General features: G+C 51.2%; 3 protein-coding genes across 6 annotated transcripts in view; 1 reads left to right on the top strand and 2 right to left on the bottom strand.

Moving 5' to 3' along the window:
* Positions 1 to 16,269: 16,269 nt before the first annotated feature.
* Positions 16,270 to 28,187, bottom strand: C7H2orf81 (chromosome 7 C2orf81 homolog). Of its 2 annotated transcripts, none has more exons than XM_066574570.1 (4): positions 28,078 to 28,187; positions 17,936 to 18,163; positions 17,350 to 17,556; positions 16,270 to 17,265 (listed from the first exon to the last, which is right to left on the bottom strand). In XM_066574570.1, the coding sequence occupies exons 1-4, from the start codon at positions 28,123 to 28,125 to the stop codon at positions 16,330 to 16,332; spliced, it is 1,419 nt and encodes a 472-aa protein (XP_066430667.1). In that variant the 5' UTR covers positions 28,126 to 28,187; the 3' UTR covers positions 16,270 to 16,329. The 2 variants fall into 2 exon arrangements, with proteins under 2 accessions (XP_066430667.1, XP_066430668.1); XM_066574571.1 differs by having other exon boundaries at positions 16,270 to 17,262.
* A 246-nt stretch (positions 28,188 to 28,433) lies between these two features.
* On the top strand, positions 28,434 to 53,658 carry WDR54 (WD repeat domain 54). 2 transcript variants are annotated; one of them, XM_066572819.1, is made up of 10 exons: positions 28,434 to 28,514; positions 31,956 to 32,188; positions 35,272 to 35,334; positions 35,410 to 35,476; positions 35,573 to 35,629; positions 36,861 to 36,988; positions 50,696 to 50,796; positions 50,889 to 51,051; positions 51,125 to 51,199; positions 51,272 to 53,658. In XM_066572819.1, exons 2-10 carry the CDS (start codon positions 31,964 to 31,966, stop codon positions 51,401 to 51,403), a joined length of 1,011 nt encoding a protein of 336 aa, XP_066428916.1. In that variant the 5' UTR covers positions 28,434 to 28,514; positions 31,956 to 31,963; the 3' UTR covers positions 51,404 to 53,658. The 2 variants fall into 2 exon arrangements, with proteins under 2 accessions (XP_066428916.1, XP_066428915.1); XM_066572818.1 differs by having other exon boundaries at positions 28,474 to 28,555.
* Positions 53,659 to 67,441: 13,783 nt separating this feature from the next.
* LOC136572328 (rho-related BTB domain-containing protein 2-like) overlaps positions 67,442 to 72,089 on the bottom strand; it is a 13,794-nt gene continuing 9,146 nt past the window's right edge. The window contains exons 9-11 of one of the 2 annotated variants that reach the window (XR_010785788.1): positions 71,503 to 71,608; positions 67,902 to 71,406; positions 67,442 to 67,722 (exon numbers count right to left, since the gene is read on the bottom strand). Coding sequence is in view for 1 of the 2 variants with exons in the window: in XM_066572817.1 (XP_066428914.1) it covers positions 71,222 to 71,406; positions 71,503 to 71,608 (291 nt within the window). In the remaining variant the exon portion in view is untranslated. Of the gene's footprint in view, positions 71,407 to 71,502; positions 71,609 to 72,089 lie in introns of both variants that reach the window. The other variant, XM_066572817.1, reaches the window with a different exon arrangement.

Below are 72,089 nucleotides of genomic sequence, written 5' to 3'. Positions count from 1 at the left end.
CTCTGCCCTCCTGCTAGATGCGCACCCTCCTCTCCTGACATCCTCTGTGCTGCTGGGACTCTGCCCTTGTGCTAGATTCACACACTCCTGTCCTGACATCCTCTGTGCCGCTGGGACTCTGCCCTCCTGCTAGATCCGCACCCTCCTCCCCTGACATCCTCTGTGCTGCTGGGACTCTGCCCTCTCGCTAGATCCGCACGCTCCTCTCCTGACATCCTCTGTGCTGCTGGGACTCTGGCCTCCTGCTAGATCCGCACCCTCCTCTCCTGACATCCTCTGTGCTGCTGGGACCCTCCTCTCCTGACATCCTCTGTGCTGCTGGTACTCTGCCCTCCTGCTAGATCCGCACCCTCCTTTCCTGACATCCTCTGTGCTGCTGGGTCTCTGCCTTCCAGCTAGATCCGCACCCTCCTCTCCTGACATCCTCTGTGCTGCTGGGACTCTGCCCTCCTGCTAGATCCCCTCGCTCTTCTCCTGGCATCCTCTGTGCTGCTGGGACTCTGCCCTCCCGCTAGATCCGCACGCTCGTCTCCTGACATCCTCTGTGCTGCTGGGACTCTGCCCTCCCGCTGGATCCGCACGCTCGTCTCCTGACATCCTCTGTGCTGCTGGGACTCTGCCCTCCCGCTAGATCCGCACCCTCCTCTCCTGACATCTTCTGTGCTGCTGGGACTCTGCCCTCCTGCTAGATTCACACCCTCCTCTCCTGACATCCTTTGTGCTGCTGGGACTCTGCCATAATGCTAGATCCGCAACCTCCTCCCCTGACATCCTCTGTGCTGCTGGGACTCTGCCCTCCTGCTGGATTCACACACTCCTCTCCTGACATCCTCTGTGCTGCTGGGACTCTGCCCTCCTGCTAGCTCCGTTCGCTCTTCTCCTGGCATCCTCTGTGCTGCTGGGACTCTGCCATAATGCTAGATCCGTACGCTCCTCTCCTGACATCCTCTGTGCTGCTGGGACCCTCCTCTCCTGGCATCCTCTGTGCTGCTGGGACTCTGCCCTCCTGCTAGATTCACACCCTCCTCTCCTGACATCCTCTGTGCTGCTGGGACCCTCCTTTCCTGACATCCTCTGTGCTGCTGGGACGCTCCTTTCCTGACATCATCTGTGCTGCTGGGACCCTCCTCTCCTGACATCCTTTGTGCTGCTGAGACTCTGCCTTCCTGCTAGATCCGCACCCTCCTCCCCTGACATCCTCTGTGCTGCTGGGACTCTGCCCTCCTGCTAGATCCGCACGTTCCTCTCCTGACATCCTCTGTGCTGCTGGGACTCTGCCGTCTTGCTAGATCCGCACCCTCCTCTCCTGACATCCTCTGTGCTGCTGGGACTCTGCCCTCCTGCTAGATCCGCACCCTCCTCTCCTGGCATCCTCTGTGCTGCTGGGACTCTGCCCTCCCGCTAGATCCGCACGCTCGTCTCCTGACATCCTCTGTGCTGCTGGGACTCTGCCATAATGCTAGATCGGCACCCTCCTCTCCTGACATCCTCTGTGCTGCTGGGACTCTGCCCTCCTGCTAGATCCCCTCGCTCTCCTCCTGGCATCCTCTGTGCTGCTGGGACTCTGCCATAATGCTAGATCCGCAACCTCCTCCCCTGACATCCTCTGTGCTGCTGGGACTCTGCCCTCCTGCTGGATTCACACACTCCTCTCCTGACATCCTCTGTGCTGCTGGGACTCTGCCCTCCTGCTAGCTCCGTTCGCTCTTCTCCTGGCATCCTCTGTGCTGCTGGGACTCTGCCATAATGCTAGATCCGTACGCTCCTCTCCTGACATCCTCTGTGCTGCTGGGACCCTCCTCTCCTGGCATCCTCTGTGCTGCTGGGACTCTGCCATAATGCTAGATCCGCACCCTCCTCTCCTGACATCCTCTGTGCTGCTGGAACTCTGGCCTCCCACTAGATCCGCCCCCTCCTCTCCTGACATCCTCTGTGCTGCTGGGACTCTGCCCTCCTGCTAGATCCGCACCCTCCTCTCCTGACCTCCTCTGTGCTGCTGGGACTCTGCCCTCCTGCTAGATCCGCACCCTCCTCTCCTGACATCCTCTGTGCTGCTGGGACTCTGCCCTCCCGCTAGATCCGCACGCTCTTCTCCTGGCATCCTCTGTGCTGCTGGGACTCTGCCCTCCCGCTAGATCCGCACGCTCTTCTCCTGGCATCCTCTGTGCTGCTGGGACTCTGCCCTCCTGCTAGATCCGCACCCTCCTCTCCTGACATCCTCTGTGCTGCTGGGACTCTGCCCTCCTGCTAGATCCGCACCCTCCTCTCCTGACATCCTCTGTGCTGCTGGGACTCTGCCCTCCTGCTAGATCCGCACCCTCCTCTCCTGACATCCTCTGTGTTGCTGGGACCCTCCTTTCCTGACATCCTCTGTGCTGCTGGGACTCTGCCCTCCTGCTAGATCCGCACCCTCCTCTCCTGACATCCTCTGTGCTGCTGGGACTCTGCCCTCCTGCTAGATCCGCACCCTCCTCTCCTGACATCCTCTGTGTTGCTGGGACCCTCCTTTCCTGACATCCTCTGTGCTGCTGGGACTCTGCCCTCCTGCTAGATTCACACCCTCCTCTCCTGACATCCTCTGTGCTGCTGGGACCCTCCTTTCCTGACATCCTCTGTGCTGCTGGGACTCTGCCCTCCTGCTAGATTCACACCCTCCTCTCCTGACATCCTCTGTGCTGCTGGGACCCTCCTTTCCTGACATCCTCTGTGCTGCTGGGACGCTCCTTTCCTGACATCCTCTGTGCTGCTGGGACCCTCCTCTCCTGACATCCTTTGTGCTGCTGGGACTCTGCCTTCCTGCTAGATCCGCACCCTCCTCCCCTGACATCCTCTGTGCTGCTGGGACTCTGCCCTCTCGCTAGATCCGCACCCTCCTCTCCTGACATCCTCTGTGCTGCTGGGACTCTGCCCTCCTGCTAGATCCGCACGTTCCTCTCCTGACATCCTCTGTGCTGCTGGGACTCTGCCGTCTTGCTAGATCCGCACCCTCCTCTCCTGACATCCTCTGTGCTGCTGGGACTCTGCCCTCCTGCTAGATCCGCACCCTCCTCTCCTGGCATCCTCTGTGCTGCTGGGACTCTGCCCTCTTGCTAGATCCGCCCCCTCCTCTCCTGACATCCTCTGTGCTGCTGGGACTCTGCCCTCCTGCTAGACTCACACCCTCCTCTCCTGGCATCCTCTGTGCTGCTGGGACTCTGGCCTCCCACTAGATCCGCACCCTCCTCTCCTGACATCCTCTGTGCTGCTGGGACTCTGCCCTCCTGCTAGATCTGCACCCTCCTCCCCTGACATCCTCTGTACTGCTGGGACTCTGCCCTCCTGCTAGATCCGCACCCTCCTCTCCTGACATCCTCTGTGCTGCTGGGACTCTGCCCTCCTGCTAGATGCGCACCCTCCTCTCCTGACATCCTCTGTGCTGCTGGGACTCTGCCCTCCTGCTAGATCCCCTCGCTCTCCTCCTGGCATCCTATGTGCTGCTGGGACTCTGCCCTCCTGCTAGATTCACACACTCCTGTCCTGACATCCTCTGTGCTGCTGGGACTCTGCCCTCCTGCTAGATCCGCACCCTCCTCTCCTGACATCCTTTGTGCTGCTGGGACTCTGCCCTCCTGCTAGATCCGCACGCTCCTCTCCAGACATCCTCTGTGCTGCTGGGACTCTGCCCTCCTGCTAGATGCGCACCCTCCTCTCCTGACATCCTCTGTGCTGCTGGGACTCTGCCCTCCTGCTAGATCCGCACCCTCCTCTCCTGACATCCTCTGTGCAGCTGGGACTCTGCCCTTGTGCTAGATTCACACACTCCTGTCCTGACATCCTCTGTGCCGCTGGGACTCTGCCCTCCTGCTAGATCCGCACCCTCCTCCCCTGACATCCTCTGTGCTGCTGGGACTCTGCCCTCTCGCTAGATCCGCACGCTCCTCTCCTGACATCCTCTGTGCTGCTGGGACTCTGGCCTCCTGCTAGATCCGCACCCTCCTCTCCTGACATCCTCTGTGCTGCTGGGACCCTCCTCTCCTGACATCCTCTGTGCTGCTGGTACTCTGCCCTCCTGCTAGATCCGCACCCTCCTTTCCTGACATCCTCTGTGCTGCTGGGTCTCTGCCTTCCAGCTAGATCCGCACCCTCCTCTCCTGACATCCTCTGTGCTGCTGGGACTCTGCCCTCCTGCTAGATCCCCTCGCTCTTCTCCTGGCATCCTCTGTGCTGCTGGGACTCTGCCCTCCCGCTAGATCCGCACGCTCGTCTCCTGACATCCTCTGTGCTGCTGGGACTCTGCCCTCCCGCTGGATCCGCACGCTCGTCTCCTGACATCCTCTGTGCTGCTGGGACTCTGCCCTCCCGCTAGATCCGCACCCTCCTCTCCTGACATCTTCTGTGCTGCTGGGACTCTGCCCTCCTGCTAGATTCACACCCTCCTCTCCTGACATCCTTTGTGCTGCTGGGACTCTGCCATAATGCTAGATCCGCAACCTCCTCCCCTGACATCCTCTGTGCTGCTGGGACTCTGCCCTCCTGCTGGATTCACACACTCCTCTCCTGACATCCTCTGTGCTGCTGGGACTCTGCCCTCCTGCTAGCTCCGTTCGCTCTTCTCCTGGCATCCTCTGTGCTGCTGGGACTCTGCCATAATGCTAGATCCGTACGCTCCTCTCCTGACATCCTCTGTGCTGCTGGGACCCTCCTCTCCTGGCATCCTCTGTGCTGCTGGGACTCTGCCCTCCTGCTAGATTCACACCCTCCTCTCCTGACATCCTCTGTGCTGCTGGGACCCTCCTTTCCTGACATCCTCTGTGCTGCTGGGACGCTCCTTTCCTGACATCATCTGTGCTGCTGGGACCCTCCTCTCCTGACATCCTTTGTGCTGCTGGGACTCTGCCTTCCTGCTAGATCCGCACCCTCCTCCCCTGACATCCTCTGTGCTGCTGGGACTCTGCCCTCCTGCTAGATCCGCACGTTCCTCTCCTGACATCCTCTGTGCTGCTGGGACTCTGCCGTCTTGCTAGATCCGCACCCTCCTCTCCTGACATCCTCTGTGCTGCTGGGACTCTGCCCTCCTGCTAGATCCGCACCCTCCTCTCCTGGCATCCTCTGTGCTGCTGGGACTCTGCCCTCCCGCTAGATCCGCACGCTCGTCTCCTGACATCCTCTGTGCTGCTGGGACTCTGCCATAATACTAGATCCGCACCCTCCTCTCCTGACATCCTCTGTGCTGCTGGGACTCTGCCCTCCTGCTAGATCCCCTCGCTCTCCTCCTGGCATCCTCTGTGCTGCTGGGACTCTGCCATAATGCTAGATCCGCAACCTCCTCCCCTGACATCCTCTGTGCTGCTGGGACTCTGCCCTCCTGCTGGATTCACACACTCCTCTCCTGACATCCTCTGTGCTGCTGGGACTCTGCCCTCCTGCTAGCTCCGTTCGCTCTTCTCCTGGCATCCTCTGTGCTGCTGGGACTCTGCCATAATGCTAGATCCGTACGCTCCTCTCCTGACATCCTCTGTGCTGCTGGGACCCTCCTCTCCTGGCATCCTCTGTGCTGCTGGGACTCTGCCATAATGCTAGATCCGCACCCTCCTCTCCTGACATCCTCTGTGCTGCTGGAACTCTGGCCTCCCACTAGATCCGCCCCCTCCTCTCCTGACATCCTCTGTGCTGCTGGGACTCTGCCCTCCTGCTAGATCCGCACCCTCCTCTCCTGACCTCCTCTGTGCTGCTGGGACTCTGCCCTCCTGCTAGATCCGCACCCTCCTCTCCTGACATCCTCTGTGCTGCTGGGACTCTGCCCTCCCGCTAGATCCGCACGCTCTTCTCCTGGCATCCTCTGTGCTGCTGGGACTCTGCCCTCCCGCTAGATCCGCACGCTCTTCTCCTGGCATCCTCTGTGCTGCTGGGACTCTGCCCTCCTGCTAGATCCGCACCCTCCTCTCCTGACATCCTCTGTGCTGCTGGGACTCTGCCCTCCTGCTAGATCTGCACGCTCGTCTCCTGACATCCTCTGTGCTGCTGCGACTCTGCCCTCCTGCTAGATCCGCACCCTCCTCTCCTGACATCCTCTGTGCTGCTGGGACTCTGCCCTCCTGCTAGATCCGCACCCTCCTCTCCTGACATCCTCTGTGTTGCTGGGACCCTCCTTTCCTGACATCCTCTGTGCTGCTGGGACTCTGCCCTCCTGCTAGATTCACACCCTCCTCTCCTGACATCCTCTGTGCTGCTGGGACCCTCCTTTCCTGACATCCTCTGTGCTGCTGGGACTCTGCCCTCCTGCTAGATTCACACCCTCCTCTCCTGACATCCTCTGTGCTGCTGGGACCCTCCTTTCCTGACATCCTCTGTGCTGCTGGGACGCTCCTTTCCTGACATCCTCTGTGCTGCTGGGACCCTCCTCTCCTGACATCCTTTGTGCTGCTGGGACTCTGCCTTCCTGCTAGTTCCGCACCCTCCTCCCCTGACATCCTCTGTGCTGCTGGGACTCTGCCCTCTCGCTAGATCCGCACCCTCCTCTCCTGACATCCTCTGTGCTGCTGGGACTCTGCCCTCCTGCTAGATCCGCACGTTCCTCTCCTGACATCCTCTGTGCTGCTGGGACTCTGCCGTCTTGCTAGATCCGCACCCTCCTCTCCTGACATCCTCTGTGCTGCTGGGACTCTGCCCTCCTGCTAGATCCGCACCCTCCTCTCCTGGCATCCTCTGTGCTGCTGGGACTCTGCCCTCTTGCTAGATCCGCCCCCTCCTCTCCTGACATCCTCTGTGCTGCTGGGACTCTGCCCTCCTGCTAGACTCACACCCTCCTCTCCTGGCATCCTCTGTGCTGCTGGGACTCTGGCCTCCCACTAGATCCGCACCCTCCTCTCCTGACATCCTCTGTGCTGCTGGGACTCTGCCCTCCTGCTAGATCTGCACCCTCCTCCCCTGACATCCTCTGTACTGCTGGGACTCTGCCCTCCTGCTAGATCCGCACCCTCCTCTCCTGACATCCTCTGTGCTGCTGGGACTCTGCCCTCCTGCTAGATGCGCACCCTCCTCTCCTGACATCCTCTGTGCTGCTGGGACTCTGCCCTCCTGCTAGATCCCCTCGCTCTCCTCCTGGCATCCTATGTGCTGCTGGGACTCTGCCCTCCTGCTAGATTCACACACTCCTGTCCTGACATCCTCTGTGCTGCTGGGACTCTGCCCTCCTGCTAGATCCGCACCCTCCTCTCCTGACATCCTTTGTGCTGCTGGGACTCTGCCCTCCTGCTAGATCCGCACGCTCCTCTCCAGACATCCTCTGTGCTGCTGGGACTCTGCCCTCCTGCTAGATGCGCACCCTCCTCTCCTGACATCCTCTGTGCTGCTGGGACTCTGCCCTTGTGCTAGATTCACACACTCCTGTCCTGACATCCTCTGTGCCGCTGGGACTCTGCCCTCCTGCTAGATCCGCACCCTCCTCCCCTGACATCCTCTGTGCTGCTGGGACTCTGCCCTCTCGCTAGATCCGCACGCTCCTCTCCTGACATCCTCTGTGCTGCTGGGACTCTGGCCTCCTGCTAGATCCGCACCCTCCTCTCCTGACATCCTCTGTGCTGCTGGGACCCTCCTCTCCTGACATCCTCTGTGCTGCTGGTACTCTGCCCTCCTGCTAGATCCGCACCCTCCTTTCCTGACATCCTCTGTGCTGCTGGGTCTCTGCCTTCCAGCTAGATCCGCACCCTCCTCTCCTGACATCCTCTGTGCTGCTGGGACTCTGCCCTCCTGCTAGATCCCCTCGCTCTTCTCCTAGCATCCTCTGTGCTGCTGGGACTCTGCCCTCCCGCTAGATCCGCACGCTCGTCTCCTGACATCCTCTGTGCTGCTGGGACTCTGCCCTCCCGCTGGATCCGCACGCTCGTCTCCTGACATCCTCTGTGCTGCTGGGACTCTGCCCTCCCGCTAGATCCGCACCCTCCTCTCCTGACATCTTCTGTGCTGCTGGGACTCTGCCCTCCTGCTAGATTCACACCCTCCTCTCCTGACATCCTTTGTGCTGCTGGGACTCTGCCATAATGCTAGATCCGCAACCTCCTCCCCTGACATCCTCTGTGCTGCTGGGACTCTGCCCTCCTGCTGGATTCACACACTCCTCTCCTGACATCCTCTGTGCTGCTGGGACTCTGCCCTCCTGCTAGCTCCGTTCGCTCTTCTCCTGGCATCCTCTGTGCTGCTGGGACTCTGCCATAATGCTAGATCCGTACGCTCCTCTCCTGGCATCCTCTGTGCTGCTGGGACTCTGCCATAATGCTAGATCCGTACGCTCCTCTCCTGGCATCCTCTGTGCTGCTGGGACTCTGCCCTCCTGCTAGATTCACACCCTCCTCTCCTGACATCCTCTGTGCTGCTGGGACCCTCCTTTCCTGACATCCTCCGTGCTGCTGGGACGCTCCTTTCCTGACATCCTCTGTGCTGCTGGGACCCTCCTCTCCTGACATCCTTTGTGCTGCTGGGACTCTGCCTTCCTGCTAGATCCGCACCCTCCTCCCCTGACATCCTCTGTGCTGCTGGGACTCTGCCCTCCTGCTAGATCCGCACGTTCCTCTCCTGACATCCTCTGTGCTGCTGGGACTCTGCCGTCTTGCTAGATCCGCACCCTCCTCTCCTGACATCCTCTGTGCTGCTGGGACTCTGCCCTCCTGCTAGATCCGCACCCTCCTCTCCTGGCATCCTCTGTGCTGCTGGGACTCTGCCCTCTTGCTAGATCCGCACCCTCCTCTCCTGACATCCTCTGTGCTGCTGGGACTCTGCCCTCCTGCTAGACTCACACCCTCCTCTCCTGGCATCCTCTGTGCTGCTGGGACTCTGGCCTCCCACTAGATCCGCACCCTCCTCTCCTGACATCCTCTGTGCTGCTGGGACTCTGCCCTCCTGCTAGATCTGCACCCTCCTCTCCTGACCTCCTCTGTGCTGCTGGGACTCTGCCCTCCCGCTAGATCCGCACGCTCTTCTCCTGGCATCCTCTGTGCTGCTGGGACTCTGCCCTCCTGCTAGATCTGCACCCTCCTCTCCTGACCTCCTCTGTGCTGCTGGGACTCTGCTCTCCCGCTAGATCCGCACCCTCCTCTCCTGACATCCTCTATGCTGCTGGGACTCTGCCCTCCTGCTAGATCCGCACCCTCCTCTCCTGACATCCTCTGTGCTGCTGGGATTCTGGCCTCCCACTAGATCCGCACCCTCCTCTCCTGACATCCTCTGTGCTGCTGGGACTCTGCCATAATGCTAGATCCGCACGCTCGTCTCCTGACATCCTCTGTGCTGCTGGGACTCTGCCATAATAGTAGATCCGCACCCTCCTCTCCTGACATCCTTTGTGCTGCTGGGACTCTGCCTTCCTGCTAGATCCGCACCCTCCTCTCCTGACATCCTCTGTGCTGCTGGGATTCTGGCCTCCCACTAGATCCGCACCCTCCTCTCCTGACATCCTCTGTGCTGCTGGGACTCTGCCATAATGCTAGATCCGCACCCTCCTCTCCTGACATCCTCTGTGCTGCTGGGACCCTCCTTTCCTGACATCCTCTGTGCTGCTGGGACTCTGCCCTCCTGCTAGATCGGCACGCTCCTCTCCTGGCATCCTCTGTGCTGCTGGGACTCTGCCTTCCTGCTAGATCCGCTCCCTCCTCTCCTGACATCCTCTGTGCTGCTGGGACTCTGCCCTCTCGCTAGATCCGCATGCTCCTCTCCTGGCATCCTCTGTGCTGCTGGGACTCTGCCTTCCTGCTAGATCCGCACCCTCCTCTCCTGACATCCTCTGTGCTGCTGGGACTCTGCCCTCTCGCTAGATCCGCACCCTCCTCTCCTGACATCCTCTGTGCTGCTGGGACTCTGCCCTCCTGCTAGACTCACACACTTCTCTTCTGCTGGGACTCTGTTATAATTCTAGATATGCACCCTCTACTCCTGATATCCTCTGTGCTGCTGGGACTCTGCCCTCCTGCTAGATCCGCACCCTCCTCTCCTGACTTACTCTGTGCTGCTGGGACCCTCCTCTCCTGACATCCTCTGTGCTGCTGGGACTCTGGCCTCCTGCTAGATCCGCACCCTCCTCTCCTGACATCCTCTGTGCTGCTGGGACCCTCCTCTCCTGACATCCTCTGTGCTGCTGGGACCCTCCTCTCCTGGCATCCTCTGTGCTGCTGGGACCCTCGTCTCCTGACATCCTCTGTGCTGCTGGGACTCTGCCCTCCTGCTAGATCCGCACCCTCCTTTCCTGACATCCTCTGTGCTGCTGGGTCTCTGCCTTCCTGCTAGATCCGCACCCTCCTCTCCTGACATCCTCTGTGCTGCTGGGACTCTGCCCTCCTGCTAGATCCGCAGCCTCCTCTTCTGACATCCTCTGTGCTGCTGGGACTCTGGCCTCCCACTAGATCCGCACCCTCCTCTCCTAGCATCCTCTGTGCTGCTGGGACTCTGCCCTCCCGCAAGATCCGCACGCTCTCCTCCTGACATCCTCTGTGCTGCTGGGACCCTCCTTTCCTGACATCATCTGTGCTGCTGGGACTCTGCCCTCCTGCTAGATCCGCACGCTCCTCTCCTGACATCCTTTGTGCTGCTGGGACTCTGCCTTCCTGCTAGATCCACACCCTCCTCCCCTGACATCCTCTGTGCTGCTGGGACTCTGCCCTCTCGCTAGATCCGCACGCTCCTCTCCTGGCATCCTCTGTGCTGCTGGGACTCTGCCTTCCTGCTAGATCCGCACCCTCCTCTCCTAGCATCCTCTGTGCTGCTGGGACTCTGCCCTCCTGCTAGATCCGCACCCTCCTCCCCTGACATCCTCTGTGCTGCTGGGACTCTGCCCTCTCGCTAGATCCGCACGCTCCTCTCCTGGCATCCTCTGTGCTGCTGGGACTCTGCCATAATGCTAGATCCACACCCTCCTCCCCTGACATCCTCTGTGCTGCTGGGACTCTGCCCTCCTGCTGGATTCACACACTCCTCTCCTGACATCCTCTGTGCTGCTGGGACTCTGCCCTCCTGCTAGCTCCGTTCGCTCTTCTCCTGACATCCTTTGTGCTGCTGGGACTCTGCCCTCCTGCTAGATCCCCTCGCTCTTCTCCTGACATCCTCTGTGCTGCTGGGACTCTGCCCTCCTGCTAGATCCGCAGCCTCCTCTCCTGGCATCCTCTGTGCTGCTGGGACTCTGCCATAATGCTAGATCCGTACGCTCCTCTCCTGACATCCTCTGTGCTGCTGGGACTCTGCCCTCCTGCTAGATCCGCACCCTCCTCTCCTGACGTACTCTGTGCTGCTGGGACCCTCCTCTCCTGACATCCTCTGTGCTGCTGGGACTCTGCCCTCCTGCTAGATCCGCTCGCTCTTCTCCTGGCATCCTCTGTGCTGCTGGGACCCTCGTCTCCTGACATCCTCTGTGCTGCTGGGACTCTGCCCTCCTGCTAGATCCGCACCCTCCTTTCCTGACATCCTCTGTGCTGCTGGGTCTCTGCCTTCCTGCTAGATCCGCACCCTCCTCTCCTGACATCCTCTGTGCTGCTGGGACTCTGCCATAATGCTAGATCCGTACACTCCTCTCCTGACATCCTCTGTGCTGCTGGGACTCTGCCATAATGCTAGATCCGCAGCCTCCTCTCCTGGCATCCTCTGTGCTGCTGGGACTCTGCCCTCCTGCTAGATCCGCACCCTCCTCTCCTGACTTACTCTGTGCTGCTGGGACCCTCCTCTCCTGACATACTCTGTGCTGCTGGGACTCTGCCCTCCTGCTAGATCCGCACCCTCCTCTCCTGGCATCCTCTGTGCTGCTGGGACTCTGCCATAATGCTAGATCCGCAGCCTCCTCTCCTGGCATCCTCTGTGCTGCTGGGACTCTGCCATAATGCTAGATCCGCACCCTCCTCTCCTGACTTCCTCTGTGCTGCTGGGACCCTCCTCTCCTGACATCCTCTGTGCTGCTGGGACTCTGCCCTCCTGCTAGATCCGCACCCTCCTCTCCTGACTTACTCTGTGCTGCTGGGACCCTCCTCTCCTGACATCCTCTGTGCTGCTGGGACTCTGCCCTCCTGCTAGATCCGCTCGCTCTTCTCCTGACATCCTCTGTGCTGCTGGGACTCTGCCCTCCTGCTAGATCCGCAGCCTCCTCTCCTGGCATCCTCTGTGCTGCTGGGACTCTGCCATAATGCTAGATCTGCAGCCTCCTCTCCTGGCATCCTCTGTGCTGCTGGGACTCTGCCCTCCTGCTAGATCCGCACCCTCCTCTCCTGACTTACTCTGTGCTGCTGGGACCCTCCTCTCCTGACATCCTCTGTGCTGCTGGGACTCTGCCCTCCTGCTAGATCCGCTCGCTCTTCTCCTGGCATCCTCTGTGCTGCTGGGACCCTCGTCTCCTGACATCCTCTGTGCTGCTGGGACTCTGCCCTCCTGCTAGATCCGCACCCTCCTTTCCTGACATCCTCTGTGCTGCTGGGTCTCTGCCTTCCTGCTAGATCCGCACCCTCCTCTCCTGACATCCTCTGTGCTGCTGGGACTCTGCCATAATGCTAGATCCGTACACTCCTCTCCTGACATCCTCTGTGCTGCTGGGACTCTGCCATAATGCTAGATCCGCAGCCTCCTCTCCTGGCATCCTCTGTGCTGCTGGGACTCTGCCCTCCTGCTAGATCCGCACCCTCCTCTCCTGACTTACTCTGTGCTGCTGGGACCCTCCTCTCCTGACATACTCTGTGCTGCTGGGACTCTGCCCTCCTGCTAGATCCGCACCCTCCTCTCCTGGCATCCTCTGTGCTGCTGGGACTCTGCCATAATGCTAGATCCGCAGCCTCCTCTCCTGGCATCCTCTGTGCTGCTGGGACTCTGCCATAATGCTAGATCCGCACCCTCCTCTCCTGACTTCCTCTGTGCTGCTGGGACCCTCCTCTCCTGACATCCTCTGTGCTGCTGGGACTCTGCCCTCCTGCTAGATCCGCACCCTCCTCTCCTGACTTACTCTGTGCTGCTGGGACCCTCCTCTCCTGACATCCTCTGTGCTGCTGGGACTCTGCCCTCCTGCTAGATCCGCTCGCTCTTCTCCTGACATCCTCTGTGCTGCTGGGACTCTGCCCTCCTGCTAGATCCGCAGCCTCCTCTCCTGGCATCCTCTGTGCTGCTGGGACTCTGCCATAATGCTAGATCTGCAGCCTCCTCTCCTGGCATCCTCTGTGCTGCTGGGACTCTGCCCTCCTGCTAGATCCGCACCCTCCTCTCCTGACTTACTCTGTGCTGCTGGGACCCTCCTCTCCTGACATCCTCTGTGCTGCTGGGACTCTGCCCTCCTGCTAGATCCGCTCGCTCTTCTCCTGACATCCTCTGTGCTGCTGGGACTCTGCCCTCCTGCTAGATCCGCACCCTCCTTTCCTGACATCCTCTGTGCTGCTGGGACTCTGCCCTCCTGCTAGATCCGCAGCCTCCTCTTCTGACATCCTCTGTGCTGCTGGGACTCTGCCCACCTGCTAGATCCCCTCGCTCTTCTCCTGGCATCCTCTGTGCTGCTGGGACTCTGCCCTCCCGCTAGATCCGCACCCTCCTCTCCTAGCATCCTCTGTGCTGCTGGGACTCTGCCCTCCTGCTAGATTCACACACTCCTCTCCTGACATCCTTTGTGCTGCTGGGACTCTGCCTTCCTGCTAGATCCGCACCCTCCTCCCCTGACATCCTCTGTGCTGCTGGGACTCTGCCCTCTCGCTAGATCCCCACGCTCCTCTCCTGGCATCCTCTGTGCTGCTGGGACTCTGCCATAATGCTAGATCCACACCCTCCTCCCCTGACATCCTCTGTGCTGCTGGGACTCTGCCCTCCTGCTGGATTCACACACTCCTCTCCTGACATCCTCTGTGCTGCTGGGACTCTGCCCTCCTGCTAGCTCCGTTCGCTCTTCTCCTGACATCCTTTGTGCTGCTGGGACTCTGCCCTCCTGCTAGATCCCCTCGCTCTTCTCCTGACATCCTCTGTGCTGCTGGGACTCTGCCATAATGCTAGATCCGCAGCCTCCTCTCCTGGCATCCTCTGTGCTGCTGGGACTCTGCCATATTGCTAGATCCGCAGCCTCCTCTCCTGGCATCCTCTGTGCTGCTGGGACTCTGCCATAATGCTAGATCCGTACGCTCCTCTCCTGACATCCTCTGTGCTGCTGGGACTCTGCCCTCCTGCTAGATCCGCACCCTCCTCTCCTGATATCCTCTGTGCTGCTGGGACTCTGTCCTCCTGCTAGATCCGCAGCCTCCTCTCCTGGCATCCTCTGTGCTGCTGGGACTCTGCCATAATGCTAGATCCGCAGCCTCCTCTCCTGGCATCCTCTGTGCTGCTGGGACTCTGCCATAATGCTAGATCCGCACCCTCCTCTCCTGACATCCTCTGTGCTGCTGGGACTCTGCCCTCCCGCTAGATCCGCACCCTCCTCTCCTGACATCCTTTGTGCTGCTGGGACTCTGCCCTCCTGCTAGATCCGCACCCTCCTCTCCTGACATCCTCTGTGCTGCTGGGACTCTGCCATAATGCTAGATCCGCACCCTCCTCTCCTGACATCCTCTGTGCTGCTGGAATACTGGCCGCCCACTAGATCCGCACGCTCCTCTCCTGACATCCTCTGTGCTGCTGGGACTCTGCCATAATACTAGGTCCGCTTGCTCCTCTCCTGACATCCTCTGTGCTGCTGGGACTCTGCCCTCCTGCTAGACCCGCACCCTTCTCTTCTGACATCCTCTGTGCTGCTGGGACTCTGCTCTCCCGCTAAATCCGCACGCTCCTCTCCTGACATCCTCTGTGCTGCTGGGACTCTGCCCTCCTGCTAGACCCGCACCCTTCTCTCTTGACATCCTCTGTGCTGCTGGGACTCTGCTCTCCCTCTAAATCCGCACCCTCCTCTCCTGACATCCTCTGTGCTGCTGGGACTCTGCCCTCCTGCTGGATCCGCATCCTCCTCTCCTGACATCCTCTGTGCAGCTGGGACTCTGCCCTCCTGCTAGATCCACACCCTCCTCTCCTGACATCCTCTGTGCAGCTGGGACTCTGCCCTCCTGCTAGATCCACACCCTCCTCTCCTGACATCCTCTGTGCTGCTGGGACTCTGCCCTTCTGCTAGATCCGTGCCCTCCTCCGCTGACATCCTCTGTGCTGCTGGGACTCTGCCCTCCTGCTGGATCCGCATCCTCCTCTCCTGACATCCTCTGTGCAGTTGGGACTCTGCCCTCCTGCTAGATCCACACCCTCCTCTCCTGAAATCCTCTGTGCTGCTGGGACTTTGCCATAATGCTAGATCCGCACACTCCTCTCCTGACATCCTCTGTGCTGCTGGGACTCTGCCATAATGCTAGATCCGCACCCTCCTCTCCTGACATCCTCTGTGCTGCTGGGACTCTGCCCTCCTGCTAGATCCGCACGCTCCTCTCCTGACATCCTCTGTGCTGCTGGGACTCCGCCCTCCTGCTAGATCCCCTCGCTCTCCTCCTGGCATCCGCTGTGCTGCTTGGACTTTGGCCTCCTGCTAGATGTGCACCCTCCTCTCCTGACATCCTCTGTGCTGCTGGGACCCTCCTCTCCTGACATCCTCTGTGCTGCTGGGACTCTGCCCTCCTGCTAGATCCACACCCTCCTCTCCTGACATCCTTTGTGCTGCTGGAACTCTGTCCGCCCACTAGATCTGTACGCTCCTCTCCTGACATCCTCTGTGCTGCAGGGACTCTGCCCTCCTGCTGGACCCGCACCCTCCTCTCCTGACATCCTCTGTGCCGCTGGGACTCTGTCCTCTTGCTAGATCCGCACCCTCCTCTCCTGACATCCTCTGTGCTGCTGGGACTCTGCTCTCCCGCTACATCCGCACCCTCCTCTCCTGACATCCTCTGTGCTGATGGGACTCTGCCCTCCCTCTAAATCCGCACCCTCCTCTCCTGACATCCTCTGTGCTGCTGGGACTCTGTCCTCTCGCTAGATCCGCACCCTCCTCTCCTGACATCCTCTGTGCTGCTGGGACTCTGTCCTCTCGCTAGATCCACACGCTCCTCTCCTGACATCCTCTGTGCTGCTGGGACTCTGTTCTCTCACTAGATCTGCACGCTCCTCTCCTGACATCCTCTGTGCTGCTGGGACTCTGTCCTCTCGCTAGATCCGCACCCTCCTCTCCTGACATCCTCTGTGCTGCTGGGACTCTGTCCTCTCGCTAGATCCACACGCTCCTCTCCTGACATCCTCTGTGCTGCTGGGACTCTGTTCTCTCACTAGATCTGCACGCTCCTCTCCTGACATCCTCTGTGCTGATCTGCCCTGTAAATGATGCACCACAGATGTCTCTATAGTCTTTATTAGATCCGGTAATAAGGGGCAGTGCCCTGCTTGTGCCGATTGTCATGCCCTTTGGCATAGAGTAGTGGAGGCACCCGAGGACGGCACTGTATGTGACATGAAGGAGGTAAGCGACTGCACCTGGGGGACGTTGTTCTTGAGGAGCTGCTCCACGGTGAGCCTCGGCAGAGGAATGGAGGCTTGGACTGGCCTCAGCTCCCTCCTCCGCTCCGTGGCACGCTTTCTCTGCCGCAGGCTGTATACCGTGCCTCGTTCTGTCCCGTCCCCCTCTCTTAGTATTACCCCGTCAGTCAGTGGCATGGTGTGCAGGAGCCTACCGGTGGGCACAGGAGCCCAGCCATGAAGGTCTTCCATTCTGGTGGCGATGCCATCAGAAGATGAAGAGCCGAACTGAGACCTCCTGATGGCGGACGTCTTACCGGCCCCTTGACTTCTTCTGGTGCCGCCTCCCCTTCCTGAGCCCTGTGATGCCCCGGACTCCCCGCTGACGTCAAGGACCTCCGTTTGGGGCCGGACATGATGCTGGGGCAGTCTGGAGAGCTCCATCTTTGGCACAGAGAGGACATTTCCAGCATGATCGTAGATGACATCCTTCTTCTGAGGCGGTCGGCCCAGCTGGATCTTCAGGATATTGTACAAGGAGGTGGGGAGGAGTTCGAGGGTCTCCTCAGGGGCGCCTCCCTTTTGGGCGAGCTGCTCCAGGATTATCTGCTTCTCCGTCTCCTCCAGAGACGTTGTGATGTTCTTCAGGCCGGCTGAGCGGAGGGGACCGCAATGGGGACGGTAACGGGGCCTGGTCTTGGGAGGCACGGTAGGAGGAGTTGGAATGATAATTGGATTAAGTGTGGAGGGTTCGGCCTTTGCTCCTGGTGGGTGGAGCTCTTCCTGAGAGGAGGCAGAAGGTTGCTCTTCAGCAGCCGGTGGCCTCTCTTCTCCGCCCTCTGGGATGTCAGTAATGGGATGCAGGGAAGAGACCTGCTAACAGACAGTAACTAGTTAATATTTATGGTGCATGGAATCTGGGAGACAGCTGTATACATAATAGGGGAGACCGTCACATACCTGGGGCTCACTGGAGCGTGGCGTGCAGACGGATGAGGTGACTGGCACACACCCCTGTGCCCAGGAGTCATGCGGACAAGGATGTGGCTCCTCCTGCTGGTTCCTTCCTGTATCTGGCTCATCGTCCCCCTCATCTCTGGGCACAAATGTCCACTGTACGACCTGCAGCAGTGCGTCCCGGGCCTGACTGACCGTATACGGGATCCCCTATATGGGTCATATACAATCCCCTATCAATGAGTCTCATTACTTTAAGCGACCCCTGCTATTATCCCATATAGCTTCTCCCTTTACTTTATATAACCCCTCCCATTACCGCATATAGCCCCTCCCACTACTTCATATAGCCCCTCCCATTATCCCATATAGCTCTTCAATTACTTCATGTGACCCTTCCTATTATCCCATACAGCCCCTCCCACTACTTCATATAACCCCTCCCATTATCCCATATAGCCCTTCCATAACTTCGGGTGACCTCTCCTATTATCCCATATAGCTCCTCCCTTTACTTAATAAAACCCCTCCCATTGTCCCATATAGCCCCTCCCACTAGTTCATATAACCCTCCTATTACTCCGCCCACCTGGTGCTGCAGATGGACCCTCAGGCATTCTTCCATGAGGTGGTCGATCAGTGATTCTATAATGTCTCCCACCGCCTCTTCTCCATCCTCGGCGATCACCATGGACAGCCAGTCATCCTCGGTGAAGCGTCCCGGTATGATGTCAACGGCCACTTGTGGGAGGGGAGCTACTGTCACCGTGCGAGACTTGTCACCGCGAGACTTGGAGACTGAGACGCGAGGCATGGCCTGTGGGAAGATACAATGGACAGGTGAGTCCGCAAGTGTGGGCCAATGACGTCATCTACTGTCTCCATGGCAACCGGGACCTCCTGCCTCTTCTTTAATCCAAGGCCAGATCTTATATTTTGTTGGCTTTTGATGCAGCAGACTGGCATTGAGTCAGATATGGGATCAGCAATAAAGGAGGATACTCCAGCAGCCCCTAAGGGTCTCTGCACCTTCCTGGCCTACATGCAGCTTCTTGGGGGTCATCTAACCCGTTAGCCAAGACCTGACAGTTCCAGTGTTTGCCACCAGAGGGCGAATCCTGACCAGATATTACAGTGAGAAGCAATAGTAAGGCGGATTGGTATTATAGTTACAAGGGGCCTTCATTACAGATTCCCCTGACCCCCTTCTATATATCGCAGGATGCTGAAGCTGCAGACGTGTGATGATATAAGTCTCTAGAAGTTAATGATTAACGGTCTTGTACAGGCGCTGAAGTGGCGCGAGGTCTAATAACGGTCTTGTACAGGCGCTGAAGTGCCGCGAGGTCTGATAACAGTCTTGTACAGGCGCTGAAGTGGCGCGAGGTCTGATAACTGTCTTGTACAGGGGCTGAAGTGGCGCGAGGTCTGATAACTGTCTTGTACAGACGCTGAAGCCGCGCGAGGTCTAATAACGGTCTTGCTCAGGCGCTGAAGCGGCGTGAGGTTTGATAACGGTCTTGTACAGGCGCTGAAGCGGGGCGATGTCTGATAACGGTCTTGGACAGGCGCTGAAGCGGCGTGAGGTCTGATAGCAGTCTTGTAGAGGTGGTGAAGCTGGGCGAGGTCTGATAACGGTCTTGTACTGGCGATGAAGCCGCAAAAGGTCTGATAACGGTCTTGTAGAGGCGCTGAAGCGGAGCGACGTCTGATAACGGTCTTGTAAAGGTGATGAAGTGGCGCGAGATCTAATAACGATCTTGTACAGGCGCTGAAGCAGCGCGAGGTCTGATAACTGTCTTGTAGAGGCGATGAAGCGGTGCAAGGTCTGATAACAGTTTTGTAGAGGTGCTGAAGCGGCGCGAGGTCTGATAAAGGTCTTGTACAGGCGCTGAAGTGGCCCAAGGTCTGATAACGGTCTTGTAGAGGCGCTGAAGCGGCGCGAGGTCCAATAACGGTCTTGTACAGGAGCTGAAGCGGCGTGAGGTCTATTAACGGTCTTCTACAGGCGCTGAAGCGGCCCGAGGTCTAATAACGGTCCTGTTTAGGCGCTGAAGCGGCGCAAGGTCTGATAACGGACTTGTACAGGCGATGAAGTGGCGCGAGGTCTGATAACGGACTTGTACAGGCGATGAAGTGGCGCGAGGTCTCATAACGGTCTTGTACAGGCGCTGAAGCGGCGCGAGGTCTGATAATGGACTTGTACAGGCGATGAAGTGGCGCGAGGTCTGATAACAGTCTTGTACAGGCGCTGAAGCAGCCCGAGGTCTAATAACGGTCTTGTACAGACGCTGAAGCGGCGCGAGGTCTGATAACGGTCTTGGACAGGCGCTGAAGCGGCCCAAGGTCTGATAACGGTCCTGTTCAGGCACTGAAGCGGCGCGATGTCTGATAAGGGTCCTGTTCAGGAACTGAAGCAGCGCAAGGTCTGATAACGGTCTTGTACAGGCGCTGAAGTGGCGAGAGGTCTGATAAGGGTCCTGTTCAGGCACTGAAGCGGCGCGAGGTCTAATAATGGTCTTGTACAGGCGCTGAAGTGGCGAGAGGTCCAAGAACGGTCTTGTAGAGGCGCTGAAGCGGCGCGAGGTCTGATAAGGGTCCTGTTCAGGCGCTGAAGCAGCGCGAGGTCTGATAACAGTCTTGTACAGACGCTGAAGTGGCGCGAGGTCCAATAATGGTCTTGTACAGGCGCTGAAGCGGCGCGAGGCCTAATAACGGTCTTGTACAGGCGCTGAAGGAGCGCGAGGTCTGATAACTGTCTTGTACAGGCGCTGAAGCAGAGCGACGTCTGATAAGGTTCTTTTACAGGTGCTGAAACGGCGCGACGTCTGATAAGGGTCTTGTACAGGTGCTGAAGTGGCGCAAGGTCTAATAACGGTCTTGTACAGGCGCTGAAGAGGCGCAAGGTCTGATAACTGTCTTGTACAAGAGCTGAAGCGGAGCAAGGTCTGATAAGGGGCTTGTACAGGTACTGAAACGGCGCAATGTCTGATAATGGTCTTGTACAGGCACTGAAGCGGCGCAAGGTCTAATAACGGTCTTGTAGAGGCGCTGAAGCTGCGCGAGGTCTAATAACGGTCTTGTAGAGGCGCTGAAGCGGCGCGAGGTCTAATAACGGTCTTGTACAGGCACTGAAGCGGAGCGAGGTCTGATAACGGTCTTGTACAGGCGCTGAAGCTGCGCGAGGTCTAATAACTGTCTTGTACAGGCGCTGAAGCTGCGCGAGGTCTGATAACTGTCTTGTACAGGCGCTGAAGCGGAGCGAGGTCTGATAACGGTCTAGTACAGGCGCTGAAGCGGCTCGAGCTCTAATAACGGTCTTGTACAGGCGCTGAAGCTGCGCAAGGTCTAATAACGGTCTTGTACAGGCGCTGAAGCTGCGCGAGGTCTAATGACGGTCTTGTACAGGCGCTGAAGCGGCGCAAGGTCTGATAACGGTCTCGTACAGGCGCTGAAGCGGCCCGAGTCTGATAACGGTCTTGTACAGGCGCTGAAGCGGCCCAAGGACTGAGAACGGTCCTGTTTAGGCGCTGAAACGGCGCGAGGTCTGATAACAGTCTTGTACAGGAGCTGAAGTGGCGAGAGGTCCAATAACGGTCTTGTAGAGGCACTGAAGCGGCACGACGTCTGATAAGGGTCCTGTTCAGGCGCTGAAGCGGCGCGAGGTCTGATAACAGTCTTGTACAGGCGCTGAAGCGGCGCGAGGTCTGATAACGGTCTTGTAGAGGCGCTGAAGCAGCGCGAGGTCTGATAACCATCTTGTACAGGCGCTGAAACGGAGCGACGTCTGATAAGGTTCTTGTACAGGTACTGAAACGGCGCGACATCTGATAAGGGTCTTGTACAGGTGCTGAAGCGGCGCAAGGTCTAATAACGGTCTTGTACAGGCGCTGAAGTGGCGCGAGGTCCGATAACAGTCTTGTACCGGCACTGAAGCGGCGCGAGGTCTGATAACTGTCTTGTAGAGGCGATGAAGCGGCTTGAGGTTTGATAACTGTCTTGTGGAGGCGCTGAAGCGGCGCGAGGTCTGATTACAGTCTTGTAGAGGCGATGAAGCAGCTCGAGGTGTATTAATGGTCTTGTACAGGCGCTGAAGCTGCGCGAGGTCTAATAACTGTCTTGTACAGGCGCTGAAGCGGAGCGACGTCTGATAACGGTCTTGTACAGGCGCTGAAGCGGCCCAAGGTCTGAGAACGGTCCTGTTTAGGCGCTGAAACGGCGCGAGGTCTGATAACAGTCTTGTACAGGAGCTGAAGTGGCGAGAGGTCCAATAACGGTCTTGTAGAGGCACTGAAGCGGCGCGAGGTTTGATAACTGTCTTGTAGAGGCGATGAAGCGGCTTGAGGTTTGATAACTGTCTTGTGGAGGTGCTGAAGCAGCGCGAGGTCTGATAACTGTCTTGTACAGGCGCTGAAGCGGGGCGAGGTCTGATAACGGTCTTGGACAGGCGCTGAAGCGGCGCAAGGTCTGATAACAGTCGTGTACAGGCGCTGAAGCAGCGCGAGGTCTGATAACAGTCTTGTACCGGCACTGAAGCTGGGCAAGGTCTGATAACAGTCTTGTACAGGCGCTGAAGCCGCACAAGATCTGATAATGGTCTTGTAAAGGCGATGAAGCGGCGCGAGGTCCAATAACGGTCTTGTAGAGGCGCTGAAGCGGCGCGAGGTCTGATAACGGTCTTGTACTGGTGCTGAAGCCGTACAAGGTCTGATAACGGTCTTGTACAGGCGCTGAAGCCGGGCGAGGTCTGATAACGGTCTTGTACAGGCGCTGAAGCCGGGCGAGGTCTGATAACGGTCTTGTACTGGCGCTGAAGCCGGGCGAGGTCTGATAACGGTCTTGTACTGGCGCTGAAGCCGGGCGAGGTCTGATAACGGTCTTGGACAGGCGCTGAAGCCGCAAAAGGTCTGATAATGGTCTTGTAGAGGCGCTGAAGCGGAGCGAGGTCCGATGACGGTCTTGTAAAGGCGATGAAGTGGCGCGAGATCTAATAACGGTCTTGTACAGGCGCTGAAGCAGTGCGAGGTCTGATAGCGGTCTTGTAGAGGCGCTGAAGCAGTGCAAGGTCTGATAACAGTTTTGTAGAGGTGCTGAAGCGGCGCGAGGTCTGATAAGGGTCTTGTACAGGTGCTGAAGTGTCGCAAGGTCTGCTAACGGTCTGGTAGAGGCGCTGAAGCGGCGCGAGGTCCGATAACGGTCTTGTAGAGGAGCTGAAGTAGCGTGAGGTCCGATAACGGTCTTGTAGAGGCGCTGAAGCTGCGCGAGGTCTAATAACGGTCTTGTAGAAGCGCTGAAGCTGCGCGAGGTCTAATAACGGTCTTGTAGAGGCGCTGAAGCTGCGCAAGGTCTAATAACGGTCTTGTAGAGGCGCTGAAGCTGCGCGAGGTCTAATGACGGTCTTGTACAGGCGCTGAAGCCCCACGAGGTCTAATAACAGTCTTGTACAGGCGCTGAAGTGGCGCGAGGTCTGGTAACGGTCTCGTACAGGCGCTGAAGTGGCTCAAGGGCTCATAGCGGTCTTGTACAGGTGCTGAAGCGGCGCGAGGTCTGATAACGGTCTTGTACAGGCGCTGAAGCGGCCGAAGGTCTGATAACGGTCTTGTACAGGCACTGAAGCGGCCCGAGGTCTAATAACGGTCCTGTTTAGGCGCTGAAGCAGCGCGAGGTCTGATAGTCTTGTAGAGGTGCTGAAGCGGCGCGAGGTCTGATAACGGACTTGTACAGGCGATGAAGTGGCGCGAAGTCTGATAAGGGTCCTGTTCAGGCGCTGAAGCGGCACAAGGTCTGATAACTCTTGTACAGGCACTGAAGCGGCGCGAGGTCTCATAACGGTCTTGTACAGGCGCTGAAGCGGCGTGAGGTCTGATAACGGTCTTGTACAGGCGCTGAAGCGGCCTGAGGTCTAATAACGGTCCTGTTTAGGCGCTGAAGCGGCACAATTTCTGATAATAGTCTTGTAGAGGTGCTGAAGCAGCGCGAGGTCTGATAACAGTCTTGTACAGGCGCTGAAGTGGCGCGAGGTCCAATAATGGTCTTGTAGAGGCGCTGAAGCGGCGCGAGTTCTAATAACGGTCTTGTAGAGGCGCTGAAGGGGCGCGAGGTCCAATAACTGTCTTGTACAGGCGCTGAAGTGGCGCGAGGCCTGATAAGGGTCCTGTTCAGGCGCTGAAGCGGCGCGAGGTCTGATAAGGGTCCTGTTCAGGCGCTGAAGCGGCGCAAAGTCTGATAAGTCTTGTACAGGTGCTGAAGCGGCGCGAGGCCTAATAACGGTCTTGTACAGGCGCTGAAGCGGCGTGAGGTCTGATAACAGTCTTGTACAGGCGCTGAAGCGGCGCGAGGTCTGATAACAGTCTTGTACAGGCGCTGAAGTGGCGCAAGGTCTGATAACAGACTTTTTACGGCGCTGAAGCGGCGCGTGGTCTGATAACGGTCTTGTACAGGCGCTGAAGCGGCGCAAGGTCTGATAACAGTCTTGTACAGGCGCTGAAGCAGCGCGAGGTTTGATAAGGGTCTTGTACAGGTGCTGAAGCAGCGCGAGGTCTAATAACGGTCTTGTACAGGCGCTGAAGCGGCGCGAGGTCTAATAACGGTCTTGTACAGGCGCTGAAGCGGAACGAGGTCTGATAACGGTCTTGTAGAGGCGCTGAAGCGGCTCGAGGTGTAATAATGGTCTTGTACAGGCGCTGAAGCGGCCCGAGGTCTAATAACGGTCTTGTACAGGCGCTGAAGCGGAACGAGGTCTGATAACGGTCTTGTAGAGGCGCTGAAGCGGCGCGAGATCTGATAAGGTTCTTGTACAGGTGCTGAAACGGCGCAACGTCTGATAAGGGTCTTGTACAAGTGCTGAAGCGGCGCAAGGTCTAATAACGGTCTTGTACAGGCGCTGAAGTGGAGCAAGGTCTGATAACTGTCTTGTACAGGCGCTGAAGTGGCGCGAGGTCTGATAATGGTCTTGTACAGGCGCTGAAGCAGAGCGAGGTCTAATAACGGTCTTGTACAGGCGCTGAAGCCCCGCGAGGTCTAATAACGGTCTAGTAGAGGCGCTGAAGCGGCGCGAGGTCTAATAACGGTCTTGTTGAGGCGCTGAAGCTGCGCGAGGTCTGATAACGGACTTGTACAGACGATGAAGTGGCGCGAGGTCTGATAAGGGTCCTGTTCAGGCGCTGAAGCGGCGCAAGGTCTGATAACAGTCTTGTACAGGTGCTGAAGCGGCGCGAGGTCTGATAACGGTCTTGTACAGGTGCTAAAAGCGGCGCGAGGTCTGATAACGGACCTGATGGGATACAGGCAGTCATCGAGTTCCTCTACTTGGAAGGCCGCATACCAAGGGCGACGTCCGATGAGATGGGAGGTTTAGAGGGAGGATTCCCCATCATATGATGTAGTCAGGCAACGGCGCCAATTCCAGTGCGACCCACACTCCGCTATCCGCACACCATCCAGCAAGAGGAGGCCGCCATTTTGGAAAATCGCCACGTAACCATTCGCGACCGAGCCCAAAATGTCAAGATGAGTGTGGAGTCTGTGGGAAGAATCTTTGTATGCATCCCCGCTCTGGGGGTCCCCGGCTGCTCACACCTGTCCAGAAGGCCCCCGACTCCTGAAGATGTACCGTGGAGACCAGACTGCCCACACAGGATGAGAGCCGGTCCAATGAAAAGCTAAGCGCTGCCTGCAATTAGGTGAGCGCTCAGCCAATCAGCACAGCCCTTTCAGGAGTCAACCGGAGGAGGCGTCTGAGCGGCAGAGAGGTGAGTAAGGTCTTTTTTTGCTTTTCTCACCTGCTAGGGATGATTTTCAGGGAAGGGCTTATGATTCAAGCCCTTCCCCGAAAATAATGCTGCGCGGGTCGCCTAAAACCCAGTGCTCTCAATGGGGTCCCAGCGGGGATGAAGGAAACTCCGGCCACAGCTGTCACAGCAGTAGCGGAAGTCCGCGACATACTCCCTATACTCCCTATGCCTTCATTGGGGGTCGGCGCAGCGGCTGCCCACACTGAAAACACTGAGTGATAACGAAGATCTGCTGAAACATCACGAATGAGGATGAGACCACCGGAAATCAGTGGATACAGAATCAGCGCTGGGAGTAATACGGCTAGTGGGTGTCCACCCTTATACCGCTGGAGGATGGGGGTTATACTGCCGGCACAGATACATGGAGGATGGGGGTTATACTGCCGGTACAGATACATGGAGGATGGGGGTTATACTGCCGGCACAGCGGAGATACATGGAGGATGGGGGTTATACTGCTGGTACAGCGGAGATACATGGAGGATGGGGGTTATACTGCCGGTACAGATACATGGAGGACGGGGGTTATACTGCCGGTACAGATACATGGAGGATGGGGGTTATACTGCTGGTACAGATACATGGAGGATGGGGGTTATACTGCCGGTACAGATACATGGAGGATGGGGGTTATACTGCCGGTACAGATACATGGAGGATGGGGGTTATACTGCCGGCACAGCGGAGATACATGGAGGATGGGGGTTATACTGCTGGTACAGCGGAGATACATGGAGGATGGGGGTTATACTGCCGGTACAGATACATGGAGGATGGGGGTTATACTGCCGGTACAGATACATGGAGGATGGGGGTTATACTGCCGGCACAGCGGAGATACATGGAGGATGGGGGTTATACTGCTGGTACAGCGGAGATACATGGAGGATGGGGGTTATACTGCCGGCACAGATACATGGAGGATGGGGGTTATACTGCCGGTACAGATACATGGAGGATGGGGGTTATACTGCCGGCACAGCGGAGATACATGGAGGATGGGGGTTATACTGCTGGTACAGCGGAGATACATGGAGGATGGGGGTTATACTGCCGGTACAGATACATGGAGGACGGGGGTTATACTGCCGGTACAGATACATGGAGGATGGGGGTTATACTGCTGGTACAGATACATGGAGGATGGGGGTTATACTGCCGGTACAGATACATGGAGGACGGGGGTTATACTGCCGGTACAGATACATGGAGGATGGGGGTTATACTGCTGGTACAGATACATGGAGGATGGGGGTTATACTGCCGGTACAGATACATGGAGGACGGGGGTTATACTGCCGGTACAGATACATGGAGGATGAGGGTTATACTGCTGGTACAGATACATGGAGGATGGGGGTTATACTGCCGGTACAGATACATGGAGGATGGGGGTTATACTGCTGGCACAGATACATGGAGGATGGGGGTTATACTGCCGGCACAGATACATGGAGGATGGGGGTTATACTGCCGGTACAGATACATGGAGGATGGGGGTTATACTGCCGGCACAGATACATGGAGGATGGGGGTTATACTGCCGGTACAGATACATGGAGGATGGGGGTTATACTGCCGGCACAGATACATGGAGGATGGGAGTTATACTGCCGGTACAGATACATGGAGGATGGGAGTTATACTGCCGGTACAGATACATGGAGGATGGGGGTTATACTGCCGGTACAGATACATGGAGGATGGGGGTTATACTGCCGGCACAGATACATGGAGGATGGGGGTTATACTGCCGGTACAGATACATGGAGGATGGGGGTTATACTGCCGGCACAGATACATGGAGGATGGGGGTTATACTGCCGGTACACATACATGGAGGATGGGGGTTATACTGCTGGTACACATACATGGAGGATGGGGGTTATACTGCCGGTACAGATACATGGAGGATGGGGGTTATACTGCCGGTACAGATACATGGAGGATGGGGTTATAGTGCTGGTACAGATACACGGAGGATGGGGGTTATACTGCCGGTACAGATACATGGAGGATGGGGGTTATACTGCCGGTACAGATACATGGAGGATGGGGTTATAGTGCCGGTACAGATACACGGAGGATGGGGGTTATACTGCCGGTACAGATACATGGAGGATGGGAGTTATACTGCCGGTACAGATACATGGAGGATGGGGGTTATACTGCCGGTACAGATACATGGAGGATGGGGGTTATACTGCCGGTACAGATACATGGAGGATGGGGGTTATACTGCCGGTACAGATACATGGAGGATGGGGGTTATACTGCCGGTACAGATACATGGAGGATGGGGGTTATACTGCCGGTACAGATACATGGAGGATGGGGGTTATACTGCCGGTACAGATACATGGAGGATGGGGGTTATACTGCCGGTACAGATACATGGAGGATGGGGGTTATACTGCCGGCACAGATACATGGAGGATGGGGGTTATACTGCCGGTACAGATACATGGAGGATGGGGGTTATACTGCCGGTACAGATACATGGAGGATGGGGGTTATACTGCTGGTACAGCGGAGATACATGGAGGATGGGGGTTATACTGCTGGTACAGCGGAGATACATGGAGGATGGGGGTTATAAAGCTGGTACAGCGGAGATACATGGAGGATGGGGGTTATACTGCTGGTACACATACATGGAGGATGGGGGTTATACTGCCGGTACAGATACATGGAGGATGGGGGTTATACTGCCGGTACAGATACATGGAGGATGGGGGTTATACTGCTGGTACAGATACATGGAGGATGGGGGTTGTACTGCCGGTACAGATACATGGAGGATGGGGGTTATACTGCCGGTACAGATACATGGAGGATGGGGGTTATATGCCGGTACAGAAGTCCGGCCATCCCCGAAGGTACCGGCAGCATAACACACAGTTTACAAATCAGCTATCGCCCTGGAACACATTACCTGGCCGGCCGTCCCGCCCCGCGCCCGCTCGCCGCTCCTGCTGCTCATTGTAACCGGGGATGCAGACTGTCAATTGTTACTAAGCGACGATGACTCCGCGTCCGCTACTGATGACGTCACCGCGAAACATACCCGCTACTAGGAAACAGAAGCAGCGACGCGCGAAATGATGACGTCAGAAAGTCATCTTGATGGCTACTAGGCGACACCTGGGGGGCGCGTATATTTACATTCACAAGTTTAAATCAACCCAAACAGCCAATCATTGTGAAGTAACCAACCCCAGCAACCAATGAGGTTGTGAATGAGCAGAAGTGTTGTGAAATATAGATATATACCGCCCTGGGGGCTTCATAGATCACGTGGCCAGACGACTGCTGATGACGCAATGTTACCATAGTAACCAGAGCTGCACTCACCGAGCAACGAAGACTCCGGTAAATGGCCGTCGTATCCATTATCTATACCCCTCATACCGGTATATCCCCTTCCTTCATACATGTAACTACCCCTCATACCGCTAATATTCCATCCTTCATACATGTAACCCCCCCTCATACCGCTAATATCCCCTCCTTCATACGTGTAACTACCCCTCATACTGGTATATCCTCTCCTTCATACATGTAACCACCCCTCCTACCGCTTATATCTCATCCTTCATACATGTAACTCCCCCTCCTACCGCTAATATCCCCTCCTTCATACATGTAACTACCCCTCCTACCGCTAATATCCTCTCCTTCATACATGTAACTCCCCCTCATACCGCTAATATCCTCTCCTTCATACATGTAACTCCCCCTCATACCGCTAATATCCTCTCCTTCATACATGTAACTCCCCCTCATACCGCTAATATCCTCTCCTTCATACATGTAACCACCCCTCCTACCGCTTATATCTCATCCTTCATACATATAACTACCCCTCCTACCGCTAATATCCCCTCCTTCATACATGTAACTCCCCCTCCTACCGCTAATATCCCCTCCTTCATACATGTAACTACCCCTCCTACCGCTAATATCCCCTCCTTCATACATGTAACTCCCCCTCATGCCGCTAATATCCCCTCCTTCATACATGTAACTCCCCCTCATGCCGCTAATATCCCCTCCTTCATACATGTAACTCCCCCTCATACCGCTAATATCCCCTCCTTCATACATGTAACTCCCCCTCATACCGCTAATATCCCCTCCTTCATACATGTAACTCCCCCTCATACTGCTAATATCCTCTCCTTCATACATGTAACTCCCCCTCATACCGCTAATATCCCCTCCTTCATACATGTAACTCCCCCTCCTACCGCTAATATCCCCTCCTTCATACATGTAACTACCCCTCCTACCGCTAATATCCCCTCCTTCATACATGTAACTACCCCTCCTACCGCTAATATCCCCTCCTTCATACATGTAACTCCCCCTCATGCCGCTAATATCCCCTCCTTCATACATGTAACTCCCCCTCATGCCGCTAATATCCCCTCCTTCATACATGTAACTCCCCCTCATACCGCTAATATCCCCTCCTTCATACATGTAACTCCCCCTCATACCGCTAATATCCCCTCCTTCATACATGTAACTCCCCCTCATACCGCTAATATCCCCTCCTTCATACATGTAACTCCCCCTCATACTGCTAATATCCTCTCCTTCATACATGTAACTCCCCCTCATACCGCTAATATCCCCTCCTTCATACATGTAACTCCCCCTCATACTGCTAATATCTCCTCCTTCATACATGTAACTCCCCCTCATACCGCTAATATCCTCTCCTTCATACATATAACTACTCCTCATACCGCTAATATCCCCTTCCTTCATACATGTAACTACCCCTCATACCGCTAATATCCCCATCCTTCATACATGTAACTACCCCTCATACCGCTAATATCCTCTCCTTCATACATATAACTACTCCTCATACCGCTAATATCCCCTTCCTTCATACATGTAACTACCCCTCATACCGCTAATATCCTCTCCTTCATACATGTAACTACCCCTCATACCGCTAATATCCTCTCCTTCATACATGTAACTACCCCTCATACCGCTAATATCCCCTTCCTTCATACATGTAACTACCCCTCATACCTCTAATATCCCCTTCCTTCATACATGTAACTACCCCTCATACCGCTAATATCCCCTTCCTTCATACATGTACCTACCCCTCATACCGCTTATCTCCCCTCCTTCATACATGTTACTACCCCTCCTACCGCTAATATCTCCTTCATACATGTAACTACCCCTCATACCGCTAATATCCCCTTCTTCATACATGTAACTACTCCTCATACCGCTAATATCTCCTCCTTCATACATGTAACTACCCCTCATACCGCTAATATCCCCTTCCTTCATACATGTACCTACCCCTCATACCGCTTATCTCCCCTCCTTCATACATGTTACTACCCCTCCTACCGCTAATATCTCCTTCATACATGTAACTACCCCTCATACCGCTAATATCTTCTCCTTCATACATGTAACTCCCCCTCATGCCGCTAATATCCTCTCCTTCATACATGTAACTCCCCCTCATACCGCTAATATCCTCTCCTTCATACATGTAACTCCCCCTCATACCGCTAATATCCTCTCCTTCATACATGTAACTCCCCCTCATACCGCTAATATCCCCTCCTTCATACATGTAACTCCCCCTCATACCGCTTATCTCCCCTCCTTCATACATGTTACTACCCCTCCTACCGCTAATATCTCCTTCTTCATACATGTAACTACCCCTCATACCGCTAATATCTCATCCTTCATACATGTAACTACCCCTCATACCGCTAATATCCTCTCCTTCATACATGTAACTCCCCCTCATACCGCTAATATCCTCTCCTTCATACATGTAACTCCCCCTCATACCGCTAATATCCTCTCCTTCATACATGTAACTCCCCCTCATACCGCTAATATCCTCTCCTTCATACATGTAACTCCCCCTCATACCGCTAATATCCTCTCCTTCATACATGTAACTCCCCCTCATACCGCTAATATCCTCTCCTTCATACATGTAACTCCCCCTCATACCGCTAATATCCCCTCCTTCATACATGTAACTCCCCCTCATACCGCTAATATCCTCTCCTTCATACATGTTACTACCCCTCCTACCGCTAATATCTCATCCTTCATACATGTAACTCCCCCTCATACCGCTAATATCCTCTCCTTCATACATGTAACTCCCCCTCATACCGCTAATATCCCCTCCTTCATACATGTAACTCCCCCTCATACCGCTTATCTCCCCTCCTTCATACATGTTACTACCCCTCATACCGCTAATATCCCCTCCTTCATACATGTAACTCCCCCTCATACCGCTAATATCCCCTCCTTCATACATGTAACTACCCCTTATACCGCTAATATCTCATCCTTCATACATGTAACTCCCCCTCATACCGCTAATATCCCCTCCTTCATACATGTAACTACCCCTCATACCGCTTATCTCCCCTCCTTCATACATGTTACTACCCCTCATACCGCTAATATCCCCTCCTTCATACATGTAACTCCCCCTCATACCTCTAATATCCCCTCCTTCATACATGTAACCAGCCCTCCTTCTGGTAGCATCCCCTCCCTTTCTGTTGGACAGCATGGGCTGGATGATTGGGGTTAGAGCTGGTGGCTGCAGTGTGATGATGCCTCATCCCGACAGTAAGCGGCGCTGTTGTTGGGGGCCGTTGCACTGCCTCGTCCACCTTCTTTGTTTTCTTGCTAGTCTTCAGGGTGGAGTTATGGACACGGTATCCTTCTCATCTGATATCATCCACATACCTGTTTTGTGGTTCACATACTTTTTCCTCTTGTACGCAGGTTCCATCATGTATCGTAAAGACAAGAGTATCCAGATGAAGAGTAGTGCCTCTGCCCTGTACAACAACCTCAGCGTCCTGCCCATCAGCGACAAGAGCCTCACCTACTTCACCGTCGTCCATGCCAACACCGTGAACATGGTGAGCGCCTCCGCCGACAGCCTAAACTTCTCCCACCGCCAGCTGCAGTCCAAGGAGGGGAGTGTGGCCCTCAGCTCATCCCTCATCACACAGGTCAGTGACACTGTACTGCACCCTACTGGTCACTTGGGAGTATTACAATCCCCTCCTTTAACTATGGCCCCACATACCCCCTTACGTACGTAACCTTCTTCCTGCATTTATGACGAGGATGGCTTCAGGTTTATGCGGGCCCTTGGGTGACCGTCTTAGTGGCCCCTCTACTGTCAGTACACATGCAGCAGTAAATCTGCAACGGCGCATACAGTGACCATATAATGGTAGATACCGGCTCTACACAGGTGCATGGCAGACTAGTGATTACCATACCATTATGTCATACTACCCCTCCTACCACTAGTATCTCCTCCTTCATACATGTACCTATGCCTAATATCGGTAATATCTTCTTCATACATGTAACTACCCCTCATACTGCTAATATCCCCTCCTCTGTACATGTAACTACCCCTCATACCGCTAATATCTCATCCTTCATACATGTACCTACCCCTCATACCGCTAATATCTCATCCTTCATACATGTACCTACCCCTCATACCGCTAATATCTCATCCTTCATACATGTACCTAACCCTCATGCCGCTAATATCTCATCCCTCATACATGTACCTACCCCTCATACCGCTAATATCTCATCCTTCATACATGTACCTACCCCTCATGCCGCTAATATCTCATCCTTCATACATGTAACTACCCCTCATACCGCTAATATCCCCTACTATATACATGTAACTACCCCTCATACCGCTAATATCTCCTCCTCTATACATGTACCTACCCCTCATGCCGCTAATATCTCATCCTTCATACATGTAACTACCCCTCATACCGCTAATATCTCATCCTTCATACATGTAACTACCCCTCATACCGCTAATATCCCCTACTATATACATGTAACTACCCCTCATACCGCTAATATCTCCTCCTCTATACATGTAACTACCCCTCATACCGCTAATATCCCCTCCTTCATACATGTAACTCCCCCTCCTGCGGCTAATATCCTCTCTTCATACATGTAACTATCCCTCCTGCCGCTTATATCTGCTCCTTCATACATGTAACTATGCCTAATATCGGTAATATCTCCTCCATCATAACTACCCCTCATACCGCTAATATCCCCTACTTCATACATGTAACTACCCCTCCTACCACTAATATCCCCTTCCTTCATACATGTAACTACCCCTCATACCGCTAATATCCCCTTCCTTCATACATGTAACTACCCCTCATACCGCCAATATCCCCATCCTTCATACATGTAACTACCCCTCATACCGCCAATATCCCCATCCTTCATACATGTAACTACCCCTCATACCGCCAATATCCCCATCCTTCATACATGTAACTAACCCTCATACCGCTAATATCCCCTTCCTTCATACATGTAACTACCCCTCATACCGCTAATATCCCCTTCCTTCATACATGTAACTACCCCTCATACCGCTAATATCCCCATCCCTCATACATGTAACTACCCCTCATACCGCTAATATCCCCATCCTTCATACATGTAACTACCCCTCATACCGCTAATATCCCCATCCTTCATACATGTAACTACCCCTCATACCGCTAATATCCCATTCCTTCATACATGTAACTACCCCTCATACCGCTAATATCCCCATCCTTCATACATGTAACTACCCCTCATACCGCTAATATCCCCATCCTTCATACATGTAACTACCCCTCATACCGCTAATATCCCCTTCCTTCATACATGTAACTACCCCTCATACCGCTAATATCCCCTTCCTTCATACATGTAACTACCCCTCATACCGCTAATATCCCCTTCCTTCATACATGTAACTACCCCTCATACCGCTAATATCCCCTTCCTTCATACATGTAACTACCCCTCATACCGCTAATATCCCCTTCCTTCATACATGTAACTACCCCTCATATCGCTAATATCCCCTTCCTTCATACATGTAACTACCCCTCATACCGCTAATATCCCCCTCCTTCATACATGTAACTACCCCTCATACCGCTAATATCCCCTTCCTTCATACATGTAACTACCTCTCATACCGCTAATATCCCCTTCCTTCATACATGTAACTACCCCTCATACCGCTAATATCCCCTTCCTTCATACATGTAACTACCCCTCATACCGCTAATATCCCCTTCCTTCATACATGTAACTACCCCTCATACCGCTAATATCCCCTTCCTTCATACATGTAACTACCCCTCATACCGCTAATATCCCCTTCCTTCATACATGTAACTACCCCTCATACCGCTAATATCCCCTTCCTTCATACATGTAACTACCCCTCATACCGCTAATATCCCCTTCCTTCATACATGTAACTACTCCTCATACCGCTAATATCTCCTCCTCTATACATGTAACCACCCTTCCTACCGCTAATATCCCCTCCTTCATACATGTAACTACCCCTCATACCGCTAATGTCTCCTCCTCTATACATGTAACTACCTTTTATACCGCTAATATCCCCTCCTCTATACATGTAATTACCCCTCATACTGCTAATATCCCCCTCCTTCATACATGTAACTACCCTTCTTACTGCTAATATCCCCTCTTTCGTACATGTAACTACCCCTCCTACCGCTAATATCTCCTCCTTCATACATGTAACTACGTCTAATATCGGCAATATCCCTTCCTTCATACATGTAACTACGCCTAATATCGGTAATATCTCCTCCTTCATACATGTAACTACCCCTCATACTGCTAATATTTCTATTCCTATTGTATCCTTCCTGTATATACACCTAGTGGTCTGTCATGGGCACTGCACCCTCCTATTGTATCCTACCTTTATATACACCTAGTGGTCCGTCATGGGTACTGCACCCTCCTATTGTATCCTTCCTTTATATACACCTAGTGGTCAGTCATGGGTACTGCACCCTCCTATTGTATCCTTCCTTTATATACACCTAGTGGTCAGTCATGGGTACTGCACCCTCCTATTGTATCCTTCCTGTATATACTCCTAGAGGTCTGTCGTGGGCACTGCACCCTCTTGCATGTTTGTTTCTCTCCATAAGGTGTCGTTATCATCTATCTAATCTGCTCTCATCATATATAATTTTAGGCGTCCTGGTGCGTTCTGCCGTCCAGAGTCCTGCTGGTGCTCACCTCACAGAAGGGAATCCAGGTAATATAATAGGTATCACACCTCGCCATTTCTAGGTGCCTGGGGATCTGCTGACTGCTCGTTTCCCTTTGGTAGATGTATGAGTCTGACGGCTCTATAATGGTGTACTGGCACGCACTCGATGCACTGGAAACCCCACAGGGTACGTAGATGACTGAGCGCTGTTAGGAGTCGGACATCTTTTACATACGATGTGGTGGTAATACTCAATTTATTCTATGTTTCTCCCCATGGACAGCTCAGGCGGTGTTTGCTCGTGGCATCGCTCCGACTGGAGGACGCTACATCTGTGTAGGTGAGATAATGGGGATATACAGGGGGGGACAAAATATGGAAACGCCACCCCCCCCCCCCACCCCCCCCCCCCACACACACACACACACACACACACACACACACACACACACACACACAAAATCTTGACTAATATGCTGTAGGAAAGCCTATTGCTGTCAGAACTGCTTGCCGTCTCCTCAGAATGCATCAATAGAGGTCCTGTCTTGTTTGCCCCATTCTTCCCCCAAGACATTGACAAGTTCTGGTAACGGTGATGGGGGTGGACGGCGCACTCGAACACTACTTTCCAACACGGACCACAACGGCTCAATGATATTGATATTGGGTGATTGTGGAGGCCACGGCAAATGCCACATCTTCATGCTCCAAAAAGCAGTCTTGGACGATGTAAGCTGTGTGAACAGGGACTTATCATCTTCATAAAGGGCATCACCATCAGGGCACTAACGTTACACCAGAGGATGGACCTGGTTGCTCAAAATGGGCACATAATCGTTGGCAGTGATGCGACTGTGCAGGGTAATAAAGGGTCCGGCAGACTACCATGATATGGCTGCCCGTACCGTGACTGAACCCCCACCTGGTAGCAACCAATCTGGATGGTAAGCTTGGGATGGCATTCTCCAGACGCAGATTCGACCAGAAGTGGGAAACCGTGTGATGGGCGACTCATCCGACCAAGTGACCTTCTTCCATTGCTCCATAATCCAGGTTTCACCGCTGTCCTCTAGTAGCATTTCAATCACTGATGAGTGGTTCAGGAAGACAAATAACCGTTACCATCACGCCTACTAACTCCGCTGTACTAGACATGAATGGATTAGGAGGGATCCACATGGGATTTTAATCATTAGCACTGAGCTGCCTTTTTGACCCCTGCTTGGCTGAGAGCTTTCCCACCATATTTGTGTTGACTTCACCTCTTGCCCTGCTCTGGGTGGTTTTGGGAGCCGTCTGGTAACAGCAGCTGACTGACTCAAACCCCTGACCAGTGGATCCTTGTTGCTCGGGCAGATATCCACTTCTGGCCAGCAGCATCTGTGCCATATTACCTTCACTTAATATCGGTTTCTACATGTTTAAATGAAATATGATTTATGTTCCCATGTAATTTAAGGCATGCATTTTGTGCAGTGTTTCCATATTTTTGTCCACCCCCCTGTACAGAGGCTGCAGATGAGGGAGTCACTAGAGATAAATTGATTGCCTGTACCTCTCACTCTCTGCAGGGACGTCCTCTGGCCTCGTCCTCGTGTTTGACGTCCCCGCTAAAGGCACAAACATTACACTGGCGGAAGTCTTAGCTGAACACCGAGACCCCATTACTGACATCGCTTGTGAGACATGTCAGGGCAAGGTGAGGGGCAAACAATACCCCCAAAACTCACCATGTTGACCTTACTTTACAGCTCTATAATCTCCTGTACTCCCCTCACTATACAGCTCTATAATCTCCTGTACTGTCCTCACTATACAGCTCTATAATCTCCTGTACTCCCCTCACTATACAGCTCTATAATCTCCTGTACTCACCTCACTATACAGCTCTATAATCTCCTGTACTCCCCTCACTATACAGCTCTATAATCTCCTGTACTGTCCTCACTATACAGCTCTATAATCTCCTGTACTGTCCTCACTATACAGCTCTATAATCTCCTGTACTCACCTCACTATACAGCTCTATAATCTCCTGTACTGTCCTCACTATACAGCTCTATAATCTCCTGTACTGTCCTCACTATACAGCTCTATAATCTCCTGTACTGGCCTCACTATACAGCTCTATAATCTCCTGTACTGTCCTCACTATACAGCTCTATAATCTCCTGTACTCACCTCACTATACAGCTCTATAATCTCCTGTACTGTCCTCACTATACAGCTCTATAATCTCCTGTACTCCCCTCACTATACAGCTCTATAATCTCCTGTACTCACCTCACTATACAGCTCTATAATCTCCTGTACTCCCCTCACTATACAGCTCTATAATCTCCTGTACTCCCCTCACTATACAGCTCTATAATCTCCTGTACTGTCCTCACTATACAGCTCTATAATCTCCTGTACTGTCCTCACTATACAGCTCTATAATCTCCTGTACTGTCCTCACTATACAGCTCTATAATCTCCTGTACTGTCCTCACTATACAGCTCTATAATCTCCTGTACTCACCTCACTATACAGCTCTATAATCTCCTGTACTCACCTCACTATACAGCTCTATAATCTCCTGTACTGTCCTCACTATACAGCTCTATAATCTCCTGTACTGTCCTCACTATACAGCTCTATAATCTCCTGTACTCCCCTCACTATACAGCTCTATAATCTCCTGTTCTATCCTCACTATACAGCTCTATAATCTCCTGTTCTATCCTCACTATACAGCTCTATAATCTCCTGTTCTATCCTCACTATACAGCTCTATAATCTCCTGTACTGTCCTCACTATACAGCTCTATAATCTCCTGTACTGTCCTCACTATACAGCTCTATAATCTCCTGTTCTATCCTCACTATACAGCTCTATAATCTCCTGTACTGTCCTCACTATACAGCTCTATAATCTCCTGTTCTATCCTCACTATACAGCTCTATAATCTCCTGTACTGTCCTCACTATACAGCTCTATAATCTCCTGTACTCCCCTCACTATACAGCTCTATAATCTCCTGTACTCCCCTCACTATACAGCTCTATAATCTCCTGTACTCCCCTCACTATACAGCTCTAATCTCCTGTATTGTCCTCACTATACAGCTCTATAATCTCCTGTACTGTCCTCACTATACAGCTCTATAATCTCCTGTACTGCCCTCACTATACAGCTCTATAATCTCCTGTACTGTCCTCACTATACAGCTCTATAATCTCCTGTACTGTCCTCACTATACAGCTCTATAATCTCCTGTTCTATCCTCACTATACAGCTCTATAATCTCCTGTTCTGTCCTCACTATACAGCTCTATAATCTCCTGTACTCACCTCACTATACAGCTCTATAATCTCCTGTTCTGTCCTCACTATACAGCTCTATAATCTCCTGTACTCACCTCACTATACAGCTCTATAATCTCCTGTACTGTCCTCACTATACAGCTCTATAATCTCCTGTACTGTCCTCACTATACAGCTCTATAATCTCCTGTACTGTCCTCACTATACAGCTCTATAATCTCCTGTTCTATCCTCACTATACAGCTCTATAATCTCCTGTAGTGTCCTCACTATACAGCTCTATAATCTCCTGTACTGTCCTCACTATACAGCTCTATAATCTCCTGTACTGTCCTCACTATACAGCTCTATAATCTCCTGTACTCACCTCACTATACAGCTCTATAATCTCCTGTTCTGTCCTCACTATACAGCTCTATAATCTCCTGTACTGTCCTCACTATACAGCTCTATAATCTCCTGTACTGTCCTCACTATACAGCTCTATAATCTCCTGTACTGCCCTCACTATACAGCTCTATAATTTCCTGTACTCACCTTACTATACAGCTCTATAATCTCCTGTTCTGTCCTCACTATACAGCTCTATAATCTCCTGTACTGTCCTCACTATACAGCTCTATAATCTCCTGTACTGTCCTCACTATACAGCTCTATAATCTCCTGTACTGCCCTCACTATACAGCTCTATAATTTCCTGTACTCACCTCACTATACAGCTCTATAATCTCCTGTAGTGTCCTCACTATACAGCTCTATAATCTCCTGTACTGTCCTCACTATACAGCTCTATAATCTCCTGTACTGTCCTCACTATACAGCTCTATAATCTCCTGTACTCACCTCACTATACAGCTCTATAATCTCCTGTACTGTCCTCACTATACAGCTCTATAATCTCCTGTTCTATCCTCACTATACAGCTCTATAATCTCCTGTATTGTCCTCACTATACAGCTCTATAATCTCCTGTACTCCCCTCACTATACAGCTCTATAATCTCCTGTACTCCCCTCACTATACAGCTCTATAATCTCCTGTACTCCCCTCACTATACAGCTCTAATCTCCTGTACTGTCCTCACTATACAGCTCTATAATCTCCTGTTCTATCCTCACTATACAGCTCTATAATCTCCTGTACTCGCCTCACTATACAGCTCTATAATTTCCTGTACTGTCCTCTCTATACAGCTCTATAATCTCCTGTATTGTCCTCACTATACAGCTCTATAATCTCCTGTACTGTCCTCACCATACAGCTCTATAATCTCCTGTACTGTCCTCACTATACAGCTCTATAATCTCCTGTTCTATCCTCTCTATACAGCTCTATAATCTCCTGTACTGTCCTCACTATACAGCTCTATAATCTCCTGTACTCCCCTCACTATACAGCTCTATAATCTCCTGTACTGCCCTCACTATACAGCTCTATAATCTCCTGTAGTGTCCTCACTATACAGCTCTATAATCTCCTGTTCTATCCTCACTATACAGCTCTATAATCTCCTGTTCTATCCTCACTATACAGCTCTATAATCTCCTGTACTGTCCTCACTATACAGCTCTATAATCTCCTGTACTGTCCTCACTATACAGCTCTATAATCTCCTGTACTCACCTCACTATACAGCTCTATAATCTCCTGTACTGTCCTCACTATACAGCTCTATAATCTCCTGTACTCACCTCACTATACAGCTCTATAATCTCCTGTACTCCCCTCACTATACAGCTCTATAATCTCCTCTACTGTCCTCACTATACAGCTCTATAATCTCTTATACTGTCCTCACTATACAGCTCTATAATCTCCTGTACTGTCCTCACTATACAGCTCTATAATCTCCTGTACTGTCCTCACTATACAGCTCTATAATCTCCTGTACTCCCCTCACTATACAGCTCTATAATCTCCTCTGCTGTCCTCACTATACAGCTCTATAATCTCCTGTACTCACCTCACTATACAGCTCTATAATCTCCTCTGCTGTCCTCACTATACAGCTCTATAATCTCCTCTACTGTCCTCACTATACAGCTCTATAATCTCCTCTACTGTCCTCACTATACAGCTCTATAATCTCCTCTACTGTCCTCACTATACAGCTCTATAATTTCCTGTACTGTCCTCACTATACAGCTCTATAATCTCCTGTACTCACCTCACTATACAGCTCTATAATCTCCTGTTCTATCCTCACTATACAGCTCTATAATCTCCTGTACTCACCTCACTATACAGCTCTATAATCTCCTGTACTCCCCTCACTATACAGCTCTATAATCTCCTATACTGTCCTCACTATACAGCTCTATAATCTCCTGTACTAACCTCACTATACAGCTCTATAATCTCCTGTACTGTCCTCACTATACAGCTCTATAATCTCCTGTACTCACCTCACTATACAGCTCTATAATCTCCTGTACTCCCCTCACTATACAGCTCTATAATCTCCTCTACTGTCCTCACTATACAGCTCTATAATCTCCTATACTGTCCTCACTATACAGCTCTATAATCTCCTGTACTGTCCTCACTATACAGCTCTATAATTTCCTGTACTGTCCTCACTATACAGCTCTATAATCTCCTGTACTGTCCTCACTATACAGCTCTATAATCTCCTGTTCTATCCTCACTATACAGCTCTATAATCTCCTATACTGTCCTCACTATACAGCTCTATAATCTCCTGTACTGTCCTCACTATACAGCTCTATAATTTCCTGTACTGTCCTCACTATACAGCTCTATAATCTCCTGTTCTATCCTCACTATACAGCTCTATAATCTCCTGTACTCACCTCACTATACAGCTCTATAATCTCCTGTACTGTCCTCACTATACAGCTCTATAATCTCCTGTTCTATCCTCACTATACAGCTCTATAATCTCCTGTACTCACCTCACTATACAGCTCTATAATCTCCTGTACTGTCCTCACTATACAGCTCTATAATCTCCTGTACTGTCCTCACTATACAGCTCTATAATCTCCTGTACTGTCCTCACTATACAGCTCTATAATCTCCTGTTCTATCCTCACTATACAGCTCTATAATCTCCTGTACTGTCCTCACTATACAGCTCTATAATCTCCTGTACTCACCTCACTATACAGCTCTATAATCTCCTGTACTGTCCTCACTATACAGCTCTATAATCTCCTGTACTCACCTCACTATACAGCTCTATAATCTCCTGTACTGTCCTCACTATACAGCTCTATAATCTCCTTTACTGCCCTCACTATACAGCTCTATAATCTCCTGTACTGCCCTCACTATACAGCTCTATAATCTCCTGTACTGTCCTCACTATACAGCTCTATAATCTCCTGTACTGTCCTCACTATACAGCTCTATAATCTCCTGTACTGTCCTCACTATACAGCTCTATAATCTCCTGTTCTATCCTCACTATACAGCTCTATAATCTCCTGTTCTATCCTCACTATACAGCTCTATAATCTCCTGTTCTATCCTCACTATACAGCTCTATAATCTCCTGTTCTATCCTCACTATACAGCTCTATAATCTCCTGTACTGTCCTCACTATGCAGCTCTATAATCTCCTGTTCTATCCTCACTATGCAGCTCTATAATCTCCTGTTCTATCCTCACTATACAGCTCTATAATCTCCTGTACTGTCCTCACTATACAGCTCTATAATCTCCTGTACTCACCTCACTATACAGCTCTATAATCTCCTGTACTCACCTCACTATACAGCTCTATTATCTCCTGTACTCACCTCACTATACAGCTCTATAATCTCCTGTTCTGTCCTCACTATACAGCTCTATAATCTCCTGTACTCACCTCACTATACAGCTCTATAATCTCCTGTTCTGTCCTCACTATACAGCTCTATAATCTCCTGTACTCACCTCACTATACAGCTCTATAATCTCCTGTACTGTCCTCACTATACAGCTCTATAATCTCCTGTACTGTCCTCACTATACAGCTCTATAATCTCCTGTAGTGTCCTCACTATACAGCTCTATAATCTCCTGTTCTATCCTCACTATACAGCTCTATAATCTCCTGTACTGTCCTCACTATACAGCTCTATAATCTCCTGTACTGTCCTCACTATACAGCTCTATAATCTCCTGTACTGTCCTCACTATACAGCTCTATAATCTCCTGTACTCACCTCACTATACAGCTCTATAATCTCCTGTTCTGTCCTCACTATACAGCTCTATAATCTCCTGTACTGTCCTCACTATACAGCTCTATAATATCCTGTTCTGTCCTCACTATACAGCTCTATAATCTCCTGTACTGTCCTCACTATACAGCTCTATAATCTCCTGTAGTGTCCTCACTATACAGCTCTATAATCTCCTGTTCTATCCTCACTATACAGCTCTATAATCTCCTGTAGTGTCCTCACTATACAGCTCTATAATCTCCTGTTCTATCCTCACTATACAGCTCTATAATCTCCTGTACTGTCCTCACTATACAGCTCTATAATCTCCTGTACTGTCCTCACTATACAGCTCTATAATCTCCTGTACTCACCTCACTATACAGCTCTATAATCTCCTGTTCTGTCCTCACTATACAGCTCTATAATCTCCTGTACTGTCCTCACTATACAGCTCTATAATATCCTGTTCTGTCCTCACTATACAGCTCTATAATCTCCTTTACTGTCCTCACTATACAGCTCTATAATCTCCTGTTCTATCCTCACTATACAGCTCTATAATCTCCTGTACTCACCTCACTATACAGCTCTATAATCTCCTGTATTGTCCTCACTATACAGCTCTATAATCTCCTGTACTCACCTCACTATACAGCTCTATAATCTCCTGTACTGTCCTCACTATACAGCTCTATAATCTCCTGTACTCACCTCACTATACAGCTCTATAATCTCCTGTACTGTCCTCTCTATACAGCACTATAATCTCCTGTACTGTCCTCACTATACAGCTCTATAATCTCCTGTACTGTCCTCTCTATACAGCTCTATAATCTCCTGTTCTATCCTCACTATACAGCTCTATAATCTCCTGTAGTGTCCTCTCTATACAGCTCTATAATCTCCTGTACTGCCCTCACTATACAGCTCTATAATCTCCTGTGCTATCCTCACTATACAGCTCTATAATCTCCTGTAGTGTCCTCACTATACAGCTCTATAATCTCCTGTATTGTCCTCACTATACAGCTCTATAATCTCCTGTACTGTCCTCACTATACGGCTCTATAATCTCCTGTACTCCCCTCACTATACAGCTCTATAATCTCCTGTTCTATCCTCACTATACAGCTCTATAATCTCCTGTTCTATCCTCACTATACAGCTCTATAATCTCCTGTATTGTCCTCACTATACAGCTCTATAATCTCCTGTACTATCTTCACTATACAGCTCTATAATCTCCTGTACTATCTTCACTATACAGCTCTATAATCTCCTGTTCTATCCTCACTATACAGCTCTATAATCTCCTGTACTGTCCTCACTATACAGCTCTATAATCTCCTGTACTGTCCTCACTATACAGCTCTATAATCTCCTGTACTGTCCTCAATATACAGCTCTATAATCTCCTGTACTGTCCTCACTATACAGCTCTATAATCTCCTGTACTGTCCTCACTATACAGCTCTATAATCTCCTGTACTCCCCTCACTATACAGCTCTATAACCTCCTGTACTCCCCTCACTATACAGCTCTATAACCTCCTGTACTGTCCTCACTATACAGCTCTATAGTCTCCTGTACTGTCCTCACTATACAGCTCTATAATCTCCTGTATTGTCCTCACTATACAGCTCTATAATCTCCTGTACTGTCCTCACTATACAGCTCTATAATCTCCTGTTCTATCCTCACTATACAGCTCTATAATCTCCTGTACTGTCCTCACTATACAGCTCTATAATCTCCTGTACTGTCCTCACTATACAGCTCTATAATCTCCTGTACTGTCCTCACTATACAGCTCTATAATCTCCTGTACTGCCCTCACTATACAGCTCTATAATCTCCTGTACTGTCCTCACTATACAGCTCTATAATCTCCTGTACTGTCCTCACTATACAGCTCTATAATCTCCTGTACTGCCCTCACTATACAGCTCTATAATCTCCTGTACTGCCCTCACTATACAGCTCTATAATCTCCTGTACTCACCTCACTATACAGCTCTATAATCTCCTGTACTGTCCTCACTATACAGCTCTATAATCTCCTGTACTGTCCTCACTATACAGCTCTATAATCTCCTGTACTGTCCTCACTATACAGCTCTATAATCTCCTGTACTGTCCTCACTATACAGCTCTATAATCTCCTGTACTGTCCTCACTATACAGCTCTATAATCTCCTGTACTGTCCTCACTATACAGCTCTATAATCTCCTGTACTGTCCTCACTATACAGCTCTATAATCTCCTGTACTGTCCTCACTATACAGCTCTATAATCTCCTGTACTGTCCTCACTATACAGCTCTATAATCTCCTGTACTGTCCTCACTATACAGCTCTCTAATCTCCTATGCTCTCCTCACTATACAGCTCTATAATCTCCTGTACTGTCCTCACTATACAGCTCTATAATCTCCTGTACTCACCTCACTATACAGCTCTATAATCTCCTGTACTGTCCTCACTATACAGCTCTATAATCTCCTGTACTGTCCTCACTATACAGCTCTATAATCTCCTGTACTGTCCTCACTATACAGCTCTATAATCTCCTGTACTGTCCTCACTATACAGCTCTATAATCTCCTGTACTGTCCTCACTATACAGCTCTATAATCTCCTGTACTGTCCTCACTATACAGCTCTATAATCTCCTGTACTGTCCTCACTATACAGCTCTATAATCTCCTGCACTGTCCTCTCTATACAGCACTATAATCTCCTGTACTGTCCTCACTATACAGCTCTATAATCTCCTGTTCTATCCTCACTATACAACTCTATAATCTCCTGTAGTGTCCTCTCTATACAGCTCTATAATCTCCTGTAGTGTCCTCTCTATACAGCTCTATAATCTCCTGTACTGTCCTCACTATACAGCTCTATAATCTCCTGTACTGCCCTCACTATACAGCTCTATAATCTCCTGTACTGCCCTCACTATACAGCTCTATAATCTCCTGTACTGTCCTCACTATACAGCTCTATAATCTCCTGTACTGTCCTCACTATACAGCTCTATAATCTCCTGTACTGTCCTCACTATACAGCTCTATAATCTCCTATGCTCTCCTCACTATACAGCTCTATAATCTCCTGTAGTGTCCTCACTATACAGCTCTATAATCTCCTGTGCTATCCTCACTATACAGCTCTATAATCTCCTGTACTGTCCTCACTATACAGCTCTATAATCTCCTGTAGTGTCCTCACTATACAGCTCTATAATCTCCTGTATTGTCCTCACTATACAGCTCTATAATCTCCTGTTCTATCCTCACTATACAGCTCTATAATCTCCTGTATTGTCCTCTCTATACAGCTCTATAATCTCCTGTTCTATCCTCACTATACAGCTCTATAATCTCCTGTATTGTCCTCTCTATACAGCTCTATAATCTCCTGTTCTGTCCTCTCTATACAGCTCTATAATCTCCTGTTCTATCCTCACTATACAGCTCTATAATCTCCTGTTCTATCCTCACTATACAGCTCTATAATCTCCTGTACTGTCCTCACTATACAGCTCTATAATCTCCTGTACTGTCCTCACTATACAGCTCTATAATCTCCTGTACTGTCCTCACTATACAGCTCTATAATCTCCTGTACTGTCCTCACTATACAGCTCTATAATCTCCTGTACTGTCCTCACTATACAGCTCTATAATCTCCTGTACTGTCCTCACTATACAGCTCTATAATCTCCTGTACTCCCCTCACTATACAGCTCTATAATCTCCTGTACTCCCCTCACTATAATCTCCTGTAGTGTCCTCACTATACAGCTCTATAATCTCCTGTACTCCCCTCACTATAATCTCCTGTAGTGTCCTCACTATACAGCTCTATAATCTCCTGTACTCCCCTCACTATACAGCTCTATAATCTCCTGTACTGTCCTCACTATACAGCTCTATAATCTCCTGTACTGTCCTCACTATACAGCTCTATAATCTCCTGTACTGTCCTCACTATACAGCTCTATAATCTCCTGTACTGTCCTCACTATACAGCTCTATAATCTCCTGTACTGTCCTCACTATACAGCTCTATAATCTCCTGTACTCACCTCACTATACAGCTCTATAATCTCCTGTATTGTACTCACTATACAGCTCTATAATCTCCTGTACTGTCCTCTCTATACAGCTCTATAATCTCCTGTACTCCCCTCACTATACAGCTCTATAATCTCCTGTACTCACCTCACTATACAGCTCTATAATCTCCTCTACTGTCCTCTCTATACAGCTCTATAGTCTCCTGTACTGTCCTCACTATACAGCTCTATAATCTCCTGTACTGTCCTCTCTATACAGCTCTATAGTCTCCTGTACTGTCCTCACTGTACAGCTCTATAATCTCCTGTACTGCCCTCACTATACAGCTCTATAATCTCCTGTACTGTCCTCACTATACAGCTCTATAATCTCCTGTACTGTCCTCACTATACAGCTCTATAATCTCCTGTTCTATCCTCACTATACAGCTCTATAATCTCCTGTACTGTCCTCACTGTACAGCTCTATAATCTCCTGTACTGTCCTCACTATACAGCTCTATAATCTCCTGTACTCACCTCACTATACAGCTCTATAATCTCCTGTACTGTCCTCACTAGACAGCTCTATAATCTCCTGTACTGTCCTCACTATACAGCTCTATAATCTCCTGTTCTATCCTCACTATACAGCTCTATAATCTCCTGTACTGTCCTCACTGTACAGCTCTATAATCTCCTGTACTGTCCTCACTATACAGCTCTATAATCTCCTGTACTCACCTCACTATACAGCTCTATAATCTCCTGTACTGTCCTCACTATACAGCTCTATAATCTCCTGTACTCACCTCACTATACAGCTCTATAATCTCCTGTTCTATCCTCACTATACAGCTCTATAATCTCCTGTACTGTCCTCACTATACAGCTCTATAATCTCCTGTACTGTCCTCACTATACAGCTCTATAATCTCCTGTTCTATCCTCACTATACAGCTCTATAATCTCCTGTACTGTCCTCACTATACAGCTCTATAATCTCCTGTACTGTCCTCACTATACAGCTCTATAATCTCCTGTACTCACATCACTATACAGCTCTATAATCTCCTGTACTGTCCTCACTATACAGCTCTATAATCTCCTGTACTATCCTCACTATACAGCTCTATAATCTCCTGTTCTATCCTCACTATACAGCTCTATAATCTCCTGTACTGTCCTCACTGTACAGCTCTATAATCTCCTGTACTGTCCTCACTATACAGCTCTATAATCTCCTGTACTCACCTCACTATACAGCTCTATAATCTCCTGTACTGTCCTCACTATACAGCTCTATAATCTCCTGTATTGTCCTCACTATACAGCTCTATAATCTCCTGTATTGTCCTCACTATACAGCTCTATAACCTCCTGTTCTATCCTCACTATACAGCTCTATAATCTCCTGTTCTATCCTCTCTGTACAGCTCTATAGTCTCCTGTACTGTCCTCACTATACAGCTCTATAATCTCCTGTACTGCCCTCACTATACAGCTCTATAATCTCCTGTACTGTCCTCACTATACAGCTCTATAATCTCCTGTACTGTCCTCACTATACAGCTCTATAATCTCCTGTTCTATCCTCACTATACAGCTCTATAATCTCCTGTACTGTCCTCACTGTACAGCTCTATAATCTCCTGTACTGTCCTCACTATACAGCTCTATAATCTCCTGTTCTATCCTCACTATACAGCTCTATAATCTCCTGTACTGTCCTCACTGTACAGCTCTATAATCTCCTGTACTGCCCTCACTATACAGCTCTATAATCTCCTGTACTGTCCTCACTATACAGCTCTATAATCTCCTGTACTGTCCTCACTATACAACTCTATAATCTCCTGTACTGTCCTCACTATACAGCTCTATAATCTCCTGTACTGTCCTCACTATACAGCTCTATAATCTCCTGTACTGTCCTCACTATACAGCTCTATAATCTCCTGTACTCACATCACTATACAGCTCTATAATCTCCTGTACTGTCCTCACTATACAGCTCTATAATCTCCTGTACTGTCCTCACTATACAGCTCTATAATCTCCTGTTCTATCCTCACTATACAGCTCTATAATCTCCTGTACTGTCCTCACTGTACAGCTCTATAATCTCCTGTACTGTCCTCACTATACAGCTCTATAATCTCCTGTACTCACCTCACTATACAGCTCTATAATCTCCTGTACTGTCCTCACTATACAGCTCTATAATCTCCTGTATTGTCCTCACTATACAGCTCTATAATCTCCTGTATTGTCCTCACTATACAGCTCTATAACCTCCTGTTCTATCCTCACTATACAGCTCTATAATCTCCTGTACTGTCCTCACTATACAGCTCTATAATCTCCTGTTCTATCCTCTCTATACAGCTCTATAATCTCCTGTACTGTCCTCACTATACAGCTCTATAATCTCCTGTTCTATCCTCACTATACAGCTCTATAATCTCCTGTACTGTCCTCACTATACAGCTCTATAATCTCCTGTACTGTCCTCACTATACAGCTCTATAATCTCCTGTACTGTCCTCACTATACAGCTCTATAATCTCCTGTTCTATCCTCACTATACAGCTCTATAATCTCCTGTACTGTCCTCACTATACAGCTCTATAATCTCCTGTACTGTCCTCACTATACAGCTCTATAATCTCCTGTACTGTCCTCACTATACAGCTCTATAACCTCCTGTTCTATCCTCACTATACAGCTCTATAATCTCCTGTACTGTCCTCACTATACAGCTCTATAATCTCCTGTACTCCCCTCACTATACAGCTCTATAATCTCCTGTTCTATCCTCACTATACAGCTCTATAACCTCCTGTTCTATCCTCACTATACAGCTCTATAATCTCCTGTACTCCCCTCACTATACAGCTCTATAATCTCCTGTTCTATCCTCACTATACAGCTCTATAATCTCCTGTTCTATCCTCACTATACAGCTCTATAACCTCCTGTTCTATCCTCACTATACAGCTCTATAATCTCCTGTTCTATCCTCACTATACAGCTCTATAATCTCCTGTTCTATCCTCACTATACAGCTCTATAATCTCCTGTACTCACCTCACTACACAGCTCTATAATCTCCTGTACTGTCCTCACTACACAGCTCTATAATCTCCTGTACTGTCCTCACTACACAGCTCTATAATCTCCTGTACTGTCCTCACTATACAGCTCTATAATCTCCTGTACTGTCCTCACTATACAGCTCTATAATCTCCTGTACTCACCTCACTATACAGCTCTATAATCTCCTGTACTGTCCTCACTATACAGCTCTATAATCTCCTGTACTGTCCTCACTATACAGCTCTATAATCTCCTGTTCTATCCTCACTATACAGCTCTATAATCTCCTGTTCTATCCTCACTATACAGCTCTATAATCTCCTGTACTGTCCTCACTATACAGCTCTATAATCTCCTGTACTGTCCTCACTATACAGCTCTATAATCTCCTGTACTCACCTCACTATACAGCTCTATAATCTCCTGTACTGTCCTCACTATACAGCTCTATAATCTCCTGTACTGTCCTCTCTATACAGCTCTATAATCTCCTGTACTGTCCTCACTATACAGCTCTATAATCTCCTGTACTCACCTCACTATACAGCTCTATAATCTCCTGTACTGTCCTCACTATACAGCTCTATAATCTCCTGTACTGTCCTCTCTATAATCTCCTGTACTCCCCTCACTATACAGCTCTATAATCCCCTGTAGTGTCCTCACTATACAGCTCTATAATCTCCTGTACTCACCTCACTATACAGCTCTATAATCTCCCCCACTTACTATAGATATATATATTTTTTTTAAACCTGTTAGGATCGGGACGCTGACCTGGTGACGGCCGATGACTCCGGGCTGCTCTGTGTATGGAAATCTGGGGAAGATTTCCGGTTGGTGACGAAGATCTCAGCATACGGGTGAGCGGAGGGTTCAGCGGTCTGTGTATTGGGCTGTGGATACATGACGATGTAAGCCATCACTCCTGACCTTCCACTCCTCCGTCCTCCAGTGTCACATGCTCCTCGGTAAAGTTGTGGGACGGGGTGATCGCTGCGGCTTTTGGCACAGGGCAGATACGGCTGTATGATGCCAGTACTGGAGCCATCAGTGCCGAGCTGGATTCCCACGCCAGGTGGATCTATGCCCTGGACATCGCGCCGGAGTCTGGGAGGGTAAGCCGCCATCAGTCTAGTTAACATGCCATGTCTCTGCAGGTCCGTATGTCACCTTCTGTTCTCCTTGCAGCTCCTCTCGGGGGCCGAGGACTCCTTTGTTCAGATCTGGAAGCTGGCTCGTTGTGAGGAGTCCGGACTGATTGAGGTGAAGTATAGGTGCCCGGGGCTGGGGTCGCCTCCATCCGCCAGCTACTAATCCTTGTCTTGCTCTGTGCAGGTTGAGCACCGTCACTCGGAGTGTGTGACCGATACCCAGATCTGCGGGGCGCGCTTCTGTGACCCCCAGGGCTCCTCCTTCGCCGTGACCGGCTACGACTTGAACGAGATCATCAGATACGTTCAGTTGTGAGCGCGGAGGAGGCTTCGGAAGTGGAGCGTCCCGCTTATCATCACGTAGAGAAACAAGACCCTGATGGACAGACTCGGGTCATGTGTGCATGTGCGGAGGATGAAGAAGGCACCCGGCCGTGATTAGAATCTGCTTCCCAGTGATCATACGTAATAATGTTATAACGAGTCTCACCTCCCAGCCTGTTACATTGTTACAGTTTCAAGAAGAAGTAAGTGAACCCTTTGGATGCTCCTGGGTTCTTTCTTTGATCAGAGATACAATATGGTCTGATTTTATCTAAATCGCAATTTTAAACCCAATGTAACCACACAGCTGTACCACTCGTCATTCACAGTTCAGGGAGAAAAAGTAAGTGAACCCTTCAGTGTAATAACCCGTAGATCCCCTCTAGCAGCAATCACCTCCACTGAACATTTCCTATAGCTGCAAATTGTATATGTCGAGGAGATATTTTAGATCTTCCTCCCTAGAAATGTGTCTCAGTTTGTGAATATTTCTGGGATGCCTTGTGTGCACAGCCATCTTCATGTCACAGGATCTCCATAGGATGGAGCTCAGGACTCTGACTTGGTGATTCTCAAATGCATCTTTGTTTTCCCCATTTAGGTGATTACTTGTGTGCCTTGGGTCGCTGTCTTGTGGCATCACCCAATGTCTTTTCAGCTGGAGGTCCTGGGTGACCGCCCTTACATCCTCCTGTAAGATGTTCTGTGCCACCTTAGAAGTCATTGTTCTCTTAGAGATCACAAGGAATCCAGACTGTGGGGAGCAAAGAGCCCCAAACCATGATGTCCCCTCTACTCTATCCCCCACACTATTATGCTCCCTCCACCTTTTCCCCCACACGTAGATGCCCCCTCCACCCTATCCCCCACACCATTATGTCTTTTCCACCCGATTCCCCCACATGGGGATGCCCCCTCCATCTGATCTCCCACACCCAATCCCCACACTGTTATGTTTTTTCCACCCGATCTCCCGCACGGGGATGCCCCCTCCACCTGATCTCCCGCACGGGGTGCCCCCTCAACCCGATCTCCTACACCATTATGTCTTTTCCACCTGATCCCGCTCATGGGGATGCCCCCTCCACCCTATCTCCTACACGGTGATGCCCCCTCCCCAAGCATGATGCTCCACCACCAGGCTTCACTGTAGGGATGGTATTGGGCCGCTGATGACTGGTGCCTGTTTTCTATCCACCCTACCCCCCACACAATTATGTCTTTTCCACCCGTTCCCCCACACGGTGATGTCCCCTTCACCCTATCCCCCATAGCATAATGTCTTCTCCACTGTCTTTACAGTTAGATGAGCTTTTAGTGTTGGTGTGCAGTGTTTCTTTTCTTCCTCCATGTTGTGCATCTGTACTAAGAAGTTCCATTTTTAACTCAATCGTCCATAGAACACTTACCAGAAGTATCGTAGAACATGCAGGCCGTCTCAGGTTTGGAGCTGGTGGTGGGAGCATTATAGTTTGAGGATATGGTGGAGGAGGCATCATGGTATGCAGCTGTGTTGGAGGGTGCATTACGGTATACGGCTGTGTTGGAGGGTGCATTTCGGATTGGGGGGGGCGATGGTATTGGGCAGGAGTCACAGTCCTGACCTTCACACTATAGAGATGCTCTGGCCTGAAGAGGGCTGTGCTCACATGGCATCCCAGAAATACTTATAGACTGAAACAGCTGCTGGGAGGAAAGTCACAACATGTCTCCTGAATGTCCTGTAAATCTTATTTGCAGCTACTGGAAACATTTAGTGGAGGTGATTGCTGCTAAAGGGGTAAATAAATTCAAGGGTTCATTTACTTTTTCTGATAGCTGTATTTATTCTCTATCATTTCAGTCTCCCAGGAAGCGGAGTGCACATGTGGTTGCTGTGCCTCTCAGTTACCACACGGTGTCGCTGTGGAGCATGCAGTTAGCGCAGTGGTGGGGATGGGTCATACGACACCCTGTGGCTATACTATATGTGTACGGCGGCGATCTACACAAGGACACGATGCATCACATGTCTGTAAATATGTCAGACAGCGGGACAGGGCAGCCATCCTCTCCGCACGCTGACTAATCGCATCCTCACTGCACTATACCCCTTCCTGAGTCCTGGATACCCAGCCGACCCAGGCTGATAGGTAATGTACATTAGATTGGGAGCCCCCTGGGGACAGGGACCATGTGTGTACAACACTGTCCGATGCGCTGCTGCGGGGTAAGCAGCTTCAATTAAATAAAGTCCCAGTCCATACACCGATGTCAAATAGTCCAATATTTATAGCCAAAAATGGATAGAACTACAAGTACCACAAAAATACCCATGATTACCCTCTATAAGCAGTGAGCAAAAACTGGGGCCAAAATGTAGTATGGTTAGAGATGGGCCCCCTACTGGAGGAAGACCATGAGGTCGGGGCAAATGAGAAGAGAACCCAACATCTTGTACTCCAGCGTGCCCCTTCACCAGGTCACCGTGTACGCCCACAACCGCCACAGGATGTCCTGTCTCCTCATCCCTGTGTGGCGCTACAGCCATCATGCCAACATTCAGGAACCCGGACATCTAGAACAACTGGCAGCAGAGCAATGGGTCACCCACGGCTATACTTCCGAACCCCCCCATACATCTCCAGGGGGTCTGGAAAGTCCTCACACCATCTCACTCTTTTCCATTTTATTATGTTTTGCCCCCCTCATTCTGCACTCAGACCCCATAAAGACAAAGTGACAACAGAACCGGAACAATCTTTGTAATTTTTTTTTTTTAATGAACCCCCTCCCCCGCCCCCCTCATTTAGCAGTGACATCAGTATTCCCACCCTGTACCCAGTATTAGTCGGAGCCCCTCTAGCAGGGATTCCAGCCTCCAGTCTTCTTGGGGATGATGCCACAAGGTTTGCACCCCTGGATTTGGGGATCCTCTACCCTCTGTCAGGTTGGATGGGGGCCGTCTGTGGACAGCCATTGTCAGGCCTCTCCAAAGATGTCCCATTGGGTTCAGGGCTCTGGCTGGGCCACTCAAGGACATTCACAGAGTTGTCCCTGCTCCTGTGTTGTGGGGTCTTAGGATCATTGTCTTGTTGGTAGGTGACCCTTCTGCCCGGTCTGAGCTCCCCTGTGCTCTGGATCAGGTGGTCATTATCTCTGTACTTCACTCCATTCCACTTTCCATCCACCCTGACCGGTGTTCCCTCCCACAGCATAATGTTCCACCACCAAGCTTCACTGTAGTGATGTTATTACGAGGTGATGAGCGGCGCCTGGTTTCCATCCTCCCTGACCAGTCTCCCCTCCCTCAGCATGATGCTCCACCAGCAGACTTCACTGTAGCGATGGTAATGGGCAGGTGATGAGCGGTGCCTGGTTTCCCTTTACCCTGACCGGTCTTCCCCAGCATGATGCTCCACCACAAGGCTTCACTGTAGGGATGGTATTGGGCAGGTGATGACCGGCACCTAGTTTCCCTTCACCCTGACTGGTTTCCCCCAGCATGATGCTCCACCACCAGGCTTCACTGTATGGATGGTATTGGGCCGGTGATGAGCGGCGTCAGGTTTCCTCTCTGTACATTTTTCAAAAAAAGAGAAACTACCATTTTGCATTGACGTAAGTATTCCCACCCTTTGGTATGCCACTTTACGTTTAGCTCTGACAGTTTCCCTTTTCTCTTGATTGGAGTCGCCTATGGGAAATTCAGCTGATTGGACATAAGATCCCCCATCTATATAAGGTCTCACCGCTCACAATGCATATCAGAACCAAGACCAAGTCATGAGGAGGACAGAACTGCCTGCAGAGCTCAGAGACAGGATTGTGTGGAGGCACAGATCTGGGGAAGCTACAAAACATCTCTGCTGCCCTGTAAGCTCCTGAGAGCCCAGTGGCCCCCCCATAATATTTACACTGAATACCAACAACCACCAGGACTCTTCCTAGAGCTGCTGACCCCCCCCCAAACTAAGGAGGAGAAGGGTCTTGTAAGAGAGGTGACCAAGAGCCCAGCGGCCCCCATAATACTTACATGAAAGAACAACCAGGACTCTTCCTAGAGCCGCCGAACCCCAAACTAAGGGGTAGAAGGGTCTTGTAAGAGAGGTGACCAAGAGCCCAGCGGCCCCCATAATACTTACATGGAAGAACAACCAGGACTCTTCCTAGAGCCGCCGACCCACCAGACTAAGGAGGCGAGGGGTCTTGCAAGAGAGGTGACCAAGAACCCAGCAGCCCCCATAATACTTACATGAAAGAACAACCAGGACTCTTCCTAGAGCCGCCGCCCCTCCCCCCCAAAACTAAGGGGGAGAAGAGTCTTGTAAAAGAGGAGACCAATAGCCCAGCGGCCCTGATAATACTTACATGGAAGAACAACCAGGACTCTTCCTAGAGCTGCTGACCCCCAAACTAAGGGGGAGAGGGGTCTGTAAGAGAGGTGACCAAGAACCCAACGGTCACTCCGACTGAGCTCCAAACATCCTGTGTGCAGATGGCAGAAACTTCCAGAAGGTCGACCATCACTGCAGCCTCCACCAATCTGGGCTTTATGGCGGAGCAGCCAGAAAGAAGCCTCATCAATAAGACACATGAAAGCCACCTGGAGTTACCAAAAAGACCCTCAGACCGCGAGAAACAAAATTTTCTGCTCTGATGACAGCAAGATGGAACTTTCTGGCCTCTAAGTGTTCCATCTGGAGGAAACGAGGCGCCGCTCATCGTTTGCCCAATACCATCCCTGCAGTGAAGCCTGGTGGGGAAGGGGAGTCCGGTCAGGGGGCATGGAAACCAGGTGCTGCTAATCACTGACCCAATACCATCCCTACAGTGATACCTGGTGGTGGAGCATCATTTATGATATCCCATGATGCTGAGATGTGATATGGTCACATGAATAAACTGCTTGTTGAAAGGTCTGACACTGACTTGCAGGAATGCTGCCTTCCAGTAGGTGGCGCTGTGGAGACATCTTTCTATTTGCATACATTTCCCAGAGGAGCATGCATGGCCTTCTAGGTGGTCTCCCTAAGGAGTAGCTGTACCCTTCCCCGTAGTGGACACCTGTAAAGTCCCGGTTGCGGATCTTTAGTGCACTTGGCACAGTGGGCTCTCACACAGTTGGTGCCAGTCAGCTGTGGGCAGGAATGTGTTGGAGGTCGGGCGCTTCATGTTATTGTGCATTATGGAATGTGACACATGGATGAGATTACATAACAAGGACCGTGTGCTGACAGCCCCTGATGCTCGGCTACACATAACACATGGCTCCAGATGATAAATGGCGCGCTGTGTCCTCATATTACATCACAGGGCTGTAATTTGAGATATGGCTCAAGACAGCAACTGAAAATCTCACTGATCTGGAAGAAATCCGATCTCGACTTAGAAGGAAGAAATTCAAAAACTTTTCACATTTTTGGAGTTCACTGCTGGGGTCCTCAACGTGTTTGGATCACAGGCGATCCCCTTAAACATGTCTGTAGTCCCTGCAGAACACCATTCACCCGTTTCCAGTATTCTAGTAATGGTATACAGGCGTCAGCCAGCTACGTTCTGCTTAGATACATGCTCCAGCTGAGATACCTAGTCTAGGAATTCAGTCTGTGGGGCTTCTGCTCTTGGAAACCTTGTAAGCCCTCAGCCGTGCGCCAAATGTGGTCAGCTCTTCACCGGCCGGCAGGGTAGTCCGCCGTCCTCTGCATCATCCGCCGTCCTCTGCATCATCCGCCTCCTTCTATGCTCTGCTGCTCATTCTTAGAGTGATTTTCATTGGAGGACTGCTCCCAAGCAAAGTAATAGTACGGTTGTATACTGACTGCCCTCTTATTAGACCTTCTAATAAAGACAGTTGGCGCTCCCCTGTATGGTAATTCCCCCTGTGACCCCGGAGCATAAAATCAAGTGACAAGTTCACGGGTCCGTTTCAGTGTGAATCCACATTAGATGGAAATCCAGCGATCGGAGCGACTTTCAACGAGGCCGGTCATCGGGGCTAGACGAGTCGGGGGCTCACCGCCAACGGCGGGGGATTTTCTCGTGTAACGGTGTGGAGAAAATGGCGCGATGGAGGAAAATATCCAGTGAAAGGGGATCATGTGGACGGAAAGAACTCACTGAAAGGGGTCGGAGGAGGATGTCAGGAAGGATGCACAGTCAGCTGAATACAACGCTGGAGCTCCAACTAACTCGCACAACTTGCTGTTCCTCCGCATGGAGGGGCTATAACAACAGATGACCAGTTCCAGCGCCATTGTGTGTAAGAGAAACAAAAAGACTCCAGCAGGCAAAAGAGCGCAAAACTTGTATCACGGAGCAGCAGGAAAACATCTGGTCAGGTGGATGCACATTTCTGTTGCCCTCTGCTGAATGGAGGTCAGAATTTGGCGCAAGCAGCATGAATCGCTGACCCCTTCCTGGCAGCTGGTGCAGTAATGGCGTGGAACAATTCTACTTGGTGCACACCGGGTCTTTTGATACCTGTAGATGAACATCATGCCAAATTCCAGCGGTTCTGAAGGCCAAGCAAGGTCTAACGTGCTCCTAGATTAGGCTATTCGCTGTAAGTTCTCATCTGCTATACAGGCCCAGTATCATTACTAGTCGCTGTAGGGACTTCTCTAATCCCACAAATCCCTGGGAAAGCATGGGAACACCAACTCCAGAGCAGAGAGCAAGATTCTCCCTCTGCTAATGATCCCTAGAAATCCGGTCGCGCCATCAGCTGCCATTAAGATCCCAAACTACAAAACGTCACAACATGAGCTGATTGGCTTAGAGCAGGGACATGCTCTATGAGGACTGAGCCTAGTGAATGAGACGTCCATCCTCAGACCCCCAGCTGAGGAGTCTGGGGTACTCTACAGCTGTCCTATAAGGACAGCCCGGTGAACGAGCCATTCATCCTCAGACCCCCAGCGGAGAGGCCCGGGCCGCTCTGCAGGCTGTTCTATAAGGACTGAGCCCAGTGAATGAGCCGGCCATCCTCAGACCCCCAGCGAAGAGGTCCGAGACGCTCTACAGCTCTTCTATAAGGAATGAGCCTGGTGAGCAAGCCATCCATCCTAAGACCCCCCAGAGGAGAGCTCCAGGACGCTCTACAGCTGTCCTATAAGGACAGACAGGTGAACGAGCTGTCCCTCCTTACACCCCCAGCGGAGAGGTCCGGGGCACTCCTACAGCTGTCCAATAAGGACAGCCTCGTGAAGGAGCCGTCCATTATTAGACCCCCAGCGGAGAGGTTTGGGGCACTCTGTGGGCTGCTCTATAAGGACTGAGCCCGGTGAAGGAGCAGTCCATCCTCAGACCCCGAGCGAAGAGGTCCAGGGCACTCTACAGCTGTCCTATAAGGAATAAGCCTGGTGAACGTGCCGTCCATCCTCAGACTCCCAGCAGAGAGGTCCGGGGCACTCTACAGCTGTCCTATAAGGACAGCCGGGTTAACGAGCCGTCCATGCTCAAACCCCCACTGGAGAGGTACAGGTCACTCTACAGCTGTCCTATGAGGACAGTCCGGTGACTGAGCAATCCATCCTCAGACCCCCAGCGGAGAGGTCCGGGGCACTCTACAGTAGTTCTATACCGACAGCCGGGTGAAGCAGCTGTCCATCCTCAGACCCCCAGGAGAGATCCGGGACACTCTACAGCTGCCCTATAGGGACAGCCGGGTGAACGAGCCGTCCATCCTCCGACCCCCAGTGGAGAGGTACAGGGCACTCTAGAGCTGTCCGATAAGGACAGCCGGGTGAACGAGCCGTCCCTCCTCAGACCCCCAGTGGAGAGGTCTGGGACGCTCTACAGCTGTCCTATAAGAACTGATCCTGGTGAACGTGCCATCCATCCTCAGACCCCCAGCAGAGAGGTCTGGGGCACCCTACAGCCGTCCATCCTCAAACCCCCAGTGGAGAGGTCCAGGGCACTCTACAGCTGTCCTATGAGGACAGCCCGGTGAATGAGCAATCTATCCTCAGACACCCAGCGAAGAGGTCCAGGGCACTCTACAGCTGTTCTATAACGACAGCCGGGTGAAGCAGCTGTCCATCCTCAGACCCCCTAGCGGAGAGGTCCGAGGCACTCTACAGCTGTCCTATAAAGGACAGCCCGGTGAATGAGCCATTCATCCTCAGTCCCCCAGCGGAGAGGCCTGGGCCGCTCTGCAGGCTGTTCTATAAGGACAGCCGGGTGAACGAGCCGTCCATCCTCAACCCCCCAGTGGAGAGGTCCGGGATGCTCTACAGCTGTCCTATAGGGACAGCCGGGTAAACGAGCCATCCATCCTCAGACCCCTAGTGGAGAGGTCCGGGGCACTCTACAGCTGTTCCATAAGGACAGCCTGGTGAAGGAGCCGTCCATTATTAGACCCCCAGCGGAGAGGTTTGGGGCACTCTGTGGGCTGCTCTATAAGGACTGAGCCCGGTGAAGGAGCAGTCCATCCTCAGACCCCGAGCGAAGAGGTCCAGGGCACTCTACAGCTGTCCTATAAGGACAGCCAGGTGAAGGAGCTGTCCATCCTCAGCCCCCCAGCGGAGAGGTTCGGGACGCTCTACAGCTGTCCTAGAAGGACTAAACCTGGTGAACGTGCCATCCATCCTCGGACCCCCAGCAGAGAGGTCCGGGGCACTCTACAGCTGTCCTATAAGGACAGCCGGGTTAATGAGCTGTCCATGCTCAAACCCCCAGTGGAGAGGTACAGGTCACTCTACAGCTGTCCTATGAGGACAGTCCAGTGACTGAGCAATCCGTCCTCAGACCCCCAGCGGAGAGGTCCGGGGCACTCTACAGCAGTTCTATACCGACAGCCGGGTGAAGGAGCCGTCCCTCCTCAGACCCCCAGCGGAGAGGTCCAGGGCACTCTACAGCTGTCCTATAAGGACTGAGCCTGGTGAACGAGCCGTCCATCCTCAGACCCCCAGTGGAGAGGTACAGGGCACTCTAGAGCTGTCCTATAAAAGACAGCCGGGTGAACGAGCCGTCCATCCTCAGACCCCCCGTGGAGAGGTACAGGGCACTCTAGAGCTGTCCTATAAAGACAGCCGGGTGACCGAGCCGCCCATCCTCAGACCCCCAGCGGAGAGGTTTCGGGCACTCTTTGGGCTGCTCTATAAGGACTGAGCCCGGTGAATAAGCCTTCCATCCTCAGACCCCCAGCAGAGAGGTCCAGGGCACTCTACAGCTGTCCTATAAGGACTGAGCCTGGTGAATGAGCCGTCTATCCTCAGACCCCCAGCGGAGAGGGCCAGGGAACTCTACAGCTGTCCTATAAGGACTGAGCCTGGTGAATGAGCCGTCTATCCTCAGACCCCCAGCAAAGAGGGCCAGGGAACTCTACAACTTCCTATAAGGACAGCCGGGTGAACGAGCCGTCCATCCTCAGACCCCCAGCAGAGAGGTCCAGGGCACTCTACAGCTGTCCTATAAGGACGGAGCCCGGTGAACGAGCCGTCCATCCTCAGACCCCCAGTGGAGAGGTCCGGGGCACTCTGCAGCTGTCCTATAAGGACGGAGCCCGGTGAACGAGCCGTCCATCCTCAGACCCCCAGTGGAGAGGTACAGGGCATTCTAGAGCTGTCCTATAAAGACAGCCTGGTGAACGAGCCGTCCATCCTCAGACCCCCCGTGGAGAGGTACAGTGCACTCTAGAGCTGTCCTATAAAGACAGCCGGGTGAACGAGCCATCCATACTCAGATCCCCAGTGGAGAGGTCTGAGGTACTCTACAGCTGTCCTAAGAGGACTGAGCCTGGTGAACGAGCCGTCCATCCTCAGACCCCCAGCGAAGAGGTCCAGGGCACTCTACAGCTGTCCTAAGAGGACCGAGCCTGGTGAACGAGCCGTCCATCCTCAGACCCCCAGTGGAGAGGCCCGGGTGCTCTGCAGGCTGTGGATACGGCTGTTTTCATTCTGGGGACCTGCGCCTATAAGGACCCCGCTCTCTGCCCTCGTTTCCTCTCCTTACACGAGCGCTGCTCCTGACCTCCATTAAGAGGGTCATCTGGCCGCCTGCTGCTCAGTCCCGTAATTATGGCATTGCTGGAGCCCTATAACACCCCGAGTGCCGCGCCTGCTAACCGTTATCTGCTGCTATTTATATTGTTTGTGTTGATGGCGTGCAGCCGTCCCAGACACCATCCTCAGCGGGATGCCAGCTACAGTCACAGAAACTTCTAGAACTAGTGGGGGGAACGATCCCCGGCTCTACAGGCATTTGGTGGTATCATGCAGGCTATCGCCTCACCCATAAAGAAGCTGCACCATCATCTCTTAATTACCCTCTCATTAATTTCACCCACTGCAGGGCAGTGCCGTGCGAGAGGTGCCGCAGCAGCTGTGGGCCAGCTATTTATGGTTTATACAGGCAGTAATGCATTTGGGTTGTGCCCACTCTATCAGGACGGGATATGCCGCGCGGGTGTCGCGGTGGATAGATATGTACTGTCGGGTCTCTCTATGGACAGGATATGCATATGGGTGGCTTGGGATTGAGTAGGAGCAGATACAGTGCCATGAAGAAGTATTTGCCCCTCCCCCTCTCAGTCCCTATGTTTTTGCTATGTCTTATGTTAACGTTTCCGATCATCAGAGTGATTTTACTAGAAGGTAAAGGCGACGTAAAGAAACTCTACTTGCAGCCTGAATGTGATCATTCCATGTATTCAAAACCGCTGTCACCCATGTGAAAAAGTAATTGCACCCATAGACCTGCTGACTGGTTGTGCCGACCGTGCTGAATGATCACAAGGTGTCCAGGTCCTGCCCCCCATCATCAGACGCCCGCCGCCATGTCTGACTATCATGTTCTTATCATTAGCTTTACGCCAGATATAACGGGACTCATGTCTTCCATCGGGCCACACAATAGTATCCCGAACCTCGTGGGGTCGTCTAGATGTTCGTTGGTGAGATAAACCCTCGTGTTCTTTTCAGTCCGCAGTTTGCGCCATTTTTTCCCAGTGTTTCTTCTTGTGGAATCATCTACATTGACCTGAGATGTGCAGCCGGCAGTTCTTTTAGATGTTCTAAAGAATGAACGCGTCTTCCTCGTACTCTTGGCGAACATTCGGTGGTTGGCTGCTCCTGGGAAGGGTCACTGCTGTTCCCATGCGTCGCCATTTGTGGAGAACTGCTCTGGCTGCGGTTGGCTGGACCTGTTCACGGTTCTGCTGCTAATGGATGTTCCTATGTTTTGTGAAACGCCCTTAAGCGAGGGCAGACGATGTATGAGATACCTTCATAGCTCGTACAAGGCTTCGTTATCCACGTTCTGTCAGTCTACGAGGTCTCCCTGAATGTGGGGGCATCCAATAAATGGCCAACAGTGGAGTCTGGAAGGTCTAGAAGTGGCAATGTTAGTACTGATTGGTTGGTAAGATCCCCCTGCCAGACCCCGTTGTCGGCTCTACACCTGGTGACATCCCCCACCAGACCCCATTGTCAGCTCTGCACCTGGTGACATACCCCCGCCAGACCCCGGTGTCAGCTCTGCACTTGGTGACATCCCCTACCAGACTCTGTTGTCAGCTCTACACCTGGTAACATCCCCCCCCCCCCCCCCCCGTTGTCAGCTCTACACCTGGTGACATTCCCCCCCCCCAGACCCCGTTGTCAGCTCTACACCTGGTGACATTCCCCCCCCCCCCAGACCCCGTTGTCAGCTCTACACCTGATGACATCCCTCCGCCACCCCCCGTTGTCAGCTCTACACCTGGTGACATCCCCACCCCCCGTTGTCAGCTCTACACCTGGTGACATCCCCACCCCCCGTTGTCAGCTCTACACCTGGTGACATCCCCCCGCCAGACCCTGTTGTCAGCTCTACACCTTGTGAAATACCCCCGCCAGACACTGTTGTCAGCTCTGCACCTGGTGACATCCCCCCCCTGCCTTCCCCTAGACCCCATTGTCAGCTCTACACCTGGTGACATCCCCCCGCCAGACCCCATTGTCAGCTCTACACCTGGTGACATCCCCCCGCCAGACCCCGTTGTCAGCTCTACACCTGGTGACATCCCCCCGCCAGACCCCGTTGTCAGCTCTAGACCTGGTGACATCCCCCCGCCAGACCCCGTTGTCAGCTCTACACCTGGTGACATCCCCCCGCCAGACCCCGTTGTCAGCTCTACACCTGGTGACATCCCGTTGTCAGCTCTACACCTGGTGACATCCCGTTGTCAGCTCTACACCTGGTGACATAACCCCACCAGACCCCAGTTGGGAGGGGGGGGGGGCATATGATGGTTTCTGTACTGGGGTCTTCTGTGTGCTTCTCTCCTTTATACCTAATGCTACACATCACCAGACTGCTGGGGGGGCAGATACTTCTGTCAGCATAGTATAGACCCCTGTGGTGGTTGATGTCTGCTGCAGTAGAAGCATCTGACTATATTATGGCTATATGGTTCAGCACAACATGGTGAGATTTGACATTTCCACTAGCCGGTCGTAAGCTGAAGACGCTGCCGTTAACCTCGCCATACCCGTGCCCTTAGATTACGACATATTGGTAAACCTGTTTATTCCACTGCCTAGAAGTGTACATTCTGTGCCCGGTGGGGAGTCTTCAGCTGCAGCGCACCGCAGGCATCATGCTTATACCAGGGCAGGTGCTGCGCCTCAACGACTGGAGCTTCTGCCGTTTGGCCGGCACTTCAACCTTCATCAGAGCGCAGACGGTCGAAAATAACAGCGAGAAGATAGACCCCCTCTGCTCCCGGCCGAGAAGGAAACCACCGCACTCCTACTGAAGTCAGCGGTTTAGGTTTATCCCATCCTACCAGCGTGACTATCACAGCCGGAGAAGAGTAGAAAGTCCCACTCGTATGTTTAAGCCCTAAGACCCCCGTAGGCAGACCTTGGGCGCTACTGCTGGCTCAACTAAATAACTCAAAAAACATACAAAACATGTCCCTACCCTGCAACTTCATCAGATATTATTAGCACTCGGCCTTGTTTGGAGGTCATGAAGTGTTTGCTCCTCTATCAGGAGGACATGGAAACTGTGACAGCCTGGTAGAACGTATTTCTGAACTTTGTGTTGATATTAGGAGATAACTGTAGGGAAATTTGTGTTATAAGGTTTAATGTAGGATCCCATGGAACGCTGATGACTGCATGTGTGACCTTCACATCCATTCAGGACTTTCCTTCCTATAAGCCAAGGTAGCCTCACTAAAACAAGTGCAATATAGACTATACACGAGAAGACTGCACCTAGTGTTCACTTGGAAGAACATAATACTGCCGCCTGTGTACAAGAATCTAACTACCATAACACCGCCCCCTATGGACAAGAATCTAACTACCATAACACCGCCCCCTATGGACAAGAATCTAACTACCATAACACCGCCCCCTATGGACGAGAATCTAACTACCATAACACCGCCCCCTATGGACGAGAATCTAACTACCATAACACCGCCCCCTATGGACGAGAATCTAACTGCCATAACACCGCCCCCTATGGACGAGAATCTAACTACCATAACACCGCCCCCTATGGACGAGAATCTAACTACCATAACACCGCCCCCTATGGACGAGAATCTAACTACCATAACACCGCCCCCTATGGACGAGAATCTAACTACCATAACACCGCCCCCTATGGACGAGAATCTAACTACCATAACACCGCCCCCTATGGACGAGAATCTAACTGCCATAACACCGCCCCCTATGGACGAGAATCTAACTGCCATAACACCGCCCCCTATGGACGAGAATCTAACTGCCATAACACCGCCCCCTATGGACGAGAATCTAACTGCCATAACACCGCCCCCTATGGACGAGAATCTAACTGCCATAACACCGCCCCCTATGGACGAGAATCTAACTGCCATAACACCGCCCCCTATGTACGAGAATATAACTGCCATAACACCGCCCCCTATGTACGAGAATATAACTGCCATAACACCGCCCCCTATGTACGAGAATATAACTGCCATAACACCGCCCCCTATGTACGAGAATATAACTGCCATAACACCGCCCCCTATGTACGAGAATATAACTGCCATAACACCGCCCCCTATGTACGAGAATATAACTGCCATAACACCGCCCCCCTATGTACGAGAATATAACTGCCATAACACCGCCCCCCATGTACGAGAATATAACTGCCATAACACCGCCCCCCATGTACGAGAATATAACTGCCATAACACCGCCCCCATGTACGAGAATATAACTGCCATAACACCGCCCCCATGTACGAGAATATAACTGCCATAACACCGCCCCCATGTACGAGAATATAACTGCTATAACACCGCCCCCCATGTACGAGAATATAACTGCTATAACACTGCGCCCTATGTACGAGAATACAACTACAATAATACTGCCTCCTATGTACGAGAATATAACTACTATAATACTGCCCCTATGTACGAGAATATAACTGCTATAATACTGCCCCCTATGTACAAGAATATAACTACTATAATACTGCCCCCTATGTACAAGAATATAACTACTATAACACTGCCCCTATATACAAGAATATAACTACTAGAATACTGCCCCTATGTACGAGAATATAACTGCTATAATACTGCCCCCCTATGTACAAGTATATAACTACTATAATACTGCCCCCTATGTACAAGAATATAACTACTATAATACTGCCTCCTATGTACAAGAATATAACTACTATAATACTGCCCCCTATGTACAAGAATATAACTACTATAATACTGCCCCCTATGTACAAGAATATAACTACTATAATACTGCCCCCTATGTACAAGAATATAACTGCTATAATACTGCCCCCTATGTACAAGAATATAACTGCTATAATACTGCCCCCTATGTACAAGAATATAACTACTATAATACTGCCCCCTATGTACGAGAATATAACTGCTATAATACTGCCCCCTATGTACGAGAATATAACTACTATAATACTGCCCCCTATGTACAAGAATATAACTACTATAACACTGCCCCCTATGTACAAGAATATAACTACTATAACACTGCCCCCTATGTACGAGAATATAACTACTATAATACTGCCCCCTATGTACAAGAATATAACTACTATAATACTGCTCCCTATGTACAAGAATATAACTACTATAATACTGCCCCCTATGTACAAGAATATAACTACTATAACACTGCCCCCTATGTACGAGAATATAACTACTATAATACTGCCCCCTATGTACGAGAATATAACTACTATAATACTGCCCCCTATGTACAAGAATATAACTACTATAATACTGCCCCCTATGTACAAGAATATAACTACTATAACACTGCCCCCTATGTACGAGAATATAACTGCTATAATACTGCCCCCTATGTACGAGAATATAACTACTATAATACTGCTCCTATGTACAAGAATATAACTACTATAATACTGCCCCCTATGTACAAGAATATAACTACTATAACACTGCCCCCTATGTACGAGAATATAACTACTATAATACTGCCCCCTATGTACGAGAATACAACTGCTATAACACTGCGCCCTATGTACGAGAATACAACTACAATAATACTGCCCCCTATGTACAAGAATATAACTACTATAATACTGCTCCTATGTACAAGAATATAGCTACTATAATACTGCCCCCTATGTACAAGAATATAACTACTATAATACTGCCTCCTATGTACAAGAATATAACTGCTATAACACTGCCCCCTATGTACGAGAATATAACTGCTATAACACTGCCCCCTATGTACGAGAATATAACTGCTATAACACTGCCCCCTATGTACGAGAATATAACTGCTATAACACTGCCCCCTATGTACGAGAATATAACTACTATAATACTGCCCCCTATGTACGAGAATACAACTACTATAACACTGCCTCCTATGTACAAGACTATAACTACTATAATACTGCCCCCTATGTACAAGAATATAGCTACTATAATACTGCCCCCTATGTACAAGTCCCATTATACCGCCTGTATGGTGAAGTCTTCCTGTCGGACAGGCCTTGGGTGTGCGGTAGGTTCTGTCTGCAGTAGGACGCCCCATGAATTGCGCACGGCCTATTTGGATAACCATAGAAAAGTTTATTAGTGTGCGGGCAGCTGAGAGCCTCCTCATTGGTTACTATCCGGCATGTAGAAAGGTTGCATCAATAAAAAACAAAACATTACAAACAGCCCTTGTTTAAGGAAAAATCAGTCCTCCAACCCCCCGAGCTCCACCGCTCTCCACCAGCATTAAGGTGAGAGTAATCACATCCGGCAGCCATGCTCATTCCCACAATGCACTGCAACCACATGCAGCATGCTACGGGTCTACCCCTCCAGAAACCTGCACATCCAGCCTCCCACCATGAGCTTCTGCTGTGCACAATGCCTATGGAGCGGGCACTGCACCCGTTAGCCGCACATGCTGATACTCCAGGGGGTACCACCAGTCCACTGGGCTCAGGGCACAAAGCCCACAGACATCGACCCTCTACACAATCTGCAGTTCACAACACACAGCAATTACACAATGGGCCATACCCCCTCGCAGTCTGATTATAAGACAATCATACCCTCTTCATCCTGAAGGGCAGGAACTCCCATTCCATGCCAGTGTGATGGCAGGCATGGATCTAGTCAGTCCAAGCACTGCAATACTGCATCACGTCATTCACAGACTGCTCTTGGAGAGCACCGCACAAGTGTAGGACCGTCCTCCAAGTAACGTGATGTCACACTTCAGTCAGATGAAACGCGTGGAGTTATGCCCATCCATCGAATATGAGGCAGAGGAATACTATGGAAAAGAACCTTCAGACCAACTTGGAAGGCACAGAGCCATCCCATCCCAGAAAATCCAAGTAGGCCAGTTATGAAAACAAGGACAGGAGAACAGTTAAGCAATTTCTCATAGCTGCCAATCAGGTCACCGATTGCAGATGCTCACTTTTTCATCTCCATCAAGTCCAGACCACCATGACAACTTTTCCCGAAGACTGCAAAGTTTTGCTGCCAGTACATCTTTGGCTCCTCACTTTTACAATACCCAACCAAGAAGAAGGAAGACTGGTGTCTTCACTAGCACCAGGCATCCGAGGCACGTCTTGGTGCCCTGTGAAAGTGCCTCTTGCAACTGTATTATGTAGACACAGCTTAAAAAAAGCCCAGGGTATTATTACTATGTGCAGTTCAAAAGAGGTGTGTCATTACTGTGTAGGGCACTAAAGGGTCACTATACCTACCTGGGGCACTATGGATGACAAGTTTTATAAAGTTCTGATCGGTATTAAGGGGAGGAGCCAAAGATGTATATGCAGCAAAATGCTACAGTCTTCAGTTGTCATGGTGGTCTGGGCCAGATGGCAATGGAAAACAAGTGAGCAGCTGCAATCAGAAAAGATGTCTATGATCACTGCATATAACGCTACTATAATGACATGGTGTGCAGAGAATGTGTAGTACTGGTATCTGCCACTGTGGTGCTAATATTGGTCTTTGCACAGTCACTGTAAGGTAATATTATTGCGTCACTATGTGGCGGTAATGTTTGGCTCTTGCATAGTCATCATTGGTCTTAGCAGAATGTTTTCTTTATCCCGCCACTATGGAGTGGTAATGGTGTGGTGGGATTACTTCGAGCTCTAGCCTTTCTATCTGGTAGTGTTTGGTGACTGTATTATATAGCGGTATATCATCATATACAACGGTCTTAAGATGAAGCCTGATTGGCTGCTCTACATTTTTTCTTGCACTGTGGCTCCTTGGATCATACCATTACAACTACCATGATGGACTAGATCACTTCAAGCAGTCAGATAGGGCTACCCAAAGCAAGCACAGGAGATGAAGCCTACCATTGCCCACTAACCTCATGCAAAGAACGGGCAGGGCTTAAGGGGTCATATGAGATTAGAAAACACAGCCACTAGGTCCATAGGCTAGATTACAGTTGCTGTACCCAACACAGCACAGAGACGAGTGGCCATGATTTTGCAGTCTCATATAATCCCTTGAAGAAGGACCACATTGTCCCACCCAGCATAAATCTAGGGGGCACGTGGCACCCAGTGCATACCAACAGGTACAAGTAGTGGCATGTGAGATTGGTGGAGCCTGAGGGGTTGGCAGAGTCCTACAGTGACGGGAGACCATTGTCCACTTCCCATCGGATCGGTAAAGGCACAGAGGTCATGAAGCAGGTTTTTTTTTTTTGCAGGACAAGGTTTGTGCTGTAAACAAGTGAAAAAAGTCATGAAGGAGGAGCCCGTTTACGTGGCCCGCCTCCAGGACTGGGAAAAGGAACGTGGCTGCTGTTTTGGCATCTTGGGTGAAGGACTGAGGCGGTTAGCACAAAAAGTCCAAACAACAATAATAGAAAAAAAAGCGTCAATTCCCTTCCGTGCTGGGAAGTCAGGCTTCTGGTGAGAGGTGTAGTTCTGAGAGTGAAGCATCCCGTACGGAGGATGGAGGTCACAGGAATGGGAGTGAAGGCCAAAGCAACTTCTGAAGAACATCCCTTGTAGAGAGCAAAGGTGGGAAAGGAAAACAATGTCTCAACCGTGCGTCTGACATTCACTGCATGCTACAACGTCACCAGAGTCAAGCGTCCACCGGCAATGGTGTCAGCACTCCCATCGTGCGCCAGTCCCCTTCATGCTATAAGACTGGACCATCCAGAAAGGTACGCGGTGTTAACCCGTCAGAGCCCTGGAGAGAAGAGCACCGGGTGGAGGCCATCGCCGATTACAATCTAGTCACTCATCAAATCACCAAACTGTCGATTAAAGAGTCAACATGGAATCACAGCACACGCGCTCCCGGCGGTAAGGCAGAACCAGGAGGATGTAAACATGGTGTTCCTGCTGTCGCCCGTCGAAAAGACAAGAACTCAATACTGATACAAGACCCGCGACCGTCTCAAGGAGCCCACCAAACACTGATAGGCTACAACTGGCGGCTTCCCCGATCGGACATCGTTCTCCGCATCGCAGTCGTTAATCTGCATCACTCTAGAACTCCAGTAATCACATTATAATAGGATATTTCAGAAGAGCTGAAACAAAAATGGCTCCACAGCAGCCGCACGCGGTAGCCCCCCATCACACTAACATACAGCGATACCACCCGCAATGGACCACCTCGTTGAGAGCCAAGTGGGAAGTCGTGTCATGTGCTCGTGGGGTTGGTGCCGCATAACATGAAATGCAAGACCAGGAAACCAGAGTCAATACTGAAATCTCACCGTAGAAAGGGCCACGTCTAACGCCAAGCAAGAAACTACTCTCCTCGAAGCCCCCGCTAATGCCAGTGACGCACTACGCCGATCGTACAAGGAGGATTCGTGAAATGGAGCAAAACCCTGAAGTGCATGCACATGCATGTCACCACTACACGCATGCATGTAATGGGGGGGGGGGGGGGGCGATCCACGCTGAAGAAACACGTGTAACAACGTAGACAAGCCCTATCGCGTTACAGACGTCATATGTGCCATGTCACTCGAGGACCGAGCAGGGAGAGGGGCCCCTCATAATGGCCAGTAGCCCTACACCCGTTGGCCTCGCCCGCCCCTTCTAACATTCCCAGCAAATACTGACTTCTGGTGGAACACCAAGGATCGCCCGCCGCAGGCTAGGAGACCATCTACAATATTTGGCTGGATGCTCAGTGGTCTTGGTTTTACTTGTGGTATCTCCAGCTGTTGGCAGATGCCAAGTGGTTTATCGTTGCCAGTGGCTGGCGCGGGCCGTGTAATGTAGTGCAACAACGTAGAAAAAGAGGTTCCGCAGAACAGAGCATCCAACGGGCTGGAGGTCATCAGGAACACGCTCCTCCAAGGCACAAGAGTCATCGGCCTCAGGACACAGACGATGAGGAAGGCGAGGACGACGGGCGCCAGAAACACCACTTGCTCTTGCTGTGCTGCTTGCGAATCATCTCCTCTTCGCGCTCGCGCTCCTTCTTGCAGCGCAGGTAGCGGTCTTCCTCCTTCAGATACCACACCGGCGGCCAACGACAACGCTCAAAGTGGCTCTTGTTATCTGGAGGACAGAAGAGAGATCACCTTGTAGCGGGAAGGCTCTGTGCTAGCGCCCCGCGGTCTCTCTATACCGCCCTCCCCTATACTTGCGGCGCACCTGACGACATGTACTTCATCTCCCGCGGAAACTTCCGGCACACGGCGTTGTAGTTGGTGCAGATGTAGTGGAGGCACCAGGCAGTCAGCTGCGTGGCATTGTGGAACTAGGAAAAAAAAGAAGAGGATGTGGCACCCATCAGTCACCCGGGCAGGGCGCCAACTGCTGGCAGATCCTTGTTAACCCCTCAAAGCAGGCCTTAAGCGCCCAATGACACCACCCTTTTTTTTTTTCTCTACAGTTTCTCCTCCCAATTTTCACAACCTGCTCTTATGTCCTCATGGATTTAGCGGTCGGGGTTTCTGGGGGCGGCTTGTATTATTGGGTGCTGCCATTTGATGAACCCCATAAATGTACCAATAACCGCCCCAGGTTTTCTGCTGCCCGAATCCCTTTATCTTTCAGTTGACGCAGTTGGGTGCGGACTGGTTTTTCGCGGGACGTCCCGTAGTTTTTGTTGGAGTATATATGGCTTTTTATTAACATTTTTCTTGCAGACGGGTGACCAAAGAGCGGGCACAATGCTGGCGCTGAGTATTTTTTCTACGACGTTCGCCCTGCAGGATGTGATTGACCGTTTCATAGGC

The sequence above is a fragment of the Eleutherodactylus coqui genome, chromosome 7, assembly GCF_035609145.1.
Source record: "Eleutherodactylus coqui strain aEleCoq1 chromosome 7, aEleCoq1.hap1, whole genome shotgun sequence".
Taxonomy (NCBI): domain Eukaryota; kingdom Metazoa; phylum Chordata; class Amphibia; order Anura; family Eleutherodactylidae; genus Eleutherodactylus; species Eleutherodactylus coqui.
Note: the sequence above shows the minus strand (reverse complement) of the source record. Positions and strands in the feature narration are given on the sequence as shown.

Coding starts and splice junctions, on each gene's coding strand:
- C7H2orf81 (XM_066574570.1), bottom strand. CDS start 28,125: ATGAGCAGCAGGAGCGGCGAGCGGGCGCGGGGCGGGACGGCCGGCCAG. Junction 18,164..28,077: donor GGGGCGGGACGGCCGGCCAG/GTAATGTGTTCC, acceptor ATCTTCCCACAG/GCCATGCCTCGCGTCTCAGT. Junction 17,266..17,349: donor CACGCTCCAGTGAGCCCCAG/GTATGTGACGGT, acceptor ACTGTCTGTTAG/CAGGTCTCTTCCCTGCATCC.
- WDR54 (XM_066572818.1), top strand. CDS start 28,519: ATGGCCGTCGTATCCATTATCTATACCCCTCATACCG. Junction 35,477..35,572: donor TGCACTGGAAACCCCACAGG/GTACGTAGATGA, acceptor CCCCATGGACAG/CTCAGGCGGTGTTTGCTCGT. Junction 51,052..51,124: donor TCGCGCCGGAGTCTGGGAGG/GTAAGCCGCCAT, acceptor TTCTCCTTGCAG/CTCCTCTCGGGGGCCGAGGA.